This window comes from Pan paniscus, chromosome 13, assembly GCF_029289425.2.
Source record: "Pan paniscus chromosome 13, NHGRI_mPanPan1-v2.0_pri, whole genome shotgun sequence".
Taxonomy (NCBI): domain Eukaryota; kingdom Metazoa; phylum Chordata; class Mammalia; order Primates; family Hominidae; genus Pan; species Pan paniscus.
The window spans coordinates 43992530-44064618 of NC_073262.2; the positions used below are offsets into that span (position 1 = coordinate 43992530).

The 72089-nt window shown below is 42.9% G+C and overlaps 1 protein-coding gene and 1 non-coding gene across 2 annotated transcripts; both read right to left on the bottom strand.

The window, feature by feature from the left end:
- Positions 1 to 15471: 15471 nt before the first annotated feature.
- On the bottom strand, positions 15472 to 57497 carry LOC117979303 (POTE ankyrin domain family member G-like). The gene is made up of 11 exons (XM_055109358.2): positions 51040 to 57497; positions 46159 to 46273; positions 45826 to 45999; positions 42942 to 43048; positions 41490 to 41627; positions 38967 to 39037; positions 33587 to 33657; positions 31864 to 31908; positions 31332 to 31516; positions 22589 to 22709; positions 15472 to 21080 (listed from the first exon to the last, which is right to left on the bottom strand). Exons 1-11 carry the CDS (start codon positions 51558 to 51560, stop codon positions 19755 to 19757), a joined length of 2874 nt encoding a protein of 957 aa, XP_054965333.1. The 5' UTR covers positions 51561 to 57497; the 3' UTR covers positions 15472 to 19754.
- Positions 40159 to 40265, bottom strand: LOC117979521 (U6 spliceosomal RNA). The gene has a single exon (XR_004670401.2). It is a non-coding gene; the product is annotated as a U6 spliceosomal RNA (small nuclear RNA).
- Positions 57498 to 72089: the final 14592 nt, after the last annotated feature.

Consider the following 72089-nt stretch of genomic DNA (forward strand, 5'->3'; position numbering starts at 1 on the left):
CCAGAGACACCATGGGCTTTGGTCGAGTCCCAGCCTCCCAGTAGTGTCCTGGCACTAGCAGGAGCTGACCCCTGAGCCACAACCGCAGTTCTGGGTTTGGGGTTTGGTAAAACCACCTCAAGGACAGAGTCTTGGGATCGGGTTTGGCAGGAACCATGGTGCCTCCCAGAGATGGTGTGTCACTCCCACTCGCCACGAAGTGTGCACACAGGCTGTCCCCATGTCCATCCCATCCTGCTGGACAGGATGGAGGAAGTCAGGGAACAGGCATGGTGGACAGCTGGGGTACAGGGAGAGGCAGGTGCATGCTGGGAGGTCAGGCCCTGCGAGGGCTGTGGAGGCATCAGGTGGAGTGGGCTCCAGGTGCACCTTCAGTGTACTGGGCACGTCTCAGGCCAGGCTCACTGGACCCTGGATGTGTGATGTGGTCAATCACTGGGGGAATGTTGTCAGGTCCCAGCCACCCGCCCTGGGCAGCACTGTCTCATCTCAGGACTGGACTTTCTGAGTCCTAAGACAAGACAGTGCTGCCCAGGCCTGACAGCCTGGGAGGACCTGTTAAGTCCTCCATCCCTAGACTAGCCTCCCAACAGCAGGGACAGTCTCTTATCTTCACCTTCAGGGAACTGACTGATCCATCTCACTCTAAGCCAATCGAGGCAGAGCTGAGGACCTGCACCAGTCTGGGAGCCAGTCCCCTCCCCAAATGGGCCTGAGGGAAGCACCATCCCTGTCCCAATCTGCCACAAGTTTCAGCCCAGGAGACACATGGGGAAGGGAGAACGGGGCATCCCTGCTGGCTGACACTGGAAAAGTGGGACCTGGGAGAATGGGGAGCACAAGGCTGGCAGGGGATGCTCCAGGCCCATGGAGAGCTCAGGCTGCACCATGGGGTTGCCCCTCCTGGGTGGAGGCTGTGCCCTCTACAGGATCTGAGAAAGTCCGGTCCTGAGATGGGACAGCGCTGCCCAGGGTAGGTAGCCGGGGCCTGAGAGCAGTCCCCCAGGGAGTGACCACATCACCTGGCTGGGGTCCAGGGAGCTTGGGGTGAGACCCACCCAGTGCACTGAGGGTGCACCTGGAGCCCAACCCACCTGACACCCTCACAGCCTTCACAGGGTCTGACGTCCCACCATGCACCTGCCTCTCCCTGCACCCCACTGCCCACCCTGCCTGTTCCCTGGCTTTCTCCATCCTGTGCAGCCCATAGACTGTGAACATCTCTCCAGACACTCTGACCCTTTCTTCACCTTTGTCCTGTCAGAATCTCTGAGCAACATCTCCCAGGTCCATCCAAACAACTGCTTTGTCCACTTTTGACCGGGCCGTTGGGCATCACTGGGCCATCCCAGCTGTCCAGAGGGCCCTCGATAACGTGCAATGCACCTGGCTTCTCCAAGCAGCGCTCAGCAGTCCCCACTGACCAGGTTCCTGCTGACCAGACCCCACACATCAGGTCTTCCCTGACCACACCCTCACTGATTAGACCCCCATCACCAGGACCCACTAACAAGACCCCTGCTGCCAGGCCAACAATGACCATGACTCCACTGACCAGGACCTTGCTGACAAGGCCTCACAGACAAGGCCTCACTGAACAGGACCTTACTGACCAGGCCTCCCTGACAAGGCCTCACTGACCATGTCCTTACTGACCAGGCCTCACTGACAAGGCCTCACTGACAAAGTCCTTACTAACAAGGCCTCACTGACCAGGACCTTATTGACAAGGCCTCACTGACAAGGCCTCATGGATGAGCTCCTTACTGACAAGTCCTCACTGACCAGGACCTTATTGACAAGGCCTCACGGACCAGGTCCTTACTGACAAGGCCCCACTGACAAGGCCTCACTGACAAGGTCCTTATTGACAAGGCCTCACTGACCAGGACCTTACTGACAAGGCCTCACTGACAAGGCCTCCTGGACCAGGTCCTTACTGACAAGGCCTCACTAACTAGGTCATTACTGACAAGGCCTCACTGATCAGATTCCACCAATCATGACCCCACTACCTGGCCCCACAGATGAGGCCCCACTGACCAGGCCTCCAGGGAACAGGCTGCCACTGATCAGGCCCCTACTAACCAGGCCTGAGGTGACCAGATGCCCCTGACTGGGACCCTAGTGAGTAGGCCCCACTGAACAGGCACCGACTGCTCAGGTCCCAGCTGACCAGGTCACCCCGTAGACCAGTGGTACAAAAGCCACCACTGACCAAGTCATCACTGACCAGGCCCCCACTGATGAGGTTCCACTGACCAGGCTGCCCTGATCAGGGTCCCACTGACAAGGGCCTCACTGATGAGGACACGCCCACCAGGCCCTGCTGACTAGGTCCCATGTGACCAGTCCTCCACTGAATAGCACCCCTTGACCTGGTCACCAGTGACCCAGCCCATGCTGACCAGGCCACCACTAAGCCCAGCTGACCAGGTCGCCACTGGTCAAGCCCCACAGCCCAGGTTTGCACTGACCAGACACCAAACAACTGGCTGCCAATAGGTCCCCACTCGCCAAAACCCCCACTACTGGATCCCCCTAATGAGACCCTCCCTAAGCACACCCCTGCTGGCCAGGCTCCCACTAAACAGGCCTCACTGACCAAGTCCCAACTGACTAGGTCCACTGAGCAGGCCCACACTGATCAGGCCCCTCCTAACCACATCAGAAGGCCAAGTGGCAATGAGATGTTTCATATGGCAGAAATAGAAGCAAGACACAGAGAGAAAAGAGGTGCCACAGCCCATTATGTAACCAGATCACATGAGAACTCACTATCAGATCAGCATCAAGAAGATTAACCACTGGTGAAGGATCCACCACACACACCACCGCCTACTGTTTCCAGGCAGAAGCCTCCTGCAGAGGCAGAGCCTCTTGGGAAACTTCTACTATGGCAGTGCAGAAGGGAAATATGGGCTTGGAGCCCCCACACAGGAGGCCACCATCCTCCAGACCCCAGATTCATAAGCCCACCAACAGCCCGCACCCTCAGTATGCAAAAGCACTCAACACCAGCCCAGCCCATGAGAGCAGCCATGGGGGCTAAAGCCTGCAAAGCCACAGGAGCACTGCCCTAGCAGAGGTTTTCCATGAGGATGTGACTCTGCAGCAGGCTACTCCCCCTTCCTAATACCCACCATCCTCTCACCACCCTACTGACAACCCACTCCTCCCAACACTATCCACTTTATTTCCTTCCAACTCCAACCCCATCCCATCCATGTTTAAATCACCTTCCACCAGGCCCCATCTCCAACATTCAAGACTACAATTCACATGAGTTTCTGTAGGGAAACACAGCCAAACCATGTTATTCTGACCCTGACCCCTCCGAATCTCATGTCCTTCTCACAGAGCAAAATACAATCATACCTTTTCAAAAGTTGCCAAAAGTCTTAACTCATTCCAGCATTAACTCAAATGTAAAAGCTTCAACGTCTCATCTGAGACAAGCCTACAGTCCCTTTTGCCTATAAGTCCCTGAATTTAAAAGGGTGTTCTTTTAAGACACAATGATGGTACAACCATTGGGTAAGCTTTCTCAGTCCAACGGGAAGAAATTTCCCAGCAAAATCACACAGATGGGACCACAGGACCAATGCAAGTCCAAAACCCAGGAGACCAGTATCCATTCAATCTCACTGCTCCAAAATCATGAAGAGAACTCACTATCACAAGGACAGAAATACGGAGATTATGTCTAATCATTTGTGAAGGAGCCACCATCACTTTTCACCCCTCACCCCCAACATAATCTCCCCATTCTCCCTATCCCCCACCTTCCAACCCCCACACTCCACCATGATTAAATCACCTTCCACCAGGCCCCACCTTTAACATTCCCCATTACAACTCCACACGAATTTTGGTAGGGACACAGAGCTAAATTTTATTATTCTCTCCCTGGCTCCCCAAATCTCATGTCCTTCTCACATTGCAAACTACTACAATGATAGCTTCCCTACAGTCCCCCAAAGTCTTATATCATTTCATCATTTATACAAATGTTCAAAGCTTAAAGTCTCATCTAACACAAGGCTGCAGACCCTTAGGCTCATGAGCCTCCAAAATATAAAGAAAGTTAACTACTTCCAAGGTACAATGCTTATACAGGCAATGGGTAAGCATTCCCAGCCAAAAGGAATAATTTTGCCAGAAAGAACAAAACACAGAAAGGACTTACAGGCCCCATGAAACTCCAAACCCAGAAGGCCAGTCATTCAATCCTACAGCTCCAAAATTACCCTTTTTGAAACCTTGTCCCACATCCAGGGCACAGGGATGTAAGGGCTGGGCTCCCAAGGCCTAGGGCAGCTCTGCACCTGTGGCTTTGCAGGGTTTATACCCCACGGCTGTCTTCATGGGCTGGGCTGGTGTTGAGCACCTGTAGCTTTTACCCACTGACGGTACAAGCTGTTGTGGGGTCTATTAATCTGCGGTCTTCATGATGGTGGCCTCCAGTGTGGGGGCTCCAACCCCATATTTTCCTTCTGTACTGCCCTAGTAGAGGTTTCTTATGAGGTTCTGCCTTTTAGGAAGGCTTTTGCCTAGACACCCAGACATTTCCATACATCCTCCAAAATCTATACAGAGCCTCCCAAGCCCCTAGGCTCATGCTCCATCCAACCAGTAGCTTAACACTATGAGGAAGTTCATGAGAACTCACTATCACGAGGTCAGCATCAAGAAGATGGTGCTTAATCATTAGTGAAGGATCCGTCCCCAACCCACCTCCACCCCCTACTGTTTCCGGACAGAAGCCTGAGGCAGAGCCTGAGCCTCTTGGAAAACCTGTACTATGGCAGTGCAGAAGAAAAATATGGGCTTGGAGCCCCTATGCAGGAGGCCACCATCCTCCAGACCCCAGATTCATAGACCCATCAACAGCTCGCACCTTCAGTATGGAAAAGCTACCGGCACTCAACACCAGCCCAGCCCATGAGAGCAGCCATGAGGGCTACACCCTGCAAAGCCACAGGTGCACAGTCCTAGCAGAGGTTTTCCACGAGCCTCTGCCTCTGCAGCAGGCTACTCCTCCTTCCTACTACCCCCACCCTCCCACCACCCTACAGCGAGCTTACTCCTCACCACGCTACCCACCTCTTTTTCCCTCCAACCCCACCCCCCTCCCATCCATGATTAAATCACCTCCCACCAGGCTCCACCTCCAACATTCGGGATTGCAATTCCACATGAGTTTTTCTAGGGAAACACAGCCAAACCATATTATTCTGACCTTGACCCCCTCCCCCGAATCTCATGTCATTCTCACAGAGTAAAATACAGTCATGCCTTTTCAAATGTTTACAAAAGCCTTAACTCATTCCAGCATTAACTCAAATGTAAGAAGTTCAAAGTCTTATCTGATACAAGGCTACGGTCTCTTCTGCCAATGAGTCCCTGAACTTAAAATGGAGTGCTTTTAAGGTACGATGATGGTAGAGGCATTGGGTAAGCTTTCTCACTCCAAAGGGAAGAAATTTCCCAGAAAAATAACACAAATGGGACCACAGGCCCAATGCACATCCAAAACCCAGCAGGCCAGTATTCAAATCTCAAAGCTCCTAAACCATGAAGCAAACTCACTACCAGGACAGCATTACAAAGATGGTGTTTAATCATTTGTGAAGAATCTGCCCCCCACCTCTGCCTTTCCCCGCAACCCCAACACGATCCCCCCCAATGCTCCCAACCACCCCCACCTTCCAAACTCCACTCTCCACCATGATTAAACCACCTTCCACCAGTCCCCACCTTTAACTGTGCCCATTACAATTCCACATGAGCTTTGGTAGGGACACAGAGCCAAATCATATTATTCTGTCCCTGATCCCCCAAATCTCCTGTTTCTTACATTGCAGAATACAATGATACCTTCCCTACAGTCCCCCAAATCTTAAATAATTCCAGCATTTACTCAAATGTCCAAAGCCCAAAGTCTCGTCTGAGACAAGGCTACAGTCCAATCTGCCCCTGAGTTTCTGAATTATAAAGCAAGTTAACTAATTCCAAGGCACAATGATTGTACAGGCAATGGGTAAGCATTCACAGCCAGTAGAAAAAAAATGCCAGAAAGAAAAACAAAACACAGATGAGACTCACAGGATACATGAACATCCAAAACCCAGCAGGCCAGTCATTCAATCCGACAGCTCCAAAATCATCCTTTTTGAATCCTTGTCCCACATCCATGGCACAGGGCTGTGAGGGCTGGGCTCCCAAGGCCTTGGGCAGATCTGCACCTGTGGCTTCGCAGCGTTCAACACCCACAGCTGCCTCTCATGGACAGGGCTGTTTTGAATGCCTGTAGCTTTTCCACACTGAGGGTGCAAGATGTTGGTGGGTCTATGAATCTGGGGTTTGGAGAATGGAGCCTCCCTGTGAGGGGGCTTCAACCCTACATGGCCCTTCTTTGCTGCCCTCGCAGAGATTTTCCATGAGCCTCTTGGAAAGGCTACTGCCTGGACACCCAGGCTTTTCTCTACATCCTCTGGAGTCCAGACAAGAGGCTCCAAAGCCTCTAGTCTCTTGCTCTCTTCACCTGCTGCCTTAACACTATGTGGAAGCCATCAAGGCTTGGAGCCACATCTGAAGTAGTGACGCAAGCTGTATCTGTGTATCATTCAGCCATGGCTGGAGCTGGGGCTGCAGGGATGCAGGCAACAGTGTCCTGAGGATGCACACAGCAGCAGGGCCATGGAGCTGGCCCAGGAAGCCATTCTTCTCTGCTAGGCCCCAGGGCCTGTGAGAGCAAGGGCTACTGCAAAGGTCTCTGAAATGCCTTCAAGGCCTTTTACCCTTTGCCTTGGATACTTGCACTAACCTCCTTTTTATGCAAATACTCTAAGCCGTATTGAATTTTCCCCCTGAAAATCACCTTTTCTTTTTGACCACTTGACTAGGCTGCAACTTTTCCAAACTTTTGAGCTCCGCTTCTCATTTAAGTAGAAGTTCCAACTTGAGGTCATTTCTTAGCTCATACATAACAACACAGGCTGTTCGACGCAGACAGGACACCTCTTGAGCTATGCTGCTTAGATGTTCATTCCACAAGATACATCCTAAATCATCACCCCCAAGTTCATAGTTTCACAGATCTCCAGGGCAAGGTGACTGTGCAGCCTCTGTTGGGCAAATCAAATGTAGCTTTGGCTCCTATTCACAGGAAATTCCTGGTTTTCATCCGAGAACTTTTAAGTCTGGCCTTCACTGTTCATCCTTCTGTCAGCCTTCTGATCACAAGTATTTAACAATTCTCTACAGTGATCCAAGCTTTTCCTCATCTTGCTGTCTTTTAAGCTTTCCCAACTCTCCCGACCTGTGTCTTTTACCCACTACTGAACCTGCTTCTACATTATCAGCTCTCTGTGTCACAGCCTGGCAATGTGGTAAAAGAAGAAAAGTCCATTTTCAGGGAAAAAATTCACATACGCTTCAGATATTTGCATGAAAAGAAGCTGAGTGCTGCTTGCCAAGACAATGGGGAAAAGGCCTTGAAGGCATTTCATAGGGAAAAGGCCTTGAAGGAATTTCATAGCTTCACTTCACAGTACTAACCTTCTGTATGATTAAAAAGAAAAGAGGTTTCATTGGCTCACAGTTCTGCAGGCTGCAAAGGAAGCATAGTGGTTTCTGCTTCTGGGAGGACTCAAGTGCTCCCAATCATACTACAAGACCAAGGGGCAAGGAGATGTTTCATACAGCAGGAGAAGGAGCAAGACAGAGAGAGGAAAGAGGTGCCACATCATGTTATACAAGCAGATCTCATGAGAACTCACTACCACGAGGTCAGCATCATGAAGATTCTGGTTAACCATTGGTGAAGGCTTCCACCCTGCAAAACTACCTCCCACTGTTTCCAGGCAGAAGCATGCTGCAGAGGCAGAGCCTCTTCGGAAACCTCTGCGAGGGCAGTGCAGAAGGAAAATATGGGCTTGGAGGACTAACACAGGGAGCCACCACTCTCCAGACCACAGGCGCACCCTTGCAGAGGTGACTGGTTGCTCTTTGAGCCAGCTTGGCCTTGCCTGGCATGCACAGGCCCCAGGTAGCAACATGCTGCTCCGAGTGAGCTTGTCCTGCCTTGACACAAATTCTAAGTCTGGCCAGGGCCACAGAAGGCCGAGTCCCCTGAGTGGTAATCCTGGCTGCTTTCTGCACTTCAACATAAAGTCTTCCTCAAGACGGCCTTTGGTCTGCCTCTTGGCAACCAAGAAGCCCGCAGTGCCATAGGACCCGAGGCATGGACTGGAGCCCCAAAGGCAGCGCACACCCTGCTCCTAAGTCTGCCACTCGTTTCCTCTCTGTGGCTCCATTTGTAGCACTGTTGTTGCACTGAGGCTTGTGCATGCCAGGCAAGGCCAAGCTGGCACAAAGAGCAACCAGTCACTTCTGCAAGGGTGTGCCAGGAGCCGGTGCACCAGTCACCAACCTCACTTGCTACCGGACATGGCACATCAGTACTTCCACCCTAAAGGTAGGGCCACAGGGCCATCTGCTTTTCCTAAGGCCTCTACTCCATCAGCCATCAGGAGACAGCCACTCAGGCTGTTGAAACCTGGCCATCCCTGCTTCCTTCAGTGGCTGAAGTTGGTGGCTGGTCCACCTGCTCCTGGCACACCTTTGCAGAGGTGGCTGGTTGCTCTTTGAGCCAGCTTGGCCCTGCCTGGCATGCATAGGCCCCAGCTACTGACACACTGCTCCAAGTGAGCTTGTCCTGCATTGGCACAAATTCTGAGTCTGGCCAGGGTCACAGAAGGCCAAGTCCCCTGGATGGTTATCCTGGCTGCTTTCTGCACTTGAACATAAAGTCCTCCTCAAGATGGCCTGTTGTCTGCCTCTTGGCAACCAAGAAGCCTGCAGTGCCATACGAGTTCTGAGGCATGGACTGGAGCCCCAAAGGCAGAGCACACCCTGCTCCTGACCCTGCTGCTCGTTTCCTCTCTGTGGCTCCGTTTGTATCACAGTTGTTGCACTGAGGCTTGTGCATGCCGGGCAAGGCCAAGCTGGCTCAAAGAGCAACCAGCCACCTCTGCAAGGGTGTGCCAGGAGCAGGTGCACCACTCACCCACTAGCGGCCGGACATGGTATATCAGTTCTTCTACCCTAAAGGTGGGCCACAGTGCCATCTGCTTTTCCTAAGGCTTCTGCTCCATCAGCAATTAGGTGGCAGCCAAGGCAGGACAAGCTCACTCGGAGCAGCGTGTTAGTACCTGGGGCCTGTGCATGCCAGGGAGGCCAAGCTGACTCAAAGAGCAACCAGCCACCTCTGCAAGGTCTGGCCAGGGCTATAGAAGGCCCCCCTGGATGGTAATCCTGGCTGCTTTCTGTACTTGAACATAAAGTCTTCCTCAAGATGGCCTGTGGTCTGCCTCCAGGCAAGCAAGAAGCCTGCAGTGCTATACGACTCGAGGCATGGACTGGAGCCCCAAAGGCAGCGCACACCCTGCTCCTGAGCCTGCTGCTCGTTTCCTCTCTATGGCTCCATTTGTAGCACTGTTGTTGCACTGAGGCTTGTGCATGCCGGGCAAGGCCAAGCTGACTCAAAGAGCAACCAGTCACTTCTGCAAGGGTGCGCCAGGAGCCGGTGCACCAGCCACCAACCTCACTTGCTACCGGACATGGCACATCAGTACTTCTACCCTAAAGGTAGGGCCACAGGGCCATCTGCTTTTCCTAAGGCCTCTGCTCCACCAGCCATCAGGAGGCAGCCACTCAGGCTGTTGGAACCTGGCCATCCCAGCTTCCTTGAGTAGCTGAGGTTGCTGGATGGTCCACCTGCTCCTGGCACACCCTTGCAGAGGTGGCTGGTTGCTCTTTGAGTCAGTTTGGCCTTGCCTGGCATGCATAGGCCCCAGCTACTGACACACTGCTCCAAGTGAGCTTGTCCTGCCTTGGCACAAATTCTGAGTGTGGCCAGGGCCACAGAAGGCTGAGTCCCTTGGATGGTAATCCTGGCTGCCTTCTGCACTTGAACATGAAGTCCTCCTAAAGACGGCCTGTGGTCTGCCTCTTGGCAACCAAGAAGCCTGCAGTGCCATACGACCCGAGGCATGGACTGGAGCCCCAAAGGCAGCGCACACCCTGCTCCTAAGTCTGCCGCTCATTTCCTCTCTGTGGCTCCATTTGTAGCACAGTTGTTGCACTGAGACTTGTGCATGCCGGGCAAGGCCAAGCTGACTCAAACAGCAACCAGCCACCTCTGCAAGGGTGTGCCAGGAGCAGGTGCACCAGTCACCAACTAGTGGCCAGACATGGTACATCAGTTCTTCTACCCTGAAGGTGGGCCACAGTGCCATCTGCTTTTCCTAAGGCCTCTGCTCCATCAGCAATTAGGTGGCAGCCAAGGCAGGACAGGCTCACTCAGAGCAGTGTGTTAGTACCTGGGGCCTGTGCATGCAAGGGAGGTGAAGCTGGCTCAAAGAGCAACCAGCCACCTCTGCAAGGTCTGACCAGGGCCACAGAAGGCTGAGTCCCCTGGATGGTAATCCTGGCTGCTTTCTGCACTTGAACATAAAGTCCTCCTCAAGATGGCCTGTTTTCTGCCTCTAGGCAACCAAGAGGCCCGCAGTGCTATATGACTCGAGGCTTGGACTGGAGCCCCAAAGGCAGCGCACAGCCTGCTCCTGAGCCTGCTGCTCGTTTCCTCTCTGTGGCTCCATATGTAGCAGAGAGGTTGCACTGAGGCTTGTTCACGCCGGGCAAGGCCAAGCTGGCTCAAAGAGCAACCAGTCACCTCTGCGAGGGTGTGCCAGGAGCCGCTGCACCAGCCACCAACCTCACTTGCTGCCACACATGGCACATCAGTACTTCTACCCTAAATATAGGGCCACAGGGCCATCTGCTTTTCCTAAGGCATCTGATCCATCAGCCATCAGGAGGCAGCCACTCATGCTGTTAGAAACTGGCCATCCCAGCTTCCTTGAGTAGCTGAGGTTGCTGGCTGGTCCACCTGCTCTTGGCACACCCTTGTAGAGGTGGCTGGTTGCTCTTTGAGCCAGCTTGGCCTTGTCTGGCATGCATAGGTCCCAGCTACTGACACGCTGCTCCGAGTGAGCTTGTCCTGCATTGGCACAAATTCTGAGTCCGGCCAGGGCCACAGAAGGCCGAGTCCCCTGGATGGTAATCCTGGCTGCTTTCTGCACTTGAACATGAAGTCCTCCTCGAGACGGCCTGTTGTGTGCCTCCTGGTAACCAAGAAGCCCGCAGTGTCATACGACCCCTGAGGCATGGACTGGAGCCCCAAAGGCAGCAAACACCCTGCTGCTGAGCCTGCTGCTCATTCCCTCTCTGTGGCTCCATTTGTAGCTGAGTAGTTGCACTGAGGCTTGTGCATGCTGGGCAAGGCCAAGCTGGCTCAAACAGCAACCAGCCACGCCTGCAAGGGTGTGCCAGGAGCAGCCGGACCAGCCACCAACCTCACTCGCTGCCGGACATGGTACATCGGTTCTTCTACCCTAAAGGTAGGGCCAAGAGGCCGACCACAGGCCATTTTGAGGAGGACTTTATGTTCAAGTGCAGAAAGCAGCCAGGATTACCACCCAGGGGACTCGCCCTTCTGTGCTCTGCAGTGCCATACAAGCTCTGAGGCATGGACTGGTGACATCTGCTTTATAGAAAATTAACTTAAGATCCATTAAAGAGTTAAATGTGCCATCTGATTTTCCTCAGGCCTCTGCTCCATCAGCCCTCAGGTGGCAGCCACTCAGGCTGTTGTAACCTGGCCATCCCTGCTTCCTTCAGTGGGTGAGGTTGGTGGCTGGTCCAGTTGGTCCAGGCACACCCTTGCAGAGGTGGCTGGTTGCTCTTTGAGCCAGCTTGGCCTTGCCTGGCATGCACAGGCCCCAGGTACTAACACGCTGCTCCGAGTGAGCTTCTCCTGCCTTGACACAAATTCTAAGTCCGGACAGGGCCACAGAAGGCCAAGTCCCCTGGGTGGTAATCCTGGCTGCTTTCTGCACTTGAACATAAAGTCCTCCTCAAGACGGCCTGTGGTCTGCCTCTAGGCAAGCAAGAAGCCCGCAGTACTATACGACCCGAGTCATGGACTGGAGCCCCAAAGGCAGCGCACACCCTGCTCCTGAGCCTGCTGCTCCTTTCCTCTCTGTGGCTCCATTTGTAGCCCAGTTGTTGCACTGAGGCTTGTGCATGCCGGGCAAGGCCAAGCTGGCTCAAAGAGGAACCAGCCATCTCTGCAAGGGTGTGCAGGAGCAGGTGTACCACACACCCACTAGCGGCCGGACATGGGATATCAGTTCTTCTACCCTAAAGGTGGGCCACAGTGCCATCTGCTTTTCCTAAGGCCTCTGCTCCATCAGCAATTAGGTGGCAGCCAAGGCAGGACAAGCTCACTCGGAGCAGTGCGTTACTACCTGGGGCCTGTGCATGCCAGGGAGGCCAAGCTGGCTCAAAGAGCAACCAGCTACCTCTGCAAGGTCTGGCCACGGCTACAGAAGGCCGAGTCCCCTGGATGGTAATCCTGGCTGCTTTCTGCACTTGAACATAAAGTCCTCCTCAAGATGGCCCGTGGTCTGCCTCTAGGCAAGAAAGAAGCCCGCAGTGCTATATTACCCAAGGCATGGAGTGCAGCCCCAAAGGCAATGCACATGCTGCTCCTGAGCCTGCTGCTCCTTTCCTCTCTGTGGCTCCATTTGTAGCACAGTTGTTGCACTGAGGCATGTGCATGCCAGGCAAGGCCAAGCTGGCTCAAAGAGCAACCAGTCACCTCTGCGAGGGTGTGCCAGGAGCCGCTGCACCAGCCACCAACCTCACTTGCTGCCAGACATGGCACATCAGTACTTCTACCCTAAAGGTAAGGCCACAGGGCCATCTGCTTTTCCTAAGGCCTCTGCTCCATCAGCCATCAGGAGGCAGCCACTCACGCTGTAGGAAACTGGCCATCCCAGCTTCCTTGAGTAGCTGAGGTTGCTGGCTGGTCCACCTGCTCCTGGCACACCCTTGCAGAGGTGGCTGGTTGCTCTTTGAGTCAGCTTGGCCTTGCCTGGCATGCACAGGCCCCAGCTACTGACACGCTGCTCCGAGTGAGCTTGTCCTGCATTGGCACAAATTCTCAGTCTGGCCAGGGTCACAGAAGGCTAAGTTCCCTGGATGGTAATCCTGGCTGCTTTCTGCACTTGAACATAAAGTCCTCCTCAAGACGGCCTGTTGTCTGCCTCTTGGCAACCAAGAAGCCTGCAATGCCATACGAGCCCTGAGGCATGGACTGGAGCCCCAAAGACAGCGCACACCCTGCTGCTGAGCCTGCTGCTCATTCCCTCTCTGTGGCTCCATTTGTAGCACAGTAGTTGCACTGAGGCTTGTGCATGCCGGGCAAGGCCAAGCTGGCTCAAAGAGCAACCAGCCACCTCTGCAAGGGTGTGCCAGGAGCAACCGGACCAGCCACCAACCTCACTTGCTGCCGAACATGGTACATTGGTTCTTCTACCCTAAATGTAGGGCCAAGAGGCAGACCACAGGCCGTCTTGAGGAGGACTTTATGTTCAAGTGCAGAAAGCAGCCAGGATTGCCACCCAGGGGACTCGGCCTTCTGTGGTCTGCAGTGCCATACGAGCTCTGAGGCATGGACTGGTGACATCTGCTTTATAGAAAAATTAACTTACGATCCATTAAACAGTTAAACGTGCCATCTGGTTTTCCTCAGGCCTCTGCTCCATCAGCCCTCAGGTGGCAGCTACTCAGGCTCTCGTAACCTGGTCATCCCTGCTTCCTTCTGTGGGTGAGGTTGGTGGCTAGGCCACCTGGTCCAGGCGCACCCTTGCAGAGGTGGCTGGTTGCTCTTTGAGCCAGCCTGGCCTTGCCTGGCATGCACAGGCCCCAGGTACCAACACGCTGCTCCGAGTGAGCTTGCCCTGCCTTGACACAAATTCTAAGTCTGGCCACGGCCACAGAAGGCCAAGTCCCCTGGGTGGTAATCCTGGCTGTTTTCTGCACTTGAACATAAAGTCCTCCTCAAGATGGCCTGTGGTCTGCCTCTTGGCAACCAAGAAGCTCGCAGTGCCATACCATCCCTGAGGCACGGACTGGAGCCCCAAAGGCAGTGCACACCCTGGTCTTGAGCCTGCTGCTCATTTCCTCTATGTGGCTCCATTTATAGCACAGTTATTCACTGATGCTTGTGCATGCCAGGCAAGGCCAAGCTGGCTCAAAGAGCAACCAGCCACATCTGTAAGGGTCCACTTGGAGCAGATGGACCAGCCACCAACCTCACCCACTCAAGGAAGTAGGGAATGTGTGTTTGTACCATGCATTTCACTACAAGTACATTTCCGCTGAGGTTGGTGGCCTACATTTTCTTCTAGGTTTTTTGCTTTTAGGTCTTACGTTTAACTCTTTTATCCTTCTTAAGTTAATTTTTGTATAAAGTGTAAGGAAGTGGCCCAGTTTCAGTTTGCTGCATATGGCTAGACAGTTTTCCTTACACCATTTATTAAATAGGCATCCTTTCCCCAGTGCTTACCTTTGTCAGTTTTGTCAAAGATCTGGTGGTTTTACATGTGTGGTGCCATTTCTGTGGCCTCTGTTCTATTCCATTGGTCTATATACCTGGTTTGGTACCAGTACCATGCTGTTTCTGTTACTGTGGCCTTGTAGAATAGTTTCAAGTCAGGTACTGTGATGCCTCCAGCTTTGTTCTTTTTGCTTAGGATTGTCTTGGCTATGTAGACTCTTTTTTGGTTCCATATGAAATTTCAAGTAGTTTTTCTAATTTTGTGAAGAAAGTCAATGGTAGCTTGATGGGGATAGCACTGAATCTATAAATCACTTTGGGTGGTATGGCACTCAGGCACAGAAATGTCCTTGTGTTAGGCAATACCATTCAGGACATAGGCATGGGCAGAGACTTCATCACTACAACACCAAAAGCAATGGCAACAAAAGCCAAAATTGACAAATGGGATCTAATTAAGCTAAAGAGTGTCTGCAGAGCAAAAGAAACTATCATCAGAGTGAACAGGCAACCCACAGAATGGGAGAAAAATTTTGCAATCTATCCATCTGACAAAGGGCTAATATGCAGAATCTACAAAGAACTTAAACAAATTTACAAGAAAAAAAACAACCCCATCAAAAAATGGGCAAAACATATGAACAGACACTTCCCTATAAGACATTTATGCAGCTAAAGAACATGTGAAGCAAACCACATCATCACTGGTCATTAGAGAAATGGAAATCAAAACCACAATGAGATACAATCTCACGCCACTTAGAATGGCCAACATTAAAAGATAAGGAAACAACAGATGTTGGAGAGGACGTGGAGAAATAGGAACACTTTTACACTCTTGGTGGTAGTATAAATTAGTTCATCCATTGTGGAAGACAGTGTGACAATTCCTCAAGGATCTACAACTAGAAATACATTTAACCCAGCAATCCCATTACTGGGTATATACTGAAAAAATAATAAATCATTCTAATATAAAGACACATGCACACGTATGTTCACTGCGGCACAGTTCACAACAGCAAACACTTGGAACCAACCCAAATGCCTATCAATGATAGACTGGATAATGTGGCATATATACACTATGGAATGCTATGCACCCATGAAAAAGGATGAGTTCATGTCCTTTGCAGGGACATGGATGAAGCTGGAAATCATCATTCTCAGCAAACTAACACAAGAACAGAAAACCAAACACCTCATGTTCTCACTCGTAGGTGGGAACTGAACAATGAGAACACATGGACACAGGAAGGGGAACATAACACACCGAGAACTGTTGTGGGGTGGGGGAGGAGGGAGGGATAGCATTAGGAGATACACCTAATGTTAAATGACGAGTTAATGGGTGCAGCACACCAACATGGCACATGTATACATATGTAACAAACCTGCACGTTGTGCACATGTACCCTAAAACTTAAAGTATAATAACAAAATTTAAAAATTAAAAAAAAGTTTTAAAAAATTTCCAACTGGACTTTTTTTTGGTTTTTTGTTTTTTGTGTTTTTTTTTTTTTTTTTTGGTTTTTGGTTTTTCTTTTTTGTTTTGTTTTTTGTTTTTGTTTTTGTTTTTTTTGCAGCCACAGGGGTTTTAGCCAATTCAGATGCCTTGCTCCCCACAATTTGGAACATTCCTTTGGATTTGCCCAAGTCAGGAAGAGATGGGAGAAAAGTGAAACAACAATAAAACCCCAAACATAAACAAAAAGAGTTAAGCAAAACAAACAAACACACAATTCATATGATTAACTGAGTGTTCTAATGGTAAGGAGGAATTAAAAGCAGCTGGTGGGTAATCTTAAATTTTAGTCATTAAGGAAAAATTTTAAGACAAAACTGTAATTCAGCTACTTACCTGGAAATAAGGCTCAGAGTGGGTGATCATTCTCTGCCATCTTAGAAGCTGGAAAAACTTACACTCACCTTCCCTGTCAGAAGCAAGCTGAAACTCAGGAAAGGAGGTGCCTGATCTCCTTTGTCATGGAAGCAGGAAAACTTGCCTTCCTTGTTGGAAATGAGTAAAACTTCAAAAAAGGAGTTGTACAGCAAAATCAACCTTACATCTCAACCAAATTATGGGAGATCAGGGACTCTCTGAAGGGGAGAAGCTCCACAACCTCAGCAAATTATCCCATTGCTTTGGGCAATAAAAATAGCCCAGGTTGGTATCAGGCAATAATGAGATTTATCAAAGGTCAGGACCACCTTTGTAATGTCCTCCTCTTTTTTTATCTTTATTGGTATAGTCTGTTTTGTCAGAAACTGGGAGTGCAACACCTTTTTTCTGTTTTCCATTTGCATGAAATATTTTTCTCCATTCCTTTATTTTGAGCCTATGTATGGCACTGCACGTGAGATGGGTTGCTTGAAGACGGCATACTCCAGTGGGTCTTGGTTCTTTACCCAGCTTGCCCCGTGTCTTTCAATGGGAGCATTTAGCCCATTTACATTTAAGGTTAGTAATGGTATGTGTGGATTTGATCCTGTCGTCATGCTGTCAGCTGGTTATTTTGCAGACTTACATATGTGGTTGGTTTTTAGCATCATTGGACTGTGTACTTCAGTGTGTTTTTGTAGTGGCAGGTGATGATCTTTTCTTTCCGTATTTAGTGCTTCCTTCAGGAGCTCTTGTAAGGTAGATCTGGTGATACCAAATTCCCTCAGCATTTGCTTGTCTGAAAAGGATCTTATTTCTCCTTCACTTATGATGCTTAATTTTGCTGGACATGAAATTCTGGGCTGAAATTTCTTTTCTTTAATGGCAGTTGATGTGGGTTGGGGTGTGTGCTGCACTCCCGTGTGCTCTCAGGGCAAGTAAAGCAAAACCCACCCGTGTAAACACACACAGCAAAGTGATTTAGGAAGTTTCCAAATAAAGGGCTGCCGTATGGAGAGGCAATGTGCAGGCTGGTGCGTGGCTCTAGGGGCCACCTTGCTGCAGCTCTCCACTGATATGGTACAGTCCACTAGCATGGAAGCTATGGTGTGGGCATCTAAGAGTGACCCATAAGCAGGTGTGGCCAGGCTGGGGCCATGGGAGAGGCGAGCAGACTAAGGAGTGCTGAGATCAGACAAGCCCCATCGCAAGTGCAAGACTGCCCAGCCTCCAGAGATCAGGTCTCAGAGGAGAACTCTCTCAAAAGTGAACCCCCAGCACAGCACAGCTGCTCTACACAAACGTGGCTAGACTTCTTTTTTTAAGCAAGTCTCCTTTTTTTAAAAAGGGAACTCTCGGACCTGATCTCTGCTGGGCAATCTTGCACGAGATGTGGCTGGTATGACCTCAGCATTCCTAAAGTGCTGGGATAAAGTGTCTCACAAGGGCAAGTGGACCCTAGAGAGATAGCCATCCCTGACCTCTGGGCTCCACATCACCTGACTTGCTGCTCCACCACTTTGCTTGTTTCCTGGGTGCTCCATCCCAGAGATATGTGAGTTAGCAATCACTTAGTGTAATCAGCCCAGGATGGAGGGTCTGTGCTGTGGGCCCAAGCCAGGGTTCCCTGTCTGGTGATGAGTAGTGGAGGGTGTGTGGTACCCGTGGGAGATGGACTGGCTTGTTCTTTGGGTCAACTGCAGCTTATTGGAGGTGTTGATAGGGCACTTAGGGTCTTTGCTCCGTTGCATCTTCTGAGGGTAGCAAGGGCAGTTCCACTGCAGAGGCAGTGGCAGAAAGGATTTCATTTGCTCCTGGAAGCTCTGTCCCAGGAACTGCAGAGTTGCTACTGGCTTGATAGCTCCAGTGGTGGGCTGGCTAGAGACCCAGGCCAGGAGGATCTGCCCATCAAGTAGAGAGTCTGGCCACTTTTCTGTAGGGCTGCTGTGGTCCAGAGAACAGCAGTCAAGGTAGCCAGAGAACCGGGTTGAAAGACTTCACCCGCTGACTAGAAATGTGGTCAGGGACTGACGTAAACAAGAGTCTGGCCATGTTTTTGTAGCGTGGCTGTGCTGTGCTGAGGTACCTCTTCCACCCCTTGTCAGCTTGGGCTCTCCAAAGCCCGCAGGCCAGAATGGCTAGTCACCGAAAGAGCAAAGGTGGGGGCCTGCCCCTCTCCAGGTGCTCTGTCCCAGGAACATTTCACATTTCCATTGGCCAAGGAATGCTGGTGGGGGTAGCTGGAGGCCTCAGTTGGGAGGTCCTGTCCAGTGAGGTGGAACAGGATCAGGGGCCTGCTTACAGAAGCAGTCTGGCCATGATTTGGTAAAGCAGCTATGCTGTGCTGTGGGATCTCTTCTGTCCCTCGTCGGTTTGTACTCTCCAAAGCCCGCAGGCTGGAATGACTAAGTTGCCTGAACGGGAAAGATGGCGGCCTGCCCCGTCTTTTCTCTCAGAGTTTTATCTTGTTTCATGGAGCTTAATTTTTAGCCTGTTGATTTTACTGTCTACATTAGACTTGTTGAGAAAGAATCTGTTCTCTTTTAGGTGAGATAAATGAGAATTCATTGTCTTCTGTAAATAAACCTGTTCATGTCTTGTTCTCTGGAAAGAAGTCTCTTTCAGCTATCTGACTTTGGTCACAATCATGTAGAGCAGTAGCCAGTCTACAATGACGTAATTGAATTTCCATTTCCAGTGTTTCCTCGTTGTGTCTTACACTGTCCAGTTCAGAACTGAGCATTTTATTCTCAGTTGTCAACATGCTAAGCTGTCCACTGTACTGAAATACTGTGCTTCCTCAATTTTTTTTAAGGTGTGCACTTTTATCCAACTCTCCTCAAGTCAGAGTACAGGTAAGCCCTGGCTGCCTCCAGCCACTCTCAGGGAGACCGAAAGCCTTCATACACCCCAAGTTGGGGTACAAAAGAGGGGGGCCACGAAGGCTGATCATTCAAAATAAAACAAAATTAAAAAGTATTAAGGCGAAGATTCAAAAAATTTTGCATTATGTAATTTGCACAAAAGCAATGCTATCACCACCCCTGTGTGAAATAGGGAGAGGACTGGGCCATTCTCCTTAGAGAGAAGTGGGGTGGCTTTTAGCAGGGCAAGGGGCTTCCTGAAACAATGCGTCTCACAATATTTGGAATGACTATTGAAAAGAAGAACAATGTACAATCAAAGTCCTCGGCCACATTGTAGAACTTTGGAGGAAGCTCCCTCCAACCGACTGCTGTCACCTTCATCATTCCGGTTTTTAAATCCTGAGTCAAGCCAATAAAAAACAAAACAAAAAATGAAACAAGAAAACAAATAAAGCCATGCCAATCTCATGTTGTTTTCTGAGAAGTTTGGTTTTGTCAAGAAAGGGTGTAACGCAACTAAGTCAGAGTCCACCTAGAAGCATTTGCGGTGGACAATGGAGGGGCCTGACTCATCATACTCCTGCTTGCTGATCCACATCTGCTGGAAGGTGGACAGCGAGGCCAGGATGGAGCCACCGACCCACACGGAGTACTTGCGCTTGGGAGGAGCAATGATCTTGATCTTCATCATGCTAGGCGCCAGGGCAGCGATCTCCTTCTGCATTCTGTGGGCCATGCCAGGGTACATGGTGGTGCCGCCAGACAGCACTGTGTTGGTGTACAGGTCTTTGCGGATGTCCACATCAGACTTCATGATGGAGTTGAAGGTAGTTTCATGGATGCCACAGGATTCCATGCCCAGGAAGCAAGGCTGGAAGAGTGCCTCGGGGCAGCGGAACCGCTCGTTGCCGATGGTGATGACCTGGCCATCGGGCAGCTCGTAGCTCTTCTCTAGGGAGGAGCTGGAGGCCGCCGTGGCCATCTCCTGCTCGAAGTCCAGGGCAACATAGCACAGCTTCTCTTTGATGTCACGCACGATTTCCCGCTCGGCCATGGTGGTGAACCTATAGCCACGCTCGGTGAGGATCTTCATGAGGTAGTCAGTCAGTTCCCGCCCAGCCAGGTCTAGGCGCAGGGTGGCATGGGGGAGGGCATTCCCCTCATAGATGGGCACAGTGTGGGTGACCCCATCACCAGAGTCCATCACGAAGCCAGTAGTACGGCCAGAGGTGTACAGGGACAGCACGGCCTGGATGGCCACGTACATGGCTGGGGTGTTGAAGGTCTCAAACATGATCTGGGTCATCTTCTCGTGGTTGGCCTTGGGGTTCAGGGGGGCCTCGGTCAGCAGGATGGGGTGCTCCTCGGGAGCCACACGCAGCTCGTTGTAGAAGGTGTGGTGCCAGATCTTCTCCATGTCATCCCAGTTGGTGATGATGCCGTGTTCCATGGGGTACTTCAGGGTCAGGATGCCTCTCTTGCTCTGGGCCTCCTTGCCCACATAGGACTCCTGATGCATGCCCCCCATCATGCCCTGGTGCCTGGGGTGCCCCACGATGGAAGGGAAGACAGCCCGCGGGGCATCGTCACCTGCAAAGCCGGCCTTGCACATGCCAGAGCCGTTGTCAATGACGAGCACGGCGGTATCATCATCCATGGTGAGCTCATTCAATTGTAGAGCCTTTAAAAGATTATCATTCTTTTTTTTCACACTTTCAACTTCCTCCAAATATTTCTTTTCTCTTAGCTGGCTCTGATGTTTCATTGTGTCTAGCTCCAGTCTTAGCATGGCAATTTCTTCCTGCAACGTACTATTTTCATGCAAGAGGTCTTTTTCTTTCTTACAACTAAGAGAAAGCTAAGTAAACAAAGAGAACTTTTAGTTAGCACTCAATAGATTGACATATCATGATTTCTTCTGAAATTAAAAAATAACATGTATCTGTATAATGAAAGAATCCCCATAGTGGATATTTAACTGGAAAAAAATTGGACAAAACTTCCAACCTAATAAGAGTGTAAATTCCTCCAGTGATTTATTTTTCATCATCTTTAAATAAATATTTAAACTTTTAGGAATCTGCTCCTAAATTCCTAAAAGTTTAAATATTTATTTAAAGACGATGACAAATAAATCACTAGAGGATTTTTAAGAATCTCAGAATTTAAAAAGCCTTTTTCTGAGTTACAAAAAACCCAGAGGCATAAAATATAAGATTAATAATTTGACAATATTTTTAAGATTAGGTTTACACTCTGATATCTAACCTATCAACCACACCATCCTAAGAGCCTTAGCTATGCATATATTTGGACAGAAGCAATTTCTCAAAGTTCTTTAAGTTTCTTTTACTGAAGAACGTTTTACCGATATTCTACATTTCTAATATTTCTATACTCAGTTATAAGAATTACATTTATTTATAACTGTCAAATCTAAGCACTGTACCCTTCCATACTGTACACATCTGTATCTAGGCATTGCACTTCTACATACAATACTGAACTCATTTAAGATCGCGATTCTTAAAAGGAGAGGTCAAAAAATATACACAGATGCAGGATTTTCCCCAGGTCTGCTGATGCTACTTCTAGTGATCCTCCACAAAACCACAGTTACTTCTGTGGTGTAAATATATAAATACAAAAGAAACCTTTTGTTTCAAAATATGAATGGTAAATAAGATACAACTTATAGAGATTTTCTTAGAAATCATGAGATTATTTGCCATTGCGGTAACTTTTATTTCCTCTTTATAATGTTTGAAACAGTAGTAATGGTGAAATAGGGGAAATATACTGAACTATTTCTCCAGAAACAAAATACTTATCAATAAATTATTACTAAATGTGTATCATGGCATGTCATTGTTTTCAAACCTCTTTACATTGAAATGAGAAACTACTTGGAGCAAACTGTTCCTCTCTGCAAAAGTAAGGATAATGGTATCCATAATGTGGCCTCTGACCAACCTATACATTTCCTACTTTCTTATCAGTGAAAATAATCAATTGACTTCTCTATTAACATTTTTTTAAAAACTAATGTCCAAAAACAAGAAAATCTGTTTTCAGTAGCAAAACTTATTTCTGATGTGGAAAGATCATCAATTCTTATGAAAAACATCAAATACTTCTCCTTTGGATTGAGGCCATTGTGCAGGTCACTACTCAACTGTTGCAGGCAAATGAAGGTGAATTAAGAACATGGGTTTATCCTATATGTACGTATATAGATATATGACAAAGGATATATAGAATATATACACACATATATATGACTTAAAAATCCTTTATATTTCCAAAATACAGTTCTTTAAAATATACACACATATAAAAACATTTGAAAATAACTAAAGAAAATACCTCAGAATTCATTTTTTCAACCACTTCTATCTGCTTTTCTTCATGAATCAGAATCTCATCGTGTAATATTCCAGTGTTCTGTTCTTCACAAAATTGCTTCTGAGTATCATTTTGTTTGTCACTAGAAGAAATTTTAATTTTCATGAAATACTGGAGCTGTCCCTAAAATGATTTACAGGGCAAGATGGCGCCATCAGATGTCATTCACACAATGCATATCTGCATATTATTCCAAGACAAGGCAAAGGGGTCTCACATCTGTTAACCAGGTGTCCCCAACCATGCTGGCACCAGGGACTGGTTTTGTGGAAGATAATTTTTCCAGGAACCTGAGGTGGGGGATGGTTCCAGGATGATTCAAGTATATTACATTCATTGTGCACTTTATTTCTATTATTATTAATATATAATGAAATAATTATATCTCACCAAAATGTAGAATCAGTGGGAGCCCTGGGCTTGTTTTCCTGCAACTAGATGGTCCCATTTGGGGGTGATGGAAGATGGTGACAGATCAGAAAGGCATTCAATTCTCATAAGGAGTGAACAACCTATATCCCCCTGCATGAGCAACTTACAACAGGGTTCAGGTCACATTCAGGACAATCTAATGCCACCGCTGATCTGACAGGAGGAGGAACTCGGGCGGTAATGCGAGAGACAGAGAGTGACTGTAAACAGATAAGCTTCACTTGCTCACCTGCCTCTAACCTCCTGCTGTGTGGCCCAGGTCCTAACAGGCCAGGGACTGCTAATGGTCTGTGTCCTATAACCCATACTTTTTATGTTTATTTTTTGGAAACACTTTCTACTTATATTCTTGATTCCTATGTATTTTATAAACAACTTAGAAATTCCTTTTAGAACAAGACAGGGTCTAATATTATGTTTTTAACATAGGACTTTGAAATAATTTTATCTGTGTATGAGAGAGAGATGTGAAATAAACTCATCGTTAAGCACTTTCCATTTTACTTTTATTTCATGCATATTAAGAATAAAACTGGGAAGTCCTAGGCAGAGCAATTGGGCAAGAGAAATAAAGGGCATCCAAATTGGAAAAGAGGAAGTCAAACTATCTCTTCACCAATGATATTATCCTATACCTAGAAAACCCTAAAGACTCCTCCTACAAAACACTCCTAGATTTGATACATGAATTCAGTAAAGTCTCAGAGGTTACAAAATAAATGAATACCAATCAGTAGCACCACTATACACCAACTACAACCAAGCTGAGAGTTCATATCAACAATCCAATCCCTTTTACAGTGGATGCAAAAAAGTGTGAAGTACCTAGGAATATACTTAATGAAAAAAGTGAGTGATCTATATAAAGATAACTGGAAAACACCACCAAAGAAAATAACAGATGACACAAACAAATGAAAATACATCCTATGTTCATGGACTGAAAGAACTGATATAGTGAAAATGACCATAGTGCCCAAAGCAGTCTACACATTCTATACAATTCCTACCAAAGTACCAATGTCATTCTTCACAGAATTATTTTAAAATGTTGACATTCATGTAGAACCACAAAAGAGCCTGAACAGCAACAGACATACCAAGCAAAAGGAACAAATATGTTGGCATCACATTACCTGACTTCAAATGATACTCTAAGGCCACAGTAACAGAAACAGCATGGTACTCGTATAAAAACAGATACATAGATCAACGGAACAGAACAGACAACTCAGAAATAAAGCCACTACAACCAAGTGATCTCTGAGCAAGGATACAAAAACATACACTGGAGAAAGTACAGGTTATTCAATAAATGGTGCTGGGAAAAAAAGATAGCCACATGTTGAAGAATGAAACTGGATCTCTATCTCTCACCATATACAAAAATTAATTCAAGATGGATGAAAGGCCTAAACCTAAGACCTGAAAACATTGGCCTAGGCAAAGGATTTATGAGGAAGACCCTAAAAGCAAATCCAACAAAAATGAAAATAAATAAATCAGACCTAATTAAACTAAAAAGCTTCAGCACAGCAAAAGAAATAATCATCAGAGTAAAACAACAACTTATGCAATGGGAAAATTTTGAAAATTATGACGCTAATAAAGGACTAATATCTATAACCGACAAGAAACTCAAACAAATCAGCAGGAAAAACGCAAATAATTCCATTGGAAAGTGGCCAAATTACATGAATAGACATTTCTCAAAAGAAGATGTACAAACGGTAAACAAGCATATAAAAACATGCTAAATATCTCTAATCATCAGGGAAATGTACAATAAAACCACAGTGAGATATCACCTCACTGCAGCCAGAATGGCCACTATTAGAAATCAAAAAAACAACAGATGTTGGCGTAGATGCGGTGAAAAGACAACAGTGATACACTGCTGGTGGGAATGCAACTTCATACAAATCTATGGAAAACGGTATGGAGAGTTCGCAAAGAACTAAAAGTAGATCCTACCATTTTATCCAGCATTCTCATTTCCAGATATCTACACAAAATAAAAAAATCGTACTCTCAAAAGGACAACCGCACACATATGTTTACTGCAGCACAATTCGCAATATGCAAAGATATGGAATCAACCAGTGTCCATCAACTGATGAGTGGAATAAAGAAAATGGACGTATATACATATATATATCTCACATCACATATATGTATCATATATATGTATGTGTGTATATACACTCACACATATACATGTGTACATAGCTGAGACTGGGTAATTCACACACATACATACCTGAGACTAGGTAATTCATAAAGGAAAGAGGATTAATTGATTCACAGTTACGCATGGCTGGGGAGGCCTCAGGAAACTTAACAACCATGGTAGAAGGGGAAGGGGAAGCAGGCACCTTCTTCATAAGGCGGCAGGAGAGAGAGAAGAGAGAAGTGAAGCGCAAAGAGCCCCTTATGAAACCGTCAGCTCTTGTGAGGACTCACTCACTATCACAAGAACAGCATGGAGGAAACCGACCCTATGAGCCAATCACCTCCCAGCTGGTCTTTCCTCAACACCTGGGAATTACAATTTGACATGAGATTTGCATAGAAACACAAAGCCAAACTATCGGGGGGGGGGGTATCCTTATTTTTAAAATATCTAAATGTCATTATTTATAATTCAAAATAGCAATTTTTTTTACTTATGATTTTGTTTGAAAATAAAATGATCTCGTAAATTTTCTTCACTTTTAACCTATTCAGTCAAAATATAGAAAAAGCTAGATTTGCCAGCAGAAAATTGTAACAACTTTTTAATGAGATAAAAATGTATAACAATATCACTATTATTGTACAGAGAAAAAAGTGAACAAGAAAAGGAATTTAAAAAGACAGAATATGACTATCATATACATACATGAACTGACAAAGAGACTAAAATCTCCTACTGGAGATTATGTTAGGACTTGAGCAAAAGCTTCTAAAAATACCAAAAACAAAAACAAAACAATTATTTTTAAGAAATAAACTATACAGAGAACTCTTCTGGTTAAGATGATGTATCAAAAAAAAAAATCTTCCTGAGAGCTATTATTAACCAAGTCATCATAACCAAAACTTTAAATCCACAATTCTGGAATATTAAAAAGTTTCTTTTTGAACATAGCTAATGGAAGGCAACTTTTGAACAGAAAATTGCTGGTTAAAGTTGACTCAAACTTAGGAAAGAATTGACCTGTAGCCATGGTAACAAGAAGCCAGCCAGAGCCAGTTCAAAATCTAGTCAATCGATCAATGACCACTGGCCTTGCTCACCAACCAATATCAGTGTGAGCAGCTTGCTTCTGAAAGACAGCCAAGCAGCAACAGCTGCTCCATCAGAATAGACAGTGCCTGACCAGTATAGTCTTACTATCGGAAGCAAAAATTCCAACTGTCTTTTTATTTCAAATACCGAAGGTCCATAATCCCTTGGAAAGAATTTGTGAGTCCATTACATTTACCACCCTAAAAAAAATAAAATACTAGTGGCCGCATGTGGTGGCTTAACCTGTAATCCACCCAGCACTTTGTGAGGATGAGGTGGGTGGACTGCCTGAGGTCAGGAGTTCAAGACCAGCCTGACAAACAGGATGAAACCCCGTCTCTACTAAAAATACAAAAATTAGCCAGGTGTCATGGCACGCACCTGTAATCCCAGCTCCTCAGAGGGCTGAGGCAGGAGAATCGCCTGAACCCAGGAGGCAGAGGTTGCAGTGAGCCGAGGTCACACCACTGCACTGCAGCCTGGGTGACAGAGCGAGACTCTGTCTCTAAATAAATAAAATACCAGTAAAGTTTGTAATTTCTCTAACTCATTTTACCATAATTGCAATTATCATGATTACCAGTAAAAGAATAGTGAATAACCACAATATTGGGCTTTTCTCCCTAAGTGAAAAAATATTAATATAAAGAATGTAGCTTATTATAAAAAGCCGAAAGAATTTTTAAAATACATATAATTACCAGGCTAAATTGTTAAAATGAACCTTGTCAAACATTTTTTAAGTGAGAATCAATCAAACAATATACCCGGGATAAACTCCATTCATTCATTTAATACCTATTTATTAGGTAGCTACGTCTGATAGGCTAGGCCTTTTTCTAGGAAGTGAGGATATGGTAATGAACAATAAAAACCCTATTTATGAGAGTGAGATAAACACACAATAACAACAGACAGATACGGCAAAATACACAGTACGTTAGAGGAGAAAAACTAAAGCAGGAAAATGAAATCTTTATGTGTTTGATGGGAAGGGTGGTGGGAAAGTTGGGATGGCCAGAAAAGTCCCTGCTGAGAAAGAGGATTTTTCCTTAATACAAAGAAACTTTTATTTGTACATCAAAGACTCTAAAAAATGATGATGTTAACAGAGTTGATGTCAAGACACAAATAGGTTTGAAGTTAAAGATGATAAATCACTTTGTTTCATTGAACCTTCCCTCAATTACGTGAGAGAGCATCCCTGGTATGTTCCCAGTTGAATCTCAAGCCTGACGCGTCCTGATGATACAATCCTAATTCCTTTCTGTTAGTCCTCATTATCTCTCTTTTTTTTCATTTTCTTCATTTTCTCTGGACTAGGAATTGTGCTGGTACATGGTTCTTCCTCAGGAAGTGGTTATTCCTTAATGGGTTTCTTTTTACCCTTTTTCTTCTTCTTAGAAAGGGGATTTTAAGTAAAGAGCTGAAGTAATGGAAACAGTAAGCTAGAAGAATATCTGGGGAAAAAGCATTCCAGATACAGGGAACTGCTAAGTGCAGAGGTGTGCCTGGAGTCTTTAAGCACTAGGGATAGGTCAGGAATAGCAACAAGTTCAGCGTGGCTGAAACACAGCAATACAGATAAGAAACAGAAGTTTCAGCAGGAGAGGTAACATGCCAGATGGTTTACTGCCTTTCAGTTATTAGGAGGAACTCTGCCACATACTCAGAGTGAAATGGGAGGCAATCAGAAGGGCTGGGGCAGAGGAATGACAACATTTGACTTATGTTTTAAATACATCCACTGAGATAAGAATTGATGAAAGGGGAAGTTTTTAAAAACCAGGACTATCAATTCCCAGTCTATGACACTCATCTAAACTGCAGATGACGGTGGCTCAGATGTACAAGATAGACTGGCCTCTGGATATATTCTTCAGATAGACCTGACAAGATTTACTGAGAGATTAGATGTGAAGTGTCAGGACAGAGAGAAAGATCAGTCAAGAAGATCTTGACTGAGAGAGAAAGATCAGACACTGAGGTTTTTGGCAGAGCAACTGGAAGAGTTGCTGTTAACCAAAGTAGGAAAGACTACATGAGGTGTAGATTTCAGGAAGGACATCAGTAGCCCAATTTTGGATCTGACAAGTGTGTGATACCCAACAGCTAATCAAATAGAGATGTCAAGTAGGTGGGATGATATAGAGATCTGGAATTAAGGAAAGAGATCTAAGTTGGAGACATACATTTGGAAATCACTAGCATATACACAGTAGAAAAAGTCACGAGGGGCCAGGCACGGTGGCTCACGCCTGTAATCCCAACATGTCATGAGGCCAAGGCGGGCAGATCACCTGATGTCAGGAGTTTCAGACCCGCCTGGCCAACATGGGGAAACCTGTCTCTACTAAAAATACAAAAATTAGCCAGGCATGGTGTCGCACACCTGTAATCCCAGCTACTCAGGAGGCTGAGGCAGGAGAAGTGCTGGAACTCATGAGGCAGAGGTTGCAATGAGCCAAGATCATGCCACTGAACTCCAGCCTGGGGGACAAAGCGAGACTCAGTCTTAAAAAAAAAAAAAATTATGAGAAAGAAGATTGAGGACTGAGCCATGAGAAACAACTATGTCCAAAAGGAGAAAGATGAGGAGCAGCAAGCAAAACAGACCATGATAAACGGACTAGAAAGGCAGGAGGAAAAGCCTGAGGGAGTGAGGTCCTGAAAGCCAAGTGAAGATGCCATTAGGGAGGAGATGCCCTCCATTGGCTCAAATATTGCTGAGAGATTAAATGAGGTGTAAGAAAAATGCCTAGATTTAGTACAGAAAAAAATTAGTGATAATCTTGAGGAAAAACAACTCTGGAGGAGTGCTGAAATTGAAGACTTACTGGCATTGAGATCAAGAGTGAATGGAAAGAAAATTTGAGTTCATGAGTGTAGACAGTTCTTTAAGGACAACATACTTAACGCTCATGACTGAGAATGATGTAATTTTCATCCACAGTCATGGAAAAGTGATAGACAAGAAATAGTAGCTTCCAAATTTTACATACCAGGTGGAGTTTTCAAATTTTATGTAACAATTATATATTCTAAAGGTTATAAAAATTATACACATATGGCATTTAGAAATGTCAGACCAAGGTTTTAAAGGCCCTTTGAACATTTCTAGATTACATAAGCTGATTATTATTTTGTTCGTGCTTATACATAAAGACCAAGAAATACTAAAACTCTCAAGGAGAATATTTCTTGCTTGATAAAAATCAGCCAATTCTAGGACAGTTGACACTCATCAAATATACGAAGTAATTGATCACAGTAAAATACTGAGTTCTATTAACAGGAATAAAGTGGGAGAAATGCAGAAAATAATCTTATTTTATAAATGTAGTTTTCAAAATCATATGAAGTCACTGGAAAAATATGGTGAGGTGAATACTGAAATATATCCTTTTCTCAAAGGGAGGATAATGTCACACATGCAGGGCACTTTTACAAATAAAAGTCACTGCATTAGCAGCACCTTCCTTTTAGCACAAGGGTCAGCAAATAAGCACCTATGGGCCAAATCCAGCCCACTGCCTGTTTTTGTAAGTCAAGTATCTTGGAACACAGACAAGCTTATTCACTTTACAGTCCATAGTGTCAGTTAGCTGGGTGTGATGTTGCACACCTGTGGTCTCAGCTAGTAGAGGCTGAGGTCAGAGGATCACTAGAGCCCAGAAAGTTGAAGCTGCAGTGAGCCATGATCACACAACTGCACTCCAGCCTGGGAAACAGAGTGAGACCCTGTCTCAAGAAAATAAATATACGTAGTCCACAAAGCCTAAAATATTTACTAACTAGCTCTTTGCAGAAAAAGCTGGCCAACTCCTGGTTTAGTAGATCAAAGATTCTTTGATGTATTTTAATAAAAGTTTTACCCAATATACTGAAATGTTTATATTAAATATAGATCCCCATGTACAATCCCTTGGCAATATTCAGATTGAGGGTCCAATATTTCAGCACTCAGGCACTGACAACAAAAATTTAGTAACTAGCAATCTTGTTGCTAACAAGGTACAGTGTCAATGTAGCATGTAGCTTCCATTTGCAACACAGCAGATATTACAAGAATTTTAACAAGAACTCTTAAGATGTGTCATCAAACTAAATGCTTTAAATACATTTTAATTGTGAAATAATCAGTATACCCTACATCTAACCTCATTTTTTAAAAATGGTTGCATAATACATTATTTTGGGGATATGGAAATTGAGCTATTTCCTATTGATAAGGAATTAGACTACCTCCAAATTTTTTACATAATAATACTATAATAAATGTCCTTATACATAAGTATACACATAACATATCTATACAAATATCCTTAACATGTATTATATATGCTTACTCTGTTATATATGTGTGTGTGAATATGCTACTCAATTAATGTTCAAAATGTATTTACCAACAGTATATGAAATGTCTTTTTCAATGAAACCATTTCCCCTGCAGCAACATGGATGGAGCTGGAGGCCATTATCCTAAGCAAACTAATGCAGGAACAGAAAATCAAATGCCACATATTCTTACTCATTAGTGGGAACTAAACATGAGAACTCATGGACACAAAGAGGAGAATAACAGACACTGGGGCCTACTTGAGGGTGGAGCGTGGCAGGAGGGAGACGACCAAAAAACTACTTTTCGAGTATTTTGTTTATTATGTGGCTGGTGAAATAATCTGTACCCCAAACCTCCATGATACAGTTTACCTATATAATAAACCTGCACATGTACCCCGAAGCTAAAAGAAAACTTCACTGAAAAGAGAAGAAAATGCCTTTTCCCTCACATTTGCCAATACTGGTTATTTTTCAAATAAATTAATGACTGGAAAAAAACGGTAACTGATTGTTTGCTGATTTTCATTTTTCTGATTAACAGGCAAGGCTGAATATCCTAATAAAAGTATAAAATTTGTTCATCATGAATATTAGCCCAAATTAGGATTAGTTTGACAGCACAAAGTTACCTCCTGTTCAATGTTGCCATAGGCTTACCTGTGATACTCTTCATTCTCAGTGTCAGGAAATTGCTGGCTTTCAGGTGTTCTGCTCTTCCTTGGAGGAATTAATCCACCATCACCATTGCCAGCAGTGGCACCATTAGTCAGGTTTTCTGGGAATCCGACATGAGTACTTCCGTGCTTCTTCATTTCTTCTTTGATAGCCATAAAATTTTCTAGCTGGAAAATACAGAGAATAAGAAATTATCTACTATAGGCACATTATCTATTGATAATCAGACTAAAACCAAGAAAGATAAAATAATTGCTCTAAAGCTCCTAAAGTGGCATTACCTAGCATTTTATGGCACCATTCGGGATTATTCCATAATAATGAAAGAATAGTTCTAGGGTTTGCAACTCTTTAAAATTCAATGTACAGAATTCTGAGTTAACTATTAAATTTTTCACTGATGATTTATGCTACTTACATGATAGGATCATGTATGCCTACATTTACTACACTTTGTTAAACAACATAATGTAAAAATCTAATTCAACACAAACATCTGAATATAAAGGTATACCTCTCTATCACCATCCTTATTTATTTCTGGTTCTTGAGATCTTTTCTGCAGATGTAAAAACAAAAGGTTAATTTGCTTGTTGTATTTCTGTGACATTTCCTCTTTTGGAGTGCATGTTCTTAAAATAATTTTATTCTTAAGTAATCAAGTATGGACAATAAAAATTAGAAAGTAATTAAAATTAAACTGTTAAAAGAAATAAATAATAATTAAAATTAAGAATTAACTTTTTAATCTATGTTTAGCTACTGCCACATCACTGGCTTCTAACATGTGAAAAATAATTCACCTTAGACAAAGGGAGAAGAAAAACATGAACCAGCAAACTTAACTGTCTCACTATTTGTTTGGACTAAATTTAATTTGTTATGTGTTAAATCTACCAAAAATGAATCAGCAGATGATTTGTAGTGTTCCAAAATCTTCCTCACTTGAAAAGAGTTTACCTCATGAAACCCTAACTAGTGAGCCCCTACAGTGCACTGAAGTGCTTTTTTAAAAGATTCCTAACTGGATTATAGGCACCCTTTAAACTATTAGGAGCCAAAATCAACACCAAACAGAAAGAAATGCAAATTCTCACATTTTAATTGAAATTATATACTGTCATATGATAGTGTTATGTATCCAGATTATCTGCTTAAGTCCAGTTCTAATATATTCTAATGTGTACTAATGACAGCAGATAAAATTTTTTAATCTGTACTGATTTTCTGCAACTGAAATAAATTAGAATGTTATTGTGTTTGTGCACTAACATCAAAGGTCCCATTCTGCAAGATATGGTTCTTGTAATAGGCAGTTGGGTTGCTTTTATGACCTGGTTCCCTCCCTGAACAGAAACACTGAGGTCAACGAGAGACCACAAGGCAGGATATGTCCTTAACCTTGGTATCAGTGACTGACAATGTAAAACTGTGGATTTTCAATCACAGGCCATGATTACTCTTTAACCATGAATCCAGCTCAGGGAATCAGTGTTACATTGTTCATAATTTCTATTGCTTAATAATATGATCCAATCATTGATGTTACTTTCTTTATCATGTTAGGGTGTTGTAAAAATAAAAGAACAAACAAAGTTCTGAAATTTGTTTTTGCCTCTATTCCAAAAGGAGAGATTAGCTATAAGCTAATCAAGAAGGCAGATAAGAATATTTTAAAGTAAGAGTATTTTAAATTTTATAGTGGGTTATGTTGAAGTTAAATATCAAATATTAAATTAGAATCTACTGATTCTTCTGTTAATAAGGTTGCTGATTTTATTACAATAAATTTTAAGAATCTATTAAATTTTTTTTTTTTTTTTCAGATGGAGTCTCGCTCTGTCACCCAGGCTGGAGTGTAGTGGTGGATGTCGGCTCACTGCAAGCTCCCTCTCCTGGGTTCATGCCATTCTCCTGCCTCAGCCTCCCGAGTAGCTGGGACTACAGGCACCCACCACCACGCCCAGCTAAGTTTTTGTATTTTTACTAGAGACGGGGTTTCACCATGTTAGCCAGGATGGTCTCGATCTCCAGACCTCGTGATCCACCTGCCTCAGCCTCTCAAAGTGCTGGGATTACAGGCGTGAGCCACCTTGCCTGGCCAAAAGATTCTTAAAAAAAAATCTACTGATTCTCAAAGCCTAGTCTGAAAGGTAATTTCATTTGGACTATCTAATATTATTAAGGCAAAAAAACCACAACATTAAACAAAAGTTTAAATTTAAAAGTTTCCATGCCTCTGGCTGGCCATTTTCACTGCCTTTAAGCCTTTGTGACTCTTCCTCTGATGTCAGCTTTAAGTCTTGTTCTGTAGAAAAATCCATATATTCAGTTAAAATCAACCACTTAAAACAGTTAAAAACTATTGCCTTTTAAAAACAGATTTGAGACATTTCATTTTATTTCATAAATTGAGTGTTTCATCTTTTGTGAAATTGTCATTTAAGAAATAATTCTCAGAAACTTCAAAAACCCACTTGGGGAGATACCAGATGTCACCAGATTGAAGACAAACAAACATGTCAAAAATTCCCTCACAAATTCATTCACCCAACATCCATGAACAAAACCACCAGAAACACAGCTTTAAAATACAGCAGAAACATATAAGGTGTCACAGTGTACTGTTCTCCACTTCCTAATAGTACCTTATAAATGACTTCCAAAATCACTGCTGACACCTTTATTAGTGTACAACATCTTCCTAATATCTAAAATGTTTCCCTCCACTATTCTGACAAATTTATTTTCTTTTTTTCTTTTTTCTTTTTTCTTTTTTTTTTTTATGAGCCAGGGTCTTCCTCTGTCACCAGGCTGGAATGCAGTGGCGTGATCAGCTCACTGCAACCTCCGCCACCCTGGTTCAAGTGATTCTCCTGCTTCAGTCTCCTGAGTAACTGTGATTACAGGCAACCACCACCACACCCAGCTGATTTTTGTATTTTTAGTAGAGATGGGGTTTCACCATTGGACAGGATGGTCTCGATCTCCTGACCTCGTGATTCCCTCTGAAAGTGCTGGGATTACAGGTGTGAGCCACCACACCTGGCCTTATTTTCATCTTTTGAAACAATGCTATAAGAAGTCTTCCTTGATTCTGCAAGTCTTTCCCCAAATAAACAGGTACCTCCTTCCTTGAGGCTGCCTTAGTACTTTACTGATTTTTCTACTGCATCTTTACACCTAAACTGTACATTATTCCTCCACATGTCTGTCCCCTCTGCTCCAAGACTGCAGGGGAGAGTCTTGCACATCATCTTTGTAAAAACAGTCTTTGTTTTACTCAGAAATATTTTATTGAGTCCTGCTAAATACATGCTAGGCATTAGGGTTTAAAAAGAATTAAAATAAAGCATGTCAGAGATGGCTTTTCTAGAACACATGCCCAAGCAGAGACTTAAATATTGAGACTAGCCAGATTAAAAGGGGTAGAGGGCAGGAAAGGGTGACAGCATGCCACGCAGCAGCAAGAGCGGGAGCGAGGCCTGAAAGAGTGAAAGTATTTGCCTACAATAGAAGGATGAGTGAGTAGGGCATTGCCAGCAGCTCAGTAATGCCAGAGACAGGGCACACAGGGAAAAGGGCTAAAGATGGAGAGTGGGGCAGAAGTCAGATTATGAAAGCCTTATGTGTAATTTTAAGATGCTTGGACATTAATGTTCAAAAGTGGTCCCGGGTCCTATCTGCATTTAGATATAGATCATTTCAATGTCAAAACCAATATTCCTAGTGAACAATTATTCATTAAGACAAGGTGACAGATAGCTCATGTGGATACAGCTGAGATGATACAATGTAGCAAATCCTAAACAATTCTCATGAACACTTGGAAAGTCAGTTCTATAATAAAGTCATACAAATTATAATAAATCAGTAAATATTTGGTTTGGGAAGATGCTTTGTAAAGTTATAGTGCATATGAATACAATTAACAGTCATGAATTCAGAGCTGTGAAAATAAATCAAAGAAACCACATTGTGTTTGAGTCAGCAATCTTTAGATTTCTATCCAGTCTTCCCATCCAGTCCATAAATTCTAAGTATAATCCTGGTACTCACTCTCAAGTTTACGTTAAATACTATCCCATACAAAAAAACACTCTTTCTCTTACTTCTTTTCATTATGTCCTGCTAAAAAGATTCTGATTGGCTGCAGGCGGCAAGAGGGAAAAACACAAAGCACATTTTGCAGAAAATGATTATTTAGAAGTCAGAACTATGACATGAAGCCAAGCAGGGCACTCTAGGACCGAATTTGCTGTGCTGCCTTCATACGCTCCTTGCTCTTTCTTTTCTGGCAGCTGTGACTCACACAGGTCATGGAGAGTATCATTCCCTAAGAGGAACAACTCCGATATTCATCTTTATCTATTAAGTTCATCTGTCCCAATTCTGTGTTCTGTGGATGCTGACTTTCTGTCACGGGCAATGATGCACATGGACATTTATTACTGACTTTCAGATTCTTGGATCTTTGACAAGTCTTATTACTGAGAGTCAAACTAGTAGGATGCGAGTTATAAATGCTGATTATCCAATTACCTACTCAAAATACCCTACACGAATATTCCATTAAACATGCATAGAAAAACATTAGTCATTCCTGCTGACCTGCTGCTCTTTGCTCTTCTGTATTCACCAGAAAATTTCCTACTCCTTCCTCATGTCTAGGTTAAATACTAGTGTACAATCTGGAAACCTGTACATCATCTGAGATTTCTCTCTGTCCCCCAAGCCTTTCTCATTCAAATATCACTAAATCATATTGACTATACCTCTCTTCTGCCTCTGTTTTATATTCCCACTGCCACTGGGAACATAAACATTTACAAAATGACTTCTATTTAAAAGAAAACTACCAACTATTAATGTTATTTCTTACAGGAAAAAAAATTAAGCAAAACAAGTGAAAAAGGCATAACGAAGGCCAACATAGTAAAATGAGTAACTGAGATTTCTAACGTTATTTATTTCACCATGGACGGGTGAAAACCTTATAATACATTGATGCTACTCCAAGGATGTGTGACATGGAAACTATAGCTGACTACTGCAAAAGCTTCCTTTGTCTCCTGGTTTCTTTGCATGATTATCTCCCATCAATCCCAGGAAACTATAGGCCACAGGCCAAATCCAATCTGCATTATGGTTTTGTAAATAAAGTTTTATAGGAGCTCAGTCATGCCTGTTTGCTTACATATAATCATGGTGGCTTTCACACTACAACAGCAGACAACAGCACGGTTAAGTAGATATGACAGAGACCACATTGTCTAAAATATTTCCCACCTGGTCCTTTAAAGAAAAAGCTTGCTAACCCATTTTACACCATAACCAGAATGCCTTAATACTCAAATTTAATCTTGTGACTCCCCTGCTGAAATTTCTCCAATGAGCCCCTCCAGCACACATTGTTGGCTCCGTATCAGTAGCCATTCCTCATTCTTTCTGGCAGAAAAAACATAAGTCTATTGGGATATTTAATATCCCAATCCCCCTCCTCAGCCTCAGGAAGAGAAATGTTGATTCTAAGCTAATCAGGTATTTACCTTCCCAGTGCCTGGTTTGGGAATGAGCATGTGGTGTGACCCAGCCAATGAAATGTTACAGGAAGCCCCTTGCATGCTTCTAAGTTTTCTCCCTGTTTAAAAGACACATGTGAAGAAAAGCAGCCCTTGCGATGTTGTGTTGTGAGAACAAGATGTTTGGAGCTGCTGCAGATTAGCCAACCACAAAAGGAGACGTGAATAAAACACTGCCAACAGCACAGCTGAAAGAGGGACAAGTGGGATCCCTGGGATATCAATGAACAAAAAAACAACTCTGGTTCCTACTATTTTAGCCACTGCTCATCTAGTATTTGCAGTCCAAAGCATTCTACCTGATAAATTTCCCATGGCCCACAGGAAAAGACCTACTCATTTCTATAGTATTAAAAAGCCTATCGTAAACTTGCCTTAGCTAAGTATTCACCTCACTCCCAACCTCTGGTATCTCACACTTTTGGTAATAGCAAAAGTGAACTGCTCAGAAACCCTGCCATGTTCACTCAAGCATCTTGTCTTCTGCACTTGCTGCTCTTCCTCCCAAACGGGCAACCTCATTAGATGTTCCTTCTGGCAAACACACAATCTCACTCCATGTTCCTTCTGCCAAATGTCATTCCTCTGCTTCTTTCCCTGAAAAATTCTTCTCACTCTGCATGCTTACATTAAATCCTGCCTCCTTTCTTTCTAAAGCTTTCACTCCTCATCACATATGTCTGGCACACAATCAATATCACATATAATAAATCATAATTATAAGATTCCAGTGGGCATCTAGCACACAGTAAGCACTGAATAAAGCAGCAAAATAATAAAAATGACAATGATAATAATAACAAGCTCCTGTCTGTGTTGTTGTGTTCTGTAGCCTTAGAAAAACTGCTTAGTATCTAAAAGACATTTGACAGTTATTTGTTAAGTGGACAAGTGAAAACATTAATAAAAATGTTTTCTTTGTAAATTCTGTTGAAAAACCACAGAAATGAAATAGAAACACTTCTGTTGTGAGCACCTTAAAGATTAAAACTACATCTATTCCATCTTTGTCTCCTGCAACTTATAAAACCTAACTTACAGAAGCTCTCTGATAAATAGGTAGCTAAATTAAAGGTGTCCTCATACAGTTTGGATTGTACCATGTATTAGGTGTCCACATTCAGGTAGCATACTAGCATTTTTGTTACTGTGAAACATTTTTATATTTTTATTATAATCTGCTGACCCTTGCATTGGGCAAATTGTACATTATGACAATCTTTTGGCAAATGGTAGCAGAGCACCTTCTTCTAACAAAATTACTGTTATCATGACAATTAACCAGCCGGTGGAAGAACACCTCTTGTTCCAACAAAGTAAATGCATCTCTTTCAACTTCAAAATAGGAGGAATGAAGTCAGTAATAGTGAGACCTTGTTGGCACAAGCATATGTAACATGACCTGTGCTTCACTGTTCTTTTGTGAACAAACATTCCTTACTTTTACTTTTTAAATCTATGGTAGGACCTCCCAGAGCAGGGCTCCACAACTCCCAGGCCACAGACTGGTACCAATCCATGGTCTGTTAGGAACCACGCCACACAGGAGGAGGTGCGCAGCAGGCAAGCCAGGGAAGCTTCATCTGTATTTACAGCCACTCCTTATGGCTCATATTACAGCCTCTACTCTGCCTCCAGTCAGATCAGTGATAGCACTAGATACTCATTGGAGCATGAACCCTGTTGTGAACTGCCCATCTGAGGGATCTAGGTTGTGTGCTTCCTATGAGAATCTAATGCCTGATGATCTGTCATTGTCTCACTTTGCCCCCAGAAGGGACCATCTAGTTGCAGAAAAATAAGCTCAGAGCTTCCACTGATTCTACATTATGGTAAGTTGTATAATTATTTTATTATATATTACAATGTAATAATAACATAAAGTAGCACAATAAGTGTAATGTGACTGAATAATCCTGAAACCATCCCCACCTTCCCCCAGCCCATGGAAAGATTGTCTTCCACAAAACCGGTCCCTGGTGCCAAAAAGATTGTGGACAACTGACCTAAAGTAATTCACTATCACAAGTCTTACCTGGGTTGCTGTTTTCAGAAGAGTATTTTGGCATCTGTTTTTCTTTGTAGTCAGAAAGTAATTCACAAATTCTATGTATAAAAATATAACAAATAAAATTACTGTTTTAAAATACTGATCTGGAAACTTACCAAATGTAAAATTCTTAGAGTATTTCAAACAATATCAGAATATCAGAACTTAACAGTATTATCCCATCCACTTATGCGTACGTTCTACAAACTTCTCATGAAGCTTCTAATTAAAGAAGAAAAAAAAGTAAGATGAAATACTCATAAATCGAGGGCACTGTGACCCAGTAAATTAACTTGCATTAGCCTGACATAATAGAAAGTGTCCCAACTCTAAATAAGTCCTAGCTCCATAATGAACAGCTATTTGCTCTTGAACAAGCTGCTTCTCTTAGGCTCAATGTCTTCTTCTACAAAGTGAGGACTATGCTGCCTTATTTTACTAGGTTGTTATAATGATTTAACAAGATAACATTTTTTTAAATGCTCAAAGAAATAGTAAAACAACGGAATAATTTGTTCCTAAACTTTATGACTGAAATTATCTTGGAATCCCAAATAAAACCCAGTGCGAATTTTGTTCATAGGTTCTAATATGCAAATGTTGTAGTTTGCAGGAAATGTTATTAAGTCCTAATTTTGCTTCTTAGTTGTCCTGCTCTTTATGGCTTATAATTCAGGGCATCTCAACTATGTCATAGTTTATAACTAAATTTATTCATAAATATCTCATTAAAGTAGATAATGTGATTGTCCACTATTACGGAGTTGATCAATCACGCCAAGGGCAGAAAAACCAATGGATGTTAAGACCTGACTTGGACCAACGATCCTTCTCTACAGACTCAAACTCTCAGCCAGTAGATGTCTGTTAGGATAATGCTTTATATTGATGTTCAATTCCAGCTGACATGGGAGACCAAAAGTCTACTTTTATTTTTTTTTAGTTTCCACGGAGAAGTAGCAAGCTGACATTCTGTCATTTTCGACATACATACTAACAATATATTTTGCACCGAACATGTTATTCAGGTCTAAGTCATCTCATAGACCATCTTACATGACTATTTTTGCAGCACAAATCACAATTTCAATATTTTGCTGGCACCCATTTTGCTTTGATTCACACTATTTCCTTAGAGCTAGTCAGCAAATAGTCAAATGACCTTCCAGTGACTGCACAAAATATGGAATGCTTCAAAGATTTGTGCTGCCTACTAATGCAGAAGCCATGCTAACTTCCCCCGTATTGTTCCAATTTTAGGATATGTGCCGCCAAAGCAAGCACAAAGCCCTACTTTTACACAGGATTAGTGATGAGTCATGGACAAGGCTTGGCTCTGTTAAGTCCAACTAACCTACTTGAGATTCTGAGAATTCTCTTCAATGGCTTCCTGTGAGCTAGAATTTGAAAATATTTTAAAATCTTGAGCTAGAGATGGAAGTAGCTTGGACAATTTTCATTATCATGTAAATCAAATCACTCAAGGGGCCAACGACAGCTGGGAGCCACTGCTCAGGGCAAGGTTCATATGGGACTTTCTACTGCCCAACGTTCTATACAGGATATAAAGGTGCCTCACAGTACAGATCTGGTAGCAAAGAGGAAACAAACACTGATCTCTTTCTGCCACATTATTTGAACCCCTCTCACCCTTTAGAACAAGCCCACCTAACATCTGCCAGAGAAAAGACCAACAGCCTCAAAGGATCTCTTACCATGAAGGTCTCAGCTAATTCCTTGCTAAGATGCGGGTTCCACATTAGGTTCTGAATATGTGGGGAAGGGTCAATTTGCTCACTTTGTGTGCGGATAAAGTCAGGATGCCCAGCAGCCAGAGCAGGGGGCTGGTGCTCTGGGAACAATGGCTGAGCATATAAGCATAGGTATGGGAATTAAAAAACATCAAAGTCACTGTATGAATCGCCATGAAGACTTGAGGGATCTGAATCTACTGATTCATCTTAAGGCAGCAGGACCAGTTTGGCCACAAAGCAGCAACAGAATCAACGGAAACAACAGAATGATTGCAATGTCTTTTTTTCTCCTCCTTCTGACTTGATAAAAGCGACTGTCTTCCTTGGATTTAGTGAACCCCTTCGGTTCTTGAAAAATTCAAGGAGTATGTAGGACATAGTCCCCAGAAGACAGTACAAGACTTTCTGCTAAACTAGACATTTCAAGACCCAAATAACTAATCAGAAAAATTAAAGATGTGACACTATTTTTTATCCCATGCATAGGTGTTACACTTGGATCAAATGAACAATGCTGGGATCTCTAAGGATAAAGATCTTAAAAGTCCTGAGATAAAGAATCCCGCACCCATTGGTACTTCTAACTTGTCTTGCTTTTTGTCTGATTTCTGGCTGATGCAGGGGACTAACTCACTGCCACGCGAAAACTACCTGAACCAAACTATGACATCTCACCTGATATGTAAGATGCAACTGTTATAATTATTTTAAACCTCAATTCAGCATTAACTAGCCTTTTAATGTAAACACTTACACATGATGATGACTAGAAACAGCATACTCTCTGGCCGTCTGTCCAGATAGATCTTGAGAAGATACATCAATATTTTGCTCAAGTAGAAGGCTGACTATACTTGCTGATCCACAACATACAGCAAGTATGAGAGCAGTTCTAAAATGACAGAGATAGGAACTGTAATAAAGTTATTTTTAAAGCTAATTTGATATACTTTACCAATGTAACATCTTGCCTGTCTGTGCAGAATCAAACATTTACATGCACTAAAAGACATAAGCATCTTGAGTGCTCAAGTGTTCATCTTTGTAAAATACCACAAAGGTTAAAAGGAAGGGACAAAAAAAAACCCTCTTATCTCAGTGGGGTATTGCATAGCAGAAGCTACTAATTTAACATCCTTTGATGGGCAAGAAACAATGTTAGGGCCACTTATCTGAAGTGGACAAAGATTTAAGTGAAGAGTTCGTCACAGCTTCCCTAGACTGATATGCTGTAATACAAAATCAGCTAGGGGGTAAGAGAAATAAGAGCTCTCTGCATGCTGAAAGCAGTAATATTAACAATGGTAAGAATAGTAGTCATAGGAGTTTCAGTTAATGGTGCCAATAACCATGTGCTAGGCACTGAATTAAATCCTACATTTATCTTTCTTACTTATGCACAGCCAACTTTGAAGGATATATTCTCCTACTTTTCATATATGACAACACATTTGGTGGTAAATAACATCCCCAAGGTCACACACCTAGCAAGTAAGAAAGTTAGGAATTAACCCAGTCTTGTGTGAATCCAAAGCCTAGCTCTTTTCTCTTTATCACCCACCTACATCTTGCCTTCATTAAAGGAAAAGTGTATCCACTTAAAACTATCTTCACTCCCTCTCTCCATACCAATTAAAACTAAAAACACCAAAATACACTGGAAATAAAAAAGGAAAAAAGCTGTTGAACCCACAGCATGTGGGAACAGCAATTAATTGTCATGTAGGGATAAGCTAACATTAATATTCTTCAAAGAAAGCAACTTAAAGCAGAGTCATAGAAAAGACAAAAGGATTTTCAACCCCTATTTATGTTTAATACAGCATATTTAGTGGAAAAGCATGTAAGACACAGAGGTTAAAAACTATTAGAAAGGGTTAAGAAGTTCAATACTGAGTCACAAAGTAAACTAAAAGTTAAAGTTCAAACTTCATAAAATTAATATGAAATGCCTTTAGCTAACATAAGATCATATAACCAAAAACGTCACATAACAAATAACATCAGTCAATATAATGAGAAGACGAATCCTACTAAAACTGGTCTTTATGTTGCCCAGTCCAAGTAATTGTTTTTCTGCCTAACTGATTTGTGTTGATACTGATCACTACATCCCAGTAAGTATACATTAATCTTATTAATTTAATATTTATGACTTCAGTGACTGCTATCCATCTAGAACACAGATTAAAAGAAAGAACTATACCTTCCATATCTATCCAGCGCATTTAAATTTGCTTTTTTCTTGATTAAAAATTTCACCACTTGCTGTTTTTGCTCATGTACACCAAGTAGCAGTGGTGTGAGGCCATGCTGTAAAACAATATAAAGCAAAAACCTATGTAATTCAAAAAAGTACATATTCCTCAACCCAAGTGGAAACTTTATATAAGATCTTATGGACTTACACGCATAGAAAGTAAATAAAATGTAGTCGCTTCCTTCTCACTCTTCTGTGCTTTCCCACACGCTGCTCCTTCCCTTGGAAACACCCCTTCTCTGCCTCACCACAGTAACTCTAATCATCTCAAAAACTCACTTGAAACATTTACTGCTTCCAAGGCTCTTTGCTTCTAACTCAGCATTTGGCATGGTGTTATTGGATGGTAATATTTTTCCCATCTAAACAAAGAGCTCCTTGAGGGCAGGGGCTGTATCTTTTGTCTCTATATCCTCAACCCTAAGATAAATTGTGTATAAAGCAAGAATCTGCATGTAAAATATTTCTTTAGTTTCATGTTTTACCAAAAGTTCAACCTCCAACATACAACAAAAATTGCTATTAAAACTCATACTGCCCATTTGAAAAAATTTTCCAACATTTATTTAAAATCTATTTGTATTTAATTTTCCCAGATTAACTAAATCATCAGTTCATAGGACTACTGAAACTAAATTAACAGAATTCCTATCTGTATTCTTAATAACTCCATGGTTTTTAGTGTTTAAAACTGCCATTCTGATTATGCCAAAGCTCTACATACTTAAGAGACACACTGGATAGTCCATAATACAGCATCAATTGACAAAAAATGGTTTAGAATTTGCTACAATTCTAATTGAGAAAACTCTGCTTTAACGACTTACTGACCTAAGCACTTGAATGACTGAACAAAGAGACACAAAATCCTGAGAGGGCCATCCTCTACTTATTGAAAGACTACTCACAGCAAATTTCTAAAGACCTTCTGAATGGCAGTGAATAACTGATGGTAGGAAGGAAAAGGTATTATTTTGTAAGCTGATACATACTACCAATAATATTCATTTTAGTGTCTCAGTCACAGAGATCAAAGTCAGACTAGGCCAGGAATGGTGGCTCACACCTGTAATCCTAGCATTTTGGGAGGCTGAGGTGGGTGAATCGCTTGAGCCCAGGAGTTCAAGATCAGCCTGAGAAACATAGCAAAAACCTCATCTCTACTGAAAAATAAAAAAACAAAAAACTGAGGTTGGAGGACCATCTGAGCTTGGGGAGGTCGAGGCTGCAGTGAGCTGTGATCACACCACTGCACTCCAGCCTGGGAAACAGAGTGAGACCCCATCTCAAAAAAAAAAAAAAAAAAAAGTCAGATTAATGTTATTGGAAAGGAAAGATTTAAAGAAATAAGCACATATCCAACTCCAACTCTTCTAGAGATACCTTAAGTTTCTGAGACATAAGAATTTACATATTATATTTATGTATTCAGTGGCTCTTAAGCAGGAGTGTTTCCAGATTTTGAGAAAACTGTTGTTGTTGTTGTTGTTGTTAGAGACAGGGTCTCATTATGTTGACCAGGCTAGACTCAAACTCCTGAGCTCAAGCAATCCTCCCACCTCAGCCTCCCTAGCAGCTGGGACTACAGCCACGCACCACCATGCCTGGCTTCAACAAAACATTTTCATATATACATATTCAGGCTTTATTAGACTTACTGTATCAAAATATTCAGAAAAAGCCTAGACTTGTTGATTATTTAAACATTTTCCTCAGGTTACTGGGATGCACAATTCAAGCTGAAAGCTAGTACAACAGACAATTACTTCAGTCTCATTTCTCACCCACATGACCAATTCCCTTTCTCATTTGAGGATTTGGCCAAAAAGAGTAAGGAGTAGGAGAGAGACCCATTTGCTGAAAATACCACATGATTTTCCCCGGTAAGAGAACAGGGTCTAGTAAACTCAAAATCCAACTTGATCTTGTTACTTATTTATCTTCCACCTTCCCATCCAGACACTCTAGATTTGAAAGCAGAGCTGAGACTCTAATTGGCCATTTCTACCAGAATAGGATACTAAGTCAGTTAATTACTTGATATTCCCTCTGCTCAAGGGTTTCCCCTTACATTACCACCTATTCACTGCCAATCTGGTTCCTCAGAGGCCTCCTAAAATTGATCTCTATTCAGTTTACAACCCACTAACTCCCTCTCCCAAACTGAAAACTGTCATTCTCTAAAATTGAAGAGAACCTTGTCTCACCATACAAAGGAAACAAATCAATCAATCAACAACAACACACACACACACACACACACACACCCTCTTCATGGTCTTTTCCCTCTATTACCTAATTTCCAAATTGGCCTTGATATTTCTGATTGCTCTCTTTTTCGCTTTCCACTTCTGGCTCATGAGCAATCAGAAATATCTTAAGCCTTGCCACTGACAGGCGCATCACCTCGTAACTATTACTGTTTTTTAGAAACTTGCCAAAGGAGCAGGATCTCTATTCACTGAAACACGTTTAAGTTTTCTTGGAGTTTTCATGTAAAACCTATTTCGGGGCAAATTTTGCCATTTTACATTCATTAGGGGGAAAAAATCCTAGGAGGGAAAAATTTAAAAATAGTATTATCTTTTACAAATTCAGTGTTTTCAAAAAAAAGTATTTACCACAAGTGCATTTAAAAAAAACTGTACCCTCTAATGCTTCTTTGCAAGTAACAATATTTAAAATGAAGTCTTAGATAATTAGGTCATTTCAAAATATTTTCATTCAGGTTATGCTTGAGCTTCCAAATATGGAAGACTGGCCCTTACACAGGTCAATGTTAAAATGAATGCTTTTCAGTATTTTGAAGATAAAATTGGTAGATCTATACCTTGTTTTTTGATTCGATATCAGCACCGTATAAGAGCAGTGCTTTGGCCATTAATTTATCTTCATTGTAGATAGCGTAGTGTAGAGTGGTATTTCCATACTCATCTGGAATATTTGGATCAGTGCCATGTTCCAGCAACATTAACGCACATTCATCTTCCTGGCATTGTACGGCCTGTCAGTATTAGACCAAAAACAAATTACAAATCCTAGGAATTCAAAATAACATTCCACAGCTTTCACCACCTAGTTATATTTAAAGGAGAAAACTCATTTTTATGCTATGTATTGAAATCAAACCCACCTCACACTGATATAGTTGGCTACTGCGTACCTTTATCAGAGCTGTCCTCTTTTTGTTGTCGAGGACATTAAGTTGACATCGTCTGTCCAGTAGGAGTTTTACTACTTCTGAATTCCCATTGGCAGAGGCCAGATGTAGAGCAGTCCTATGAGAGTGAGAAGACTTTTTAGGAAATTGTAGTGCACTAGCTACAGCCATAGCAATGACTCATGTAATTGCAAACACTGAATAGCCTGCTATTACTCTGCCTTCAAAACAAACATTTAACTTTCCCATGAAAAAAGCACACTATTTATTATCTCTCATTGCTCGCTGTATTAATGAAAGGGCAGCCTATATGAATACAAAGAGCATAGCCCTTGGATGACATTCAACGTGGGCTGGAATCCTACTTGAAGCTCTGTCACTTCCTGGCTGTTGCTTAGCCTTTTGGGGTCTCAGTTTCCTCATCAATAAAATAGGAATGAAAATAGTAGCTTTCTCACAGGAAACCACTCTAATGCTTAAATGAGACTCTGCACAAAAGATATAGAATAGTTCCTAACACAAATAACAGCTCAATAATTGTTAGATATTATAATTTTTACTGATACCACTAAAGACAACATTTGAATTAAGTGAGATGATACAATTATACCTACACTTTGAGGTGTGTTTTAAATATTACAGCTAACATTGCATTTTAGTGATTCTAAGCTGATCATTGTCTCCATGTTGTCTCCACTGAAATACCACTTACAATCCATGATTTACTATAATTGGCGGCATTTAAATAATTCTCTTATTGAGGCAGAAAATAATGGGGCATCACACAATCCCTGGTGCCTTACATGAAGTAGAATATGTTACAACAGGTCCGGGGCGGTTCCAGTCAGATGACCAGCATTTAGATAAATTTTAGTTCTTAAAAGAACTATGGAATAAGAAAGCTGAGGTGAAAACAAAAACAAATTTCTAAAATAAACCAATTCTTACTTTGGTTTTCAATAAACTTTAAGCCAAAGAAAACTTGGAATTCAAATGAATAGCATGGGCTCATTTTTTTCAATACTTAGATTTATACAATATATCTACATCAGGTATTTCCAATCATTCATATTAGGATTTAAGACTGTTATAAATTTTCTCTTTTTAAAACGGAATTATGAAATGATTTGTGGAGCTTTTTTCAACTTTTACATTCAGGGGTACATGTGCCAGATGTGCAGGTTTGTTATATAGGTAAACGTGCACCAAAGGGGTTGGTTGTACAGATTATTACCCAGGTGTTAAGCCCAGTACCCATTCATTCTATTTCCTGCTTCTTTCCCTCCTCTCACCCTCCACCCTCTGATAGGCCCCAGTGTGTGTTGCTTCCCTCTAGGTATCTGTGTGTTCTCACCATTTAGCTCCCACCTATAAGTGAGAACACGCAGTATTTGGTTTTCTCTTCCTATGTTAGTGTGCTAAGGATAATGGCTTTCAACACCATCCATGTCCCTGCAAAGGACATGCTCTCATTCCTTCTTTTATGGCTGCATAGTATTCCATGCTGTTTATGTACCACATTTTAGTTCTTAAAACAACTAAAACAGTCTTTAACCAAGACTTCTAAATTTTCAAAAGGGCAGTTAAGGGTTGTCTTTTACTATTTTCTACCTTCAGAAATGCTTCTGTTTGAAAGGACGGAGGAAAAGCTTCAATTGAGATTAAGTCCTAATGCCCCAATTTTAAATCTCTCAGCTTGCTCAAGCCCAGCAGATAAACATGAAGTTTTCAAAGATGGAAGGATCTTGAGAGATAGTAGAATACGCCTGCCACATAATAGGTGTCTGGCTTATGTCTGATGACTAAATGGATTGAAAGAATGGATGAACACAGCTTGGGAGTTCAATATTTTTAAAGAAAACTCCTATAGAGTAGTGCAATACATTTGCAATAGTAATAATCATTTATATTTGCTATTTTAATTTTCATAAATATATAACTAAAATGATTAATTCATACTTTTTACATGTTTATATATAATGAAAAGATAATTATGTAATAAAATGTATATACAATAAAATCTACAGGAACAGGTAAACACAATCCCTCTACTTCTGAAGAGGGTAAAAGTTCATGGAAGATAGCCAACAACAGAAAGAAAAATAAATAATAGAATGTGAGAAATTATTTGCATCTATGCAAGAAGCATATTCCTTCTCTTCCCAAGGATTATTGCATTACTAATGAACCTTAACTAAAACTTCAGATGTTCGTTGCAGAAATCACAGGTAAGAGAAAGGGAAAAACTTCACTTACAAATTCCCAGAAACAAGTTTGATTATATTTTCTACATATTTTCAGCTAACACGAGCAGATTCTGTTCGTGTATATGTGTAACAAAGTGATGTTTTTCTCACTTGTTATAGCAAAGTACATCTTTGCATGTCGACATATCTCTGTATCTACTGACAACCTCAATTGTTACATATTATTCCATCCTATGGATGCACTGAAATTTGTCCATGAAATCTTTACATGGGTTCTTCTAAATACACTGCTATTTTAATCAATACTAAGAAAAACAGACCTCTATTTGGTAAAGATATTTCAGTATAATGGAATTGATGAGTAAAAAGCGTAACATTTTTAAAATGTGGTTCTTACCACTAAAGTGTTTGTTTGAAAAGCTGTAGCAATTTAAACTTTAAACAACTACATAAGTACCACTGTTCTTCATCCTCACAAACTTTGTGGACAGAAAACACTATTTCATTCCTTTTTGTTTTGTTTTGAGATGGAGTCTCACTCTACCACCGAGGCTGGAATGTAGTGGCGCGATCTCGGCTCACTGCAACCTCCACCTCCCTGGTTCAAGCAATTCTCTTGCTTCAGCCTCCTGAGTAGCTGGGATTACAGGTGTGTGCCACCATGCCCAGCTAACTTTTTGTATTTTTAGTAGAGATGGGATTTCACCACACTGGCCAGGCTGGTCTCAAACTCCTGACTTCATGATCCACCTGCCTCAGCCTCCTAAAGTGCTGGGGTAATGGGTGTAAGCCACTGCACCCGGCCTTTCATTCCTCTTCTAACTTAAATAGAAAACACTATTTCATTCCTCTTCTAACTTAAATTCCTTCTTCTACCAGGAACGCTATCTTTTCCTATGTGCATAGGTCACTGGTAGATATGCAAAAAAAGTACTTTGCCCAATTTTAAAATGAGCTTATTTTATTGTATCTGCAAATATAGGCCAGGCACGGTGGCTCACGCCTGTAACCCCAGCACTTGGGGAGGCCAAGGTGGGTGGATCACGAGGACAGAAGTTCAAGATCTGCCTGGCCAAGATGGTGAAACCCCATCTCTACTAAAAATACAAAGCAATTAGCCAGGCGCGGTGGCAGGCACCTCTAATCCCAGCTACTCAGTAGGCTGAAGCAGAGAATTGCTTGAACCTAGGAGGCAGAGGTTGCATTGAGCCGAGAGCGCACCACTGCACTCCAGCCGGGGCAGCAGAGTCAGACTCCATCAAAAAAAAAGTGTGTGTGTATATATATATATACACATATACACATATATATACACATATACACACATATATACACACATATATACACATATATACACACATACACATATATACATATATATACATATATACATATATACATATATATCTGCACATATAAATAGGCATTTGTATGTTTCTCTTCTGGTATGTTTCTCTTTTTGTATATTTAAAATTTTTAATCTATACTCTTATTTCTGTGACATAAAAATCTAGCTAGTTTTCTCCAAACATGAATTATGAACAATCCATCTTTTTTATATAATAGAAAACATCACCATTATCAAGTGCTAAATTCTTACATATATTTGGGTATTTCTAAATTTCCTATTCTGTTGTATTCATTGATGTCTTTTCAGCTGTTAGTAAACAATTTGTGGAAATAAATAACATGCACATTTTGATATCTGGAAAAGCAAGCCTTTTTCCATTCTGTTACAAAAAATTAATTTATCACAATAATAAAAGACAGCATGTGTAATTTAAAAACGCTAAAACTTTGCTATTTTTATTTGGCTTAGGTAAAAGTGATAAATAGAAAAAGCTCCCATCTTTTTTTTCTTTTTTTGAGACGGAGTCTCGCTCTGTCTCCCAGGCTGGAGTGCAGTGGCACTATCTCGGGTCACTGCAAGCTCCGCCTCCCGGGTTCACGCCATTCTCCTGCCTCAGCCTCCTGAGTAGCTGGGACTACAGGCGTCTGCCACCGTGCCCGGCTAATTTTTTTTATATTTTTTAGTAGAGACGGGGTTTCACCATGTTAGCCAGGATGGTCTCGATCTCCTGACCTCGTGATCCGCCCGCCTCCCAAAGTGCTGGGATTACAGGCGTAAGCCACCGCGCCCCGCCAAAAAGCTCACATCTTAAGAAAATTCAATCTTCCTATTCAACCACAGGAACCATCTTCCCATTTCAGTTTCCTTCTATGGTTCCTCAGTAAAGAACATATTTACATACTGTACATTGATATAAAATCCATATTGGATTTTATTTGAAGAATATTTAGCCCTGAAGTTGATGTGTTATGGGGCTTCGTTCTTAGTTCTCTATATACACTTTTCTATAATGTATAGAACATTGTTTTAAAATCTGTAGATTAAAAATAATCTGCTGCATTGACAATTAATTTTGCAAGTTAAATCACTTTAAAACAGTCTATTAGTGTTCTACGAGGGAAATTATGATTGGAAATCAGCTAAAGTTTTGTTTTTGTGTTGCTGTTCATAAAAGGCCCTGTACCCTGACCTCTCTGAGGTTTCCACATCCAGGGTGGTGTGAGGCCTGCGGAGGCGAGAAAGCCAGGTCCCCCTCCTCCCCCGCCAGGAGGGTATGTCCCCATCATCCCCCCCCATCCCACCTCCTCCCAGCCCAGGCCTGGTTACCTCTTTTGCTTGTCCTTCTTGTTCACGTCAGTGTCCCTGAGCATGACGATCAGATTCTTTCTAGGGACTTTACCCCACCAGGCAGCTCTGTGGAGCCTGTCCAGATCTTCTCCACGGACATGGTACCTGGGCTCCATGAAGGCGCTGTCATCGTAGTCTCCCCAAGCGCCCACCTTGCTCTTGCCACTCCCCCTGCAGCAGGGGAAGCAGTGGCAGCACCACTTGACCATCTTGCTCCTGAGTGTCTTCATAGTAGAGTCGTCATGGTCTCCAGAATCGCCCACGTTGCTCTTGCCGCTCCCCCTGCAGCAGGGGAAGCAGTGGCGGCACCACTTGCCCATCTTGCTCCTGAGTGTCTTCATAGCAGAGTCGTCGTGGTCTCTAGAAGTGCCCACATTGCTCTTGCCGCTCCCCCTGCAGCAGGGGAAGCAGTGGCAGCACCACTTGCCCATCTTGCTCCTGAGACCAAATGGCTTCTTCACAGAAGAGGCAGCCGGCATGGAATCAACCTCAGCCACCATCTGCTTTTAACAGCCAGGAGAAGCCGGTAGCAGCCAGCAGATCGCGTTTACCAACCAGTTTCACCAACTAGCAGGTAACTCCGGGTTCCCAATCTGTTTGAAGAGAAAAGTCAATCCCAGCCAAAACCAGCCAACCCCAGCAGGGGATTCCAGCCCAGCCCACCCCACTCAGAGAAAACCCACACCCACCCGGGGAAAGCCCACGCCCCGCCGGGCGACCCCACGCCCACCCCAGAAAGGGGCAACCCCCCCCCCCAAGAAACCACCCAGCCCACCCAAGGGAATGCCAAACCCAGCAGAGAAAAGGTCAAGCCCAGCAAAGGAACACGAGAGAGAAAACGTCAATCCAAGCAGGAAACGTCAATCCAAGTGACCAGCGCCAAACCAAGCCAAGAGTGCAAAGCCAAGCCAAGCCGCTACAGGCCAGCCAAGCCGTTAACGCGCGTGCAGCAAGCGCGTGCAAGCCGTTACAGGCCAGCCAAGCTGTTACGCGCGTGCGGCGTGCGCGTGCAAGCCGTTACAGGGTGGCCCAATCGTTATGCGCGTGCGGCGTGCGCGTGTGGCGTGCGCGTGCAAGCCGTTACAAGCCAGCCAAGCCGCTGCCGCGCGTGCGGCGTGCGCGTGCGGCGTGCGCGTGCGGCGTGCGCGTGCAAACCGTTACAAGCCAGCCAAGCCGCTGCCGAGCGTGCGGCGTGCGCGTGCGCGTGCGGCGTGCGCGTGCAAACCGTTACAAGCCAGCCAAGCCGCTGCCGCGCGTGCGCGTGCGGCGTGCGCGTGCGGCGTGCGCGTGCGGCGTGCGCGTGCGGCGTGCTTATCTCAGGTGGCGTCAGTGCACGTGGCACAGACACTGGCCGATGCATGCAACCCGCCTGCTTAAGTCTTGGCGCCACAAATGTCACCGACAGCCTTGAGTTCCCGGCAAATTTCGTGGCAGTCAGCTGAGCTTTCAAGCCACTGAGAAGCCTCTGGTGAAAAAAAAAAAAGCCTCTTGAAGGAGGACTGGGGCTAAGCGTCTGGAACTTGAAGATACTGACAGCCTCCTCTGAAAAAAGCCCCCAGGACACTCCTGGCGGTGCTGCTGTGCATGGCAGCAGCTGCAGCTGGGAGCTCGGGCTGACGGAGCTGGCTGCAAATGGCCTCAAAATCGCGGAACACAAGACGCCCACCGAGCCCAGCACCTGCCTGAGGTGCCTTCGACACCTGCTCCTCTTTGCTCCACACCCGGAACACGAGGGCATTTGGGGCCACAGGATCGCGGCCAGCTCCTGCCCCGGTGCCTCCTGCCCGGTGTCCAAGCCAGGGCCAACAGCTGTGGGGCTTCTGGCCTAGGGGGCTCTGCTCCACTGGCATGCAATAGGGTCAAGGTGCAGACTGCTGTGTTCAGGCCGGCAAGAGGGGGCTTGGAGGAGCGCCTACCACCGATGGAGAGATGCAGAGAGGCAACCCCATGTGCAGATCCTGGGAACAGGACACTGAGCCTCCCTGGTGCTGGCCTCTGAGCTGGACCAGGGCAGTGGCACCTCGACCCTCCTACCGGGACCCTCCTGCTGCAAAGCTTTATGCAGCCAGGCTCCAGGCTGCTTCACGCAAACCATAGGTGCTTTGGTGTGTGAGGAAAAATGGATTCTGAGCCTGCACACCAACCTGCTCTTACCAAAAGAAGTAGAGGGGAAGCCAATCACAAGTGCAAAAAAAAAAAAAAAAGTACTATTTTGTAACTGAAGTCTTGCCTGATACACAGGGTTAAGCTAAGGCTTCTCTTGCTTGATACTAAATTAAATTTTGAATGAAACAAAAAGAAGACACACACTAAATTTCCTTGTCCCTCTGTAATCCCCTGAGCCAGGAAGCAAGGGGAAGCCTGGCCTCCTGGACTCTCTCCCCAGCTGGGGGCTGAGTAGTTTCCTCCAGGGTCACAGGGAGAAGCTGGGCTCAGTGGGGCCAGGCTGCCCTTCCTTCCTACATGGGCATCCTCAAACCTTCCATTGCCCCATGCAGAGTGCCATGATCTGGGTTCAAATCCCAGCTCCGGCACTCGCCACCTGTGTTACCTGGCAAATGCCTTACCCCCCAGGCACTTGCTGTCTGTGTCCTTCCTGACAGGAGGGATGGGAGCTGGTGGCCCTGGCATGAAGTGCTGTAACAGTCAAACACAAGCAGGAGCAGGCCGACACCTGGGTGTGGGACTGCCCTGCTGGGGGTGCTCACCAAAGAGCACCTACCCATCTGCCCAAGTAGCCTTGCACATCTCAACACTTATCAGGCACCTGACTATGGGAAATCCCTGAACAAAGCCCTGAGCTGCCCTGGGGAATGTGACCAGGGTGATGCACCAGGAAGGACAGTCTGGGGTGCTTGGCATGAGTAAGGATAGGCTGGGGAAATGCCAATCTCTTCCCACCAGCTTTGCATCCCAGGGCACCCTCAGTGGACAGAGAACCCAGAGATGCCACAAGGCTTGAGCTGCATCCTAACCATCCTGAGTTCCAGCCCAGCCATGGCCTGGGCCCGAGGGTACTTTGGGTGCTAAGTTGGGATGACGAGGGGCCAGGTGGCACTCCTGTGTTCCAGGATCCAGTCAAGAAGGTGGTACCCTGTCACTGCCCTACCCGAATTAAATGTATGATTTTTAAAGAGGAAGCCTTGGGAATCTAACCCAATCTAACCATTACTCCAAATTATTTGGTAAACTGTGTCACTTTAGGTGGAGGAAGGTAAGAATTACGGGAAGTTGAATTCTTTAAAAATCCACAAAAATGTACTGTGCTTGGAGACAAACTTGTAAGTTATCGCCCCTTTACAATGATTTGATGTCAAAAATACCGTAATATATTACTACTTTTACTTGATCAGATTTTTAACTGATTAAAGATTTCATCTTAATCACTATTTTACAAAATAAATGCTCACTCTGAGCATATAGTTCTACAGCCAGTTTTTAGGAACTTGAAATTTTTATATAATTTCAAAAGTCACAAGAATAGTACCAAGAATCCTCCTCCTTCTCTTAACCAAGACTCACCAATTTCTAAAATTTGTAGAAATTTGCTCCATTTTGTCCCACTTACTTTGCCTGTTTACATACCTTTTTTAATGATTTCAGTGTAAACTATAGACATAATTACCCCAAAGTGTGCATTTCCTAAGAATAAGGGTATTCTTGTACACAACTCCAGAATAGTTAAATCGGGAATCATTGTTATTATTTTTTGAGACAGGTTGCCACCCAGGCTGGAATGCAGTGGTGCAATCTTGTCTAACTGCAGCCTCAACCAATCCTCCCACCTCAGCCTTCTGAGTAGCTGGGACTACAGGGGTGTGCTACCATGGCTAGCCAAGTTCTGTATTTTTGGTAGAGATGAGGGGTTTCACCATGTTGCCCAGGCTGGTCTCCACTCTTGGCCTCAAGCAATCCTCCTGCCTCAGGCTCCCAAAGTGCTAGGATTACAGGCCTGAGCCACCATACCTGGCCTGATCCCAGTTTTAGAAAAACTCTAACTAAATTTAGATGAAAATATATGAATATGTTCGGTGATTGCTTTCACATTTTCTAAACTGTGCTTTTTTATATCATCGAGAGTCTTCCATAAATGTACTTTGGTTTGAAGTATTTTCTTAAAGTCAGACATACTTAGCTGTGACCTGGAACAGTTCTCTCACAGCATCCCCTCCCTGCAAACTGCAGGTCCTGAGGTCAGTGGCCCTTGACTCTATGGACTCTGTGTTCTTCTCTGGTTCCAGGTCCTAACTCGGGATGGTGGCACCGCCTCCTGCCTGGCTCTCAGCTGCCTGCACTGCTGGTCATGGGTGAGAGGATGGCCTGCCCCAGATGAGTGTCAATGTGTGTGTTAGTGTGCCTTTGCTGCATTTCTTGTGTCTTGCTTTTGTCATCTCTTTCTCTCTTTCCTCCCTGAGGGCTGCACAGGGCAGCTGTGCTACCCACCTCTGAGTGTGGGGTGAGCTGTGGCCCAGGCCTGGGTGCCTGCTGGGACCTCCCAGGAGATGTGTGGAAGCAGACACCAGGTGGGCTCAGACACTCTAATGGGCACTTGTGCCTTGTTCTGTCCTTGTCATTTGAGGCCATTCTGGCCAATGGGAAAGGAGACCCCTCTGGCAGAAAAAGGTCCACTTTGCCTCAGGCTGGGGTGGCAACTCCGCCTGCAGGTTGGACCCGTGGGTCTCATCGTGAACCCCCATGGGCGACTGGCACTGGGAGAAATAGAGGACATGTGGGTTCTGCCTGCTGTCTTCACGTGTGGAAACAGGATCCTGCCAACCAGTCTCCTGGAGGGGGTGCTGCCTCCTGTGGGTGCCATGTGTGACAGAATCCAAGCATGGGTGTGCACAAGGGCTGAGCCCACTCACAACCCAGGACAGAACTGCTTGGCTGTTTTGGGGCTGGGAGATCTCAAAAAGCCTACCAGACCCAGCATCATCAGTGGCTCTCCCACTCCCAATGCCTTGGTCTTTCTGCTTTGGCTGTCACATTGGCAAATTTCTTGGTGCCACCAAAACAACTCAAAATAATCTCTTTTCAGTCATGTCTGAATAACATAACCAGCTTCAGGATTCCTGAAAACAGAGAAGGTGAAAATCCAGAAAAAAGGGCTACTTGTTTTCTTCCTCTGATGGTCCAGCCTGTCTTCAACCACAGGACTCCATGCTGGCCTGGGGTCTGAGCCTCCTGGTTCAGTCACTGTCTAGCTTTGATGAAACCCATGAGCAACTGAAGCAGAATATGAACGTGGAAAATGCTCTGGGTTATCCCCATGTTGGGAAATTACTGTCCAACAAATGAGTAGCTGTCCAAAGCACTGCAAGACAACTAGTGTGCCTTGGAGCTTGTCAGAGGAAGCATTCAAGAGTCTCATTCAGCAAGTCTCACTTCTTCTTTATGTTCTAAATCACAACATAGAATCACGGGCCAGGCTTGCAAGAAGCAAACATTAACTTCTATCCACATGTACTTAGCCAGGGCTCATTTGAATGGCCACATGTAGCAGCAAAGAGGCTGGAAAGGAGTGTAATGGTGTGACTAGTGGAAACAGGAGACATGTTTGTTGTTCTTCACCCCATGTATACTAAAGGATGTTTTTAGAAAAAAGAAAAAAAAAGTTTTTTTTGCTCAAGCACAGTTTATGCAACAAAATGTGATTCAGAATCTAATTTCACAAAATAAATCCAGAGGAGAGACTTGAGGGAAAAGGGCAAAGATGTAACTCAATAAAGTCCATAGCATCACAGAATATGATGGTGATGGTTTCTAACCTTGAGAATGTATGTGGGTTCTTCCGTTTCTAAAGTTTATTTATCAGTTCTTGAACCCAAGAAATCAGAATAGATCATAACAGAAAAAATGACCTAGCTTTCACCTAGGCAAGATAGAAAATGCAGAAGTAGCCTGGCACAACTACAACCATCTGACCTTTGACAAAACCACAGAAATAAGAAATAAAGAAAAGGCTCGCTATGCGACGAATGGCACTGGGATACATGACTAGCCACATGCAGGAGAATTAACTCTGCAGCCCTGCTTCTCATTATATGGAAAATTAACTCAAGATGAACCAAAGATTGAAATAGAAGACTTCAAATATGAAAATCCTAAGAGACAACCTATCAAACACCTTTCTCAACACAGGCTTTTGCAAACCACTTAGACAATTTAGTACCCAAAAGAAATGCAAGAACAAACAAAAAGTACAAGTCTGGCCTAAGAAACTACAGACTTGCTGGACAGCAAAGCAACTGCCAACACAGTAAACACACAGCCTACATGATGGGAGAAAATGTTCCCAAACCAAGCATCTGACCAAGTTCTAACAGCCAGAATCTAGAGGACCTTACCTAAATCAAGAAGCAGAAAAATAACCCAAGAAAAAAATGGGCAAATGACACAAACACATTAGTCAAAACAACACCTGAAAAAGACCAACAGACACGAGAAAATGCTCAACATCCCTAATCATCAGAGATGAGGAACTAGTGCCATCACACACCAGTCAGAATGGCCATTTGTCCAAACACAAAACATACTTGTGTAGCGGCAGATAAAAGCGAACACGGCTACACTCTTGGGGTAATGCAAACTAGGTCTCAAACTGCGGAGAGCAGTTTCAAGATTTCTCAACAACAACAACAAAGACAGAAAGGAAGCAGAGCTACCCTTCGACCCAGCAATCCAACCCTGTGTATCCACCCAAGGGAAAAATACATGTGTCTATCAAAAAGACACAGACATTTGCATGTTCACGGGAGTGCTACTCACAGGAATAAAGACGTGGACCTGACCTCGATGCCCAACAACAGAAAATGAGATGTTTTTAAATGTGATACCTATACACCACAGAATACTAAGAAGCCACCAAGGAAAATCAAACACAGAAACAAAATCGTGCCCTCAGCAGCAACATAGACAGAACTGCAGGCCACTCTGCTAAGCGAACTCAGGCAAGAACAGAAGACCAAACACCACAGGTTTTCACTTACAGGCAGAAACTCAACACTGAATACACACGAATAAAGATGAAATCAACAGATGCTGGGCACTACCAGACAGAAAAAGGAGGGAGAGAGGAAGTCTAGGAGGAAGAATGATTCAACTGGTGCTGTGTTCACCGCCTGGGTGACGGATACGTTAGGAACCCAAACATCAAAAGTCTGCTGTATAGCCATGTAGTGAAGTGAACCTGCAGGCGTACCCCTCGATCACAATAAAAGTAGCTATCATTTTAGAAAACCCAGATTTGGAAATAGGAATAGAAAAAAAGGAAGAAAATAAAAGAAAACACACAAAACAAAACAAAAAGCTTACAGTGACCCAACCCATCCATTAGCGGCAGGAACACAGAAAGATAACCGAAAGGACACAACGAAGGAGCCAAATAATCAACCCACAATTATAAACACTGAACCCATGGGATTCTTGTTGTTCCCCCAAAAGCACAGCAAAGGCACAATGGTTGAGGAAACTGGGGGATCACGTGCAAAGGACTGAAATAAACCCTTCCTTTACACAAGACACAAAAAGTGACACAAAATGCACTGAACACCAAAGGGCAATTCTGAAACCAAAACCTTCAAGGAAAACACATAGAGTGCGTGTCTACTGTGTGGAAACTTGAACCTGTGAACCTAAGCCACAAACAGAAAAGGAAGACATAGGAACCAAATACCCATAGACCATACAATGGCTTCACCATCTCGCTTTTCTTCTCAAAGGGACACAGAAATCACCGCTAAGAAAACCTAATGTGACCATGTGAGACTAAGGACAACTTCAGAGCTTCACACAGCTTCAACACAGGGCAGAAAATACTGAACCCAAATAAAAGGCATCTTGCAGACTAGAAGAAAATTATGAAAAACTGTGGATCTGGAAGGGCTTCTTATCTAACATACTCAAGAAACTAATGGTCTTAAGTGGAAAAAAACATAAAAACCAAAACACACGCTAAAAATGCCCAAAAGACTGGCATAGGCATTTCTGAAAAAACCTGAAACAGACTCGCGGGTAATAGAAGTTTCTCCACATCAGATACTGTCAAACTCCCCAGAGAAAAGTATGACCAGGAACAGCAATAAAACCTTTTGAAGATAAGGGCAGTGTAGATTTGCATACAGAGAAACTCTCACACAGTATTGGTAGGAATGCAAATTTGTATACCCACTGGGAGAGACAGCAGGAGGTTTCTGAAACAAAACAACTACCAGTTCCCGTAGCCATCCCAACATCGGGTATACCGGCAAAGCCAAAGAAACTTGAACCTTAAGGAGATACTTGTCTTCCCATGTTTGATGAAGTACTCTGGACAATAACCAGGGTACGGAGGTAATCTACCTGTCCATCCATGGAGGAAGAAATGCAGGAAATGAAGGATGCTTGCACAATGGTATACTCCCCAGCCATCAAACTTCTGGACATCAGGTCACTTCCAGCAAGGTGGAGAAACCTGAAGGACATTAAGTTAAAGGAAATGAGCCAGGCACAGGAGGACAAACACAAACACAGCACGATCTCACACACGTGGAATCTAACGAAGTGAATCTCACAAAGGAGCAACGTCAATAGTGCATACCAGAGGCTGATGGGAGGCTTGGAAACAGCTACAAAGTGATGCTCAGATGAATGGCAAGAATTCTGGTGTTCTACAGCTTAGCAGGGTGACTAGGCTTAACAATATCCTAGCATGATATTCAAAATAGCGGGAAGGGGTGATCAGGATACTCTCTCCACCAAGAAATCCTCACTATAGCCTGAAACAGAGACACGAGGTCCTGTAATTTGATCACAACACACTGATCCATATGTCAAATGGTCCCTTGTGCCCTTAAAGTAAAAGCATAGACCATGTGAAATTTTTGTTTTCAAATAGGATCACAACACATTTCTGAAAGTCCTGTGGGACAATGAAGTGCCCCGCACCCCCAAAGCAGTTCCTACACACACAAAGTCGGTGGAGCCATCACACGCTTCCACTTTAACCTACTTCCCAAAGCTTTAGTTACCCAGATGATTTGTGATAGGCCTTAGCAGAGAAACACAGGCCAATGGATACAATGAGGGTGCCCAGGAGTAAATTCAAATTGATATAGTGTAAGCACATGTTTAAAAAGAACCACAAACGTCACCACAAGAAGGGAGAGTCTGTCCAATACAGCGTTCTGAGAACTGGATATCCCCAGGCAAAATAACAACATAGGGTCCTTATTGTGTGAAATTCACAATCATCTATTCAACATGAATGAAAGACCTATACCCAAAACTTGAAACTATCACTCTCTGAGAAGAAAGTATATGGTGTGCAGATACCTGGGTCAACCTGGATCTATGCTTACAGTTTGCAAAAAGGAAAATGAAAAAATATGGGGGAAAGAAAAGAATACAAACAACAAACAAGCAAAACTCACAATAGATTCGTATGCTGGTGAATTTCCTTTATTTCATCAGTAACCAACATAGTGGAAAACCACAACACTGCACACCCCTGCATCTGCATCAGACTCATCAGACTATATGGCTTGGGGGCAAGAAAGAATGAAAACAATGAATGAAAAGAAACAAACATCCAATGGATGATAAGAAAGGTATAGGGGAAAACACAGCTAAGGAGACTTTTTTTTTGGAAAAGGCGTAAGTAACTAACACCGCTAACTAGCAGAAAACAGCAGAAAAGAGAAGGTAATTAGCAAACCAAAACTGGGCAAAGAAACCAAAGAGTCTTTTCTGCAAAGAACACATAAAACTGAAAACAAATGTACTTGTTACACCTAGTTAATATCACTAATCATAAGAAAAATGAAAATCAGAACAAGACTCAGATACCGTGTCCCTCTCAAAGGAAAGAGTATTACAAAGAACTTCATATATCTTAAAAGAAGGGAAACCACAAATGTTGCTGTGAATTTCCAGAGAGAAGAGCTCTCTTGTCCACAACTGTTGACAAGGTAAATTAGTGCGCACACTACAGAGGCCACCTGGAGGTTCCTCTGAAAACTAAAAATAACAATGACCATTTCACTGAGCCGCGCTACCGCTGGGTGTGCACTGGCAGCATATGTCATCAGTACACAGAAGACACATCTGCCTTCCCATGCTGCCTGCGGAACCAGCCACAATAGCCAAGATAAGGAATCAACCTACCTGTCCACCCGCAGAGGATCAGATCCAGAAACCACAATATCCATTCACAAACAAACACTTTTCAGCCAGACACAGGTACTGAAATCACGTCATCTGCGGCAACATGGTGGAACCTGGTAAATGAAACACACTAGGTAATGAAACACACATTATGGTAAATAAAATACTAAGCAGAGAAAGACAAACCTCACATTACCTCACTCATGGGGAATCTAAGACCCTTTAATCTCACATAGACCTACAAAGCACCACAGTGCTTGCCAGGGTTGGAACAGAAGGCTGGGCACGGGTGGGGATAGGAAACAGGTACAAAGTGACATGCTGCATAAGAGGAATGAAACCTGCTATTCTATCCTCAGCAGGGTGACTACAGAAAACTTTACCAGAGGATAGTTTTCAAGACAGCCAGACAGAAGGGTTCTGGCTCTCCTCAACTCAAAGACAGGAACACTCTACAAGGCAAAAAACGACACTATGTACCCTGATTTCATCACTATGTGATGCATGCATGGATCCAAATATTCCAATATACCCTCTACTTGTACACCTTTAGGATGGGTCAATTTTGTTTTTTGAAAGCAATGGGAAGAAACAATGAATGCTAAAATTCCCATGGGACCACGAAATGCTCTGAAACTCCAAAGCCATGCTGGGAGATCCAGACGATGTCAGATGGACCACGATCTCCAATTTCAAATTTCACAGAAAAGCTACAGACCCACCTCCACCTAGACAGAATAGGAAACCCAGAAGCAACCCACATACCTGCAACCATCTGACCTTTGAAACACCAAAATTCAGATGTGGAAAGGGCTCACTGTGCAATGAAAGGCACTGGGATAGTGTCTAGCCACTTGCAGATGAACAACACTGGAGCCTCACCTCCCACAAGATGCAAAAACTAACTCAAGGTGAATGAAAGATTTCAGCAGAAGACCGCAAGCTATACAAATCCTACAAGAAAAACTAGGAAATACCTTTCTCAACACAGGCTTTGGTAAAGAATTTAGATGACTTGGTCCCTAAAAACAACAGCAAGAAAAACCAAAATGGACAAGTTGGGCCTAAGAAATTAAAACACTGCCAGATAGCAAAATAAATCACCAGCACAGTAAAAACGTAGCCTACAGGATGGGAGAAAATGTTCCCAAACTACGCTTCTGACCAAGGTCTAATAGCCAGACTCTAACATGACCTTAAAAAAATCAAGAGGCAGAAAAACAAATAATCTAACAATAGGCAAAAAGACATGAAGACATACTTGTAAAAAAAAAGACATACAAGTGACCAATAGACAAGAAAAAAACCTCAACATCACTCATCATCAGAGAAATGCAACTCACACGCACACTGAGATACCATCTCAAGTCAGTCAGAATGGCCATTTGTCCTAAGTCCAAGCATTTACATGGTGGCAAGGCAGCAGAGGAAAGCAAACCCCGCTACACGCTTGGTAGGAATGAAAACTAGTTCTCACACTATGAGAAGTGGTTTGGAGGTTCCTTAAAGAACTTAGAAATACCATCCAAATGAGCAATTGCATAACTGGGTATCTACACAAAGGAAAATAAATCATAAATCCTCCTTTCAAAATGACACAGGCATGGGTATGTTCTTGGAAGTGCTATTCACATGGAAATATAAAATAACATCGACCTATGTCCCCCCTTAACAGTTGATTAGATGTTTTAAAGTGTTGTACATAGATACCACAAAATCCTACACAGCTTGAAAAAAAAATTCATGCTCTCAGCAGCAAGAAGGATGAACCTGCAGGCCACTATGCTAAGCAAACTAAGGAAAGAATAGAAAGCCAAATACCACATGTTCTCGCTTAGGGTGAAAATACCCATAGAAAATACAATGACTTTGCCATCTCTTTTTTTCTCTCTCTCTGTCTCTCTCATGAGACACAGAAATCCATGCTGACAGAAGCAAATATAAACCTGTGAGACCAACACTTTAGAGCTTCTGCGTTGGGGAGAAAACAATGACCCCAAAGAGAAAGCATCCTACCTTGGCGGAAAAGATGATTGGGGGAAAACTGTGGAAAATCGTAATTTGGAAGGGGTTGCTATCTAACATATTCAAGCACTAAAGCTACTAAGTGGGGAAAAGATTTAAAAAAATACACAAGCTGAAACTACGCAACGGACCTGCGCAACCACTTCCGCAAAGGACATGAAACTGATTCACAGGTGAAACTAAAGATTCTCCACATCACTAATCACTCCAAACATGTAAGTCAGAATCACACTCCAATATCAGATGCCATCAAACTCCACTGAGAATGAGTATTACCAAAACAGCAATAAAAATTTTGGATGGCAGCAACCTGTGTAGACTTACAGAAAGGGAAACTCGTATATGCTATTGATGTTGATGTAAGTTGGTGTATATACTGTGAAAAAAACTTGGGAGTTTCTCACGCTGGGTATGCATTTAAAGCAAAGGCAGCTGGTTCCGAAAAAATTATCTGCCTTCCCATGTTTTATGAATCGCTATTCACAATATAGGAGATATGGAATCAACCTACCTACCCAACCACACATCAAGAGATGAAGACACTGCAGTATATCTGCACAACGTAATACTCTTCATCCATAACAAAATAATATAATTTTCATTTGGAGCCATATGGATGAACCTGAAAAATATACTGTTAAATAAAATAAGCCTGGCATAGAAAAACAAGCAAATTCATCTCACTTATATGGAATCCAACTTTGCCTTCATTAAGTAAAGGCATTAACTTTACTTCATTAACTTTGCCTTCATTAAGTAAAAGGTACAGTAGTGGTTTTCTGAGGAGAGGGGAAGGAGAAGATGGAAGGATTGGTTATGGAAACAAAGTTGCAGTTAGTTGGGACAAATACATTCTTGTGTTCTACACCACGGCTGGGTGACTCTGGTTAACAAAATAGTACATTTTCCAAAAAAGCTAGAAGGGAGCAATTTGAATGTTATCACAACAGAGAAATAATACCTGTACGAGACAACAGATATGCCAAGTACCCTGATTTGACCATTACTAAAAACATACATGTACCAAAATGTCCCAGAGGAAAAACAGTCCCAGCAGACTCTCTAATTATATACTTTATCATGCACAGAAATTTAAGAAATGTGAATACACAATGCTAATGATCACATGGAAATGGCCCTGGATGTCTAAGGAACCCTGAGAAATAGAAACTAAGTTGGAGGACTCACAATCCCTGATATGCTGCTGTGCTCCAGCCTGGGTAAGAGAATGAGACTCTGTCTCAAAAAAAAATTGTTAGGAAATTTGAGGGAATCATAGAGGTGATAAATTGTTGTTACCAAACATGTACACAGAAAAAAGCAATACTAAGTAGCATAAAATACATATCCAAACTCACATTGAGCACAGAACTTGAATAGAGATATCTGCAAAGATGACATAAAACTAACAGGTCAGAGAAAAGGTCCTCAACATCACTATTCATCAAAAAAAGTACTTCAAAACCAAACTCAGATGTCATTTCACTCATTGAAATGAATGTTACTGAAGAGATTAAAAAATTTTTTTTGAGACAGGGACTCTGTCACTCAGGCTGGAGTGCAGTGGCATGATCATGGCTCACTGCAGCCTTGACCTCTCCGGCACAAGTGATCCTCCTACCTCTGCCTCCTGAATAGCTGGAAGGAACTACAGGCACACACCACCATGCCTGGCTAATTTTTCATATTTTTTGTAGAGATGAAGTTTTGCCATGTTGCCTAGGCTGGTCTCAAATTCTTTGGCTCAAGTGATCTGCCCACCTTGGCCTCCCAAAGTGCTTGGATTACAGGCATGAACCATCATGCCTGGCCATAAAAAAACATGCATGGCTACATCAAAGTGAAAAATTTTTGCAAGGAAAAGGAAACAATGAGCCCAAAGAGAAAGGCTGGGAGAACGTTTTGAGGAATCACATATCCTAAGGGGTTGTTACAGAAAATATGCCACACACTAACAGTACTAAAATGATCCATCCAAAACCGAGCAGGGAACCTGAATAGACATTTCTGCAAAGAAGACATTAAACCACACGGAAGGGAGCTTTCCCCAGTCAGGTGGCCCTGACTAGAGGGACAGAATTAGGCAGACACTGCCGGGGCGGGGGTGGGGGGCGGGGGGTGTTGAGAAAAGTGACCCGTGTCCCGACGGCTGGGAAACAAATGTAAAAATTCAGTAGACCACGTGCAGTAGTTCATGCCTGTAATCCCAGCACTTTGGGAAGCCGAGGTGACAGGATTGCTTTGAGCTCAGAAGTTTGAGACCAGCCTGGGCAACATGGTTGAAACCCTGTCTCTACCAAAAATACATGAAAAACACATTTCAGCAGACCAGGCACAGTAGTTCACGCCTGTAATCCCAGCACTTAGGGAAGCCGAAGGAGGAGGATTGCTTTGAGCTCAGAAGTTCGAGAGCTCAAAATGGGCAACATGGCAAAACCCCGTGGCTACCAAAAATACAAAAAAGAAAAAAAAATAGCTGGGCATGGTGGCACAGGCCCAGCTACTGGGGAGGCTGAGGCTGGAGAATCCCTTGAGCCCAGAAAGTGGAGGTTGCAGTGAGCTGAGATCTGACACTGCACTCCAGCATGGGCAACAGGGCCAGACCCTATCTCCAAAAAAATTAAAACAATTAAAAAATCAGCAAACCCTAGAGGTGGCTGGGATCCTTTCCTTCCACCTGAGGTGTGGATGCAAGGCAGCCTAACTGGAGCCTGGCCCCAAAACCCCACCTGGGCCGGGCTTCCCCTTCCTCCCACAGCCAGAGCTTTCCTCTCTCTCCATCTACACGGGGAGTCTCCCTCAGAAACAGCCCTAAAGCCCCCTACTCTTTCCAACCTCGAAAGCCCTCAGGGAATGAGTACTACTGTAAAATTCATACTAAGATGGAATGAGAGAAAAGAGAAAAGGAGAACCCAGCAGGAATACATAGAACATTCCAGAAGACGAAAGCTTCTGTACTCACCATGAAGGAAGAACTCCCCGAAGAAGCCAGTCGCAGAGAAGCCACACCAAAGCTCTGTCCTCAGCCGTCAGCGCCACGGACAGGAGGTGTTTCTTCCCCAGGATGCAGCCTCAAGTTATCCCGAAGCTGCCGCGGCACACGGTGGCTCCTGAGAACACCCCAGCTCTTCCGGTCTAACACAGGCAAGTCAATAAATGTGATAATCACATAAACAGAATTAAAAGCAAAGTCACATAAGCATCTCAACAGACACAGAAAAGGCATTTGACAAAATCCAGCATCCGTTTATAATTAAAACCCTCAGCAAAACATGCATGGAAGGGACATACCTTAAGGTAATAAAAACCACCTATGACAAGCCCACAGCCAACATAATACTAGATGGGGAAAAGTTAGAAGCATTTCCTCTGAGAACTGCAACAATAAATACAAGGATGCCCACTCTCACCACTTCTATTCAACATAGCACTGACAATCCCAGCCAGAGCAATCGAACGAGAGAAAGAAATAAAGGGCATCCAGATCGGTAAAGAAGAAGTCAAATTGTCTCTGTTTGCTGAAGATATGATTGTATGCCTAGAAAACCCTAAAGACTCCTCCAAAAAGCTCCTAAAACTGATAAATAATTTCAGCAAAAATTCAGGACACAAAATTAATGTACGCAAATCAAAAGATCTGTATACACCAACAATGTGCAAGCTGAGAATCAGATCAAGAATTCAACCCCTTTTACAATAGCTGCAAAAATAAAATAAAATAAAATACTTAGGAATATACCTAACAAGGAAGTAAAAGACCTCTACAAGGAAAACTACAAAACACTGCTGAAAGAAATCACAGATGACATAAAGAAATGGAAACACCTCTCATGCTCATGGATTGGTAAAATCAATATTGTAAAAATGACCTTAATGCCAAAAGCAATTTACAAATTCAAAGCAATTTCCATCAAAATATCATGATCATTCTTCACAGAACTAAAAAAGACAATTTGAAAATTCATATGGAACCAAAAAAGAGCCCACATAGCCAAAGCAAGACCAAGCAGAAAGAACAAATCTGGAGGCATTACATTACCTGGCTTCAATCTATACTACAAGGCCATAGTCAGCAAAACAGCATAATACTGGTATAAAAATAGGCACATAGACCAATGAAACAGAATAGAGAACCCAGAAATAAACCCAAATACTTACAGTCAACTGATCTTTGACAAAGCAAACAAAAACATAAAGTGGGGAAAGGACACCCTATCCAACATATGGTGCTTGGATAATTGGCAAGCCACATGCCAAAAAATGAAACTGGATCCCCATCTCTTACCTTATACAAAAGTCGACTTAAAGCTGAGACCTGAAACCATAAAAATTCTAGAAAATAACATTGGAAAAATCCTTCTACACATTGGCTGAGGCAAAGACTTCATGACCAAGAACCCAAAAGCCAGTGCGACAACAAAATGAAGATAAACAGGTGAGACTTAATTAAACCAAAAAGTTTCTGCACAGCAAAAGAAACAATTAGCAGAGTAAACAGACAACCCACAGAATGGGAGAAAATCTTCACAATCTATACATCTGACAAAGGACTAATATCCAGAATCTACAAAGAACTCAGCAGAAAAAAAACCAATCCCTTCAAATAATGGGATAAGGACTTAAATAGACAATTCTCAAAAGAAGATGTAAAAATGGCAACAAACATGAAAAAATGCTCATCATCACTAATGATCAGGGAAACGCAAATCAAAACCACAATGCCATGCCACCTTACTCCTGGCAAGAATGGCCATAATCAAAACATCAAAAAATAATACATGTGGGTGGGGATATGGTGAAAAAATAACACTTTTACACCGCTGGTGGGAATGTAAACTAGTACAACCACTACGGTAAACTGCGTGGAAATTTCTTAAAGAACTAGAAGTAGAACTACCATTTAATCCAGCAATTCCATTACTGGGTATCTACCCAGAGGAAAAGAAGTCATTATATGAAAAAGATACTTGTACACGCATGTTTACAGCAGCACAATTCACAACTGCAAAAATATGTAACCAGCCCAAACGCCCATCAATGAGATTAAGATATTATGATATATATTATAGACAGAATACACACACACACCCCCCTACCCACCCACCATGGAATACCATTAAGCCATAAAAAGGAAAAAAACAATGGCATTCACAGCAAGATGAGATCGGAGACTACTATTCTAAGTAACTTAAGAATGGAAAACCAAACACAGTATGCTCTCACCCGCAAGTGGGAGTTAAGCTATGAGGATGCAAAGGCATTAGACTACTACAATGGACTTTGGGGACTTGGGGGAAAGGGTGGGAGGTGGGTGAGGAATAAAAGACTACAAATTGGATACGGCGTATTCTGCTCAGGTGTTGGGTGCACCAAAATCTCACTAACCACCTCTAAAGAACTTACTCATATAATCAAACACCGCCTGTTCCCCAAAAACCTATGGAAATAAAAAAATACAATAAACAGAAATTTTTGTATATCTATGTAAGCATATCACTTTTTTTTTTATTTTTCACAGGTTCATTGAGATATAATTTATATATTATTTAATTCACTCTTTTAAAGTGTAAACTTTAATTTTTTAGAGTATTAACTAGGTGGATAAACAATCACAATATAATTTTAGAACATTTTTATGCTCCTTAAAAGAAACCTTGCACCCATTAGCAATCTTTCCCCATTTTCCCCACTCTTCCTTTAAACCCCTCCCAGCCCTAGGCAACCATCCATCTACTTCCTAACTAAGGATTTGCCTATTCTGGACATCTCATGTAAATGGAATCATAATAATATATAGTTACGTGTGACTCACTGCTTTCACTTCTGTTTTCAATGTTCATCCTTTTTGGAGCATGTATTAATACCTTTTTCCTTTTTTATTGCCAAATACTATTATATTTTATGGACAGACCACATTTTATTAATCCACTCCGCAATTCATGGACATTGCTGTTATTTCCTACTTCTTATTGCTACAAATATTTGTATGCTACTTTTTATGTAGGCATTTGTTTTAATTTCTTTGTGGTGTATACATAGGAGTTAATTTACTGAGTCATGTGGTAATTCTGTATTTATCCTTTTGAAGAACTGCCAGACTGCTTTAAAGTCTCATCAGCTGTGTATAAGGGTTTCAATTTTTCACATATTTTTTATCCATTCTTCAGTTGATAAACACTTAGGTTGTTTCTAAATCATAGCTATTATGAATAATGCTGCAATGAACATGAAATTGCAGATGTCTCTTTGACATACTGATTTTAATTTCTTTAGACATATATCCAGAAGAGGCATTGATGAATCATAATGTAAATATATTTATAATATCTTCAGAAAGCTTCATACTATTTTCCAAGATGGTGGTACTAACTTCAATTCCCACCAACAGTGTACAATGGTTTTCTCCATATTCTAATCAACAGTTATCTTCCATCTTTTTTTATTTGTTTATTGAGATAGAGTCTTGCTCTGTCATCCGGGCTGGAGTGCATTGGTGCGATCTTGGCTCACTGCAACCTCTACCTCCCAGGTTCAAGCGATTCTTCTGCTTCAGCCTCCCGAGTAGCTGGAATTACAGGTGCGCGCCACCACGTCCAGCTAATTTTTTGTATTTTTAGTAGAGATGGGGATTCACCATGTTGGCCAGGCTGGTCTCGAACTCCTGACCTCAGGTGATCCACCTGCCTCGGACTCCCAAAGTGCTGGGATTTCAGGTGGGAGCCACCGTGCCCGGCCACATCTTTTTTTATAATAGCCTCAGTAACATCTGTGAGGTAATATCTTCATGGTTTTGACTTGTATTTCTCTGATAATTAGGAATGTTGATTTTTTTATCAACCTTTTTGATAAAAATCTGGCCTTTTGTACGTGTTTTTAGAACATGTCTATTCAATCCTTTGCTTATTTTTTAGTAAGCTTGTTTTCTCATTTCTGGATTAAGTTCCTTACATATTACTGATATCAACCCCTTACCTGATGTATGGCTTAAAAATATTCTCTTCCCATTTGTGGGTTGTCTCTTCACTCTATTACTGTTTCTTTTGCTGTGCAGAGAAGCTTCTTAGTTTTATGGAATCTCGTTTGTGTATTTTTGCTTTTGTTGCCTTTACTTTTGGGGTCATCTGCAGAAAACCATAGCTCAGGCCATTGTCATATGCTTTTCTCCTATCTTTGCTTGTAGCGGTTTTACGGTTTCAGGTTTATATTTAAGTCTTTCATCCATTGCTATTTGATGTTGGTATAAAGAGTGAAATAACGATCCAATTTTATTCTTCTTGTATGTGAGAATAGTCAGTTTTTCTCTACATTATTTATTGAAGAGAATTTTCTTTCCCCATTGTGTATTCTTTGTCCTTTTATCAAAAATCAATTGGCCACAGCCACATGAATTTATTTATAAGTTCTATATTCTATCACACTGGTCTAGGTGTCTCTTTTTATGCCAGTGCTGTGCTGTTTTAATTACAACTTTTTAATATCATTTGAAATCAAGTAGTCTGATGCCTCTGGCTTTGTTCTTTTTGCTCAAGATTGCTCTGGTTTTTCAGCAGCTTTTGTGGTTCCATTCTGATTTTAGGACTAATTTTTCTATTTCTGTGAAGAATGGCACTGGATTTTGATAGTGGTTGCATTTCATCTCTAGATTGCTTTGGGTGGCATTGAAATTTTGACAATATTAATTTTTTCGAATCCATAAATATGGGATATTTTTCTAATTATGTCACTTTCAATTTCTTTCAACAGTGCTATAAATTTTCAGTATACTAATATTTCACATCATTAAAAATCACTCGTCTATTTTCTTATATATGTGTTATGATGCTATTATAAATGGAATCACTTTATCGTATTTCAGTTAATAGTTTGTCATTGGTGTATAGAAACAAGAATACTATTTGTATGTTAATTTTGTAACTCTCAACTTTATTGAATGTGTTTATCGGCTTTAACTTTTTTTTTGATGGAGTATTTAAGATTATTTCTATGTTGGCTGGGTGCGGTGGCTTATGCCTGTAATCCCAGCACTTTGGGAGGCCGAGGCAGGTGGATCACGAGGTCAGGAGTTCAAGACGAGCCTGGCCAATATGGTGAAACCCCATCTCTACTAAAAAATTACAAAAGTTAGCCAGGCGTGGTGGCACGTGCCTGTAGTCCCAGCTACTTGGGAAGCTGAGGCAGAAGAATCACTTGAACCCGGGAGGCGGATGTTGCAGTGAGCTGAGATGGTGCCACTGCACTCCAGTCTCTTTCCTATTTGGATGCCTTTCAGTTCTTTGCCTTGTATAATTACTCTGGCTAGATGATTACATATAACATTTTCAACATTTGTAATTTGACACCACATCCATCTGTTGTAATACACTGATTGTTACTTTCACCTTGAAAACCTGGACATTTATTACTGCTCTCCCTTTCTCTTCATCTAGTTCTTGTCCAAGAAAACAACCAATCAATGCAAACCAGGTTAGATAATTATTTTTCTATAAAATCACTTCAAATGCATTAAAAAATTTTAATCTAACAATTTTTAAACTTTGTATGTCAATGATTTTAAACCGTGGTATCTCAAAACAAATCCAATACTTTTAGTAGGAAAAAATATGTTAATTCCTACACTACCATTGGGGCTACCCAAGAGTAGACCAAAGGTGATATTAATACATATGCTTATTTAGTACCTTGTTCTCACAGTTCTAGTGTAAGTCTTGAAAATCAAGTAAATTTGGAAACATTATAGTTGCATGAACTCTCTCATGAGTCAGTTAATCCAGAATATTATTTCTAAGTTATCATAAAGCCAACAAGCAAATATGTATTGTTTAAAAAGAATAATCATAATCTTATATAAATGAAACGTATTC

Excerpts from the sequence above, each read along its gene's own strand:
- LOC117979303 (XM_055109358.2), bottom strand. The coding sequence starts at position 51,560 with ATGGTGGCTGAGGTTGATTCCATGCCGGCTGCCTCTTCTGTGAAGAAG. Across the intron at positions 31,517-31,863 it reads ATAAGGATGGTGATAGAGAG|CTAGAAAATTTTATGGCTAT; the intron begins GTATACCTTTAT and ends TGTATTTTCCAG. Across the intron at positions 22,710-31,331 it reads GAGAATGAAGAGTATCACAG|TGACAAACAAAATGATACTC; the intron begins GTAAGCCTATGG and ends AATTTCTTCTAG.